Raw genomic sequence first — 71,566 nt, forward strand, 5'->3', positions numbered from 1 at the left:
CAACCTTGTGCACCCTTCTAGAATGGAAGTGGGTGTGCAGCAGCTCTTGTTCATGAGCTGAGACTTTCCCCTTAGCAGTTCAGACACTGCGCAGTGTGCTGGGAAACCGATGCAATAGACATAGTCGCCACACATGGAGAGCTTTGCGGGGAGGTGACATTTGATTATGATAAGAAATAAAACAAACCCACAATCTCAGCCTAATACTATTGAGGATTTGAAGGGAGCAGCATCACGCCCAATTTAGGCAGCACAGGCAACTTCGCTTTTTCAGGCAGGCTTCCTTATTGCCCAGGCCTGTCACTACCCCCCACTCAGCCTTTTCCCTCCCCTACTCTCAGGTGCGTTGTCCTAGGGAGAGTGAGGACCCATCGTCATGTGGTTGCACCTTTTGCATCTTCTTCCAACTAACCAGGATCCTGATTGCAATGGCCGGGGCCAAGCCGTTCCCATTGTGCAGGGCTGCCTGGGGAGTTTCTGTTGTTCACAGTTCCTAGGTAGGCCTTGGGCTTGTGTGAATTCCCTCACTAAACCGTCACCGTTCCTTGGCCTTCCCATTGCTGCACCAGACAGGCGGCGGGCGGGGGGCTCTCAGCCTCCCCACGTTTCAGCAGCACAGACAGAGCTAGACTCCAGACCTGCCCAGGCAGTGCCGGCTCAGGCCCCTGCACAGGCTGTTCACGTTCCGCAGATGGAGCCTTTCAGAAGGGCCCCTCCCACGGCCCCCGTGCACAGACCACACTGGGATTCGGTGCCATGGTGCATACGGGGGTGCCCAGGTGGGATAGTCCCCAACTTCACACACACCCTGGTTGGGTTCCTTCTGTTCTGCGGCTGGGACGGGAGCTGCTGCTTTGTTAGCTTTCAGTTTTCTTTGGTTCCTCCCTGCTGCCGTCCTGTAGCTGGCAGGATCCCCCCAATGAGTAGGGGCTGGGAGCTGTTTGCAGGGAATCAGGCCTCGGGGGCAGTGCAAGGACCCAGCTTGGAAGCCAGGAGGGCAAGAGCTGAGAAGGGCAGGAGGCTGAGCCCCTGTGTTAGCTGGCGAGGTGGATTCTGGACAGAGACCAGGGAACAGGAAGAGCTGCAGCTGCACTGATCACAACCCACCAATAGCCTCCCTGTATATAACACACCCCAGAGGAGCAAGGCCAGAGCAATGGCACGAGGTGGTCAACACTCCACACTGGGGTCTCCCTTTACCCTGCTTCCCTCCTGCTACAAGTGGGGTGGGGGCTGCTCTCCAGCCCTCAGAGTGGGAGGCCCCAGCAGAGAGATGGGGCAAGCACAAAACTCTGAGAGGGATCCACTGGTGACCTGAGCCATCCCTCGACCATCTGGGGAGCTCTCTCAGCTACAAGACTGATTGGGGGAAGAGGTGAGCTGGGGGCAAACGCTGGACCCTTCTCCTCCATCCATGTATCTGACAGCCTAGAGAGTTTAACAATCTGTGGGGCTCCTTCTGCAGCAGTTCAGTGTTCCCTCTAGGAGTTCCATCCACGAGCGCAGTGAGTTTTGTCTTGCGCACCAACACTGAAGTCATGGGCGCTTGTTTGGATGTGTGCCACTGTGTTTGGTTGTGTGTCACTGTGGCACCCAAGTTAACTGATATCTTGAGGAAAGAATACCAAATCAAGGGACTGTGAACAAGGTGTGTGACTTTAAATGCTTTTGGTATGAAGTCAAATAAAAAGAATATATTGCAAAATTCTCAGTAGACAACTTCCCCTGTTTATAGCCCTCTTCCGGACCCTGCCTGAGCTGGACTAGATGATCTCTCGGGGTGACTTATGGTGGATCCTGCCTGGACTCTGTGCTGAGGTGACACCGCTGAAGTGAGAATAAGACAAAGGAGAGCTTCTTTCTCTATATAACTCCATGGCACAATCCCTAGGATTGCAAACTTCCAAATCCCACGGTTTAACCTCAAGAGACACTAGTCCAGATTTGCAATTACAACTTCACGCCTTGGTCCCGACCTACAGTAGACAAAATATCAAGGAGTGCACGATACGAGCAGTAGAACACTGAACCATGACATGTCTGCCCAGAATACCGTACACTTATTTCAGAACTAACCCCACACGTCATTACGACATTGACTGACTCAGAAACTAGACAAACCCTTACTAGTGACGTTCACCACAGCCCCACCACCTTTTAAGAGGGAGGGCAGTTCTAAAATCTCAGAAATCCAACCCCCAGACAGTGTTGGGCCATTGCACTTTTATAGAAGGTATATCAGGACTCATACGAGCGTGGCTGCCTCCAGAGCTGGAACCCCACCCACAGTGGGGTTGCCCCAGCCAGAACAGCATCACCACACCCTAGCTCACCAGGGGCAGACGCCTGCCATGCAACTGGGCCACATAGCTACTGCTGGAGGGGGAATCAGGGCAGTGGTAAAGATACCTCAGCAGGGACAGTCTCACTGCACCCCAGCTCCAGCTGGGACACAACGGGGTCTATTGCCGCCACAAGGCCCTGCCAGAACCCAGCACCACCTCTCACCTTCCAGCAGGTCCAGCAGGAAAGTGCGTGGTCAGTGCTACTGCTCGGCTCTGCATACCACGTGGGAGGGCCTAAACTTTCTTGTGCGTGGCCATGCAGGTGCACAATTTAAAGGGAATTATGCTCCTGTCCCCAAGAGCTCCTGACCGGAGCGCTGACGGCCTGTGGGCATGTTCCCTGTTCCTGATCCTGTTCCTCTCTTCCAAGAACTTCCAATGGATCCCCCATGATTTTTCTGGGGACTGAAGTGAAGCCGACCACTCTGTAGTTCCCTGGATTTTTGTGCTCACCTTTTTCAAAGATGGTTGCCTGTTTCCAATTTTCCACAAACTCCCCCAGATCACCGCATGTTTTCAAAGATAATGGCCAATGGCTCTGCACTTCCTCCGTTCCCTTGGATGCGTTAGATCCAGTCCCATGGATTTCTAAATATGTCCATTTCTAAATACTTCTCTGGGACAGGCATAAGGATCTTGGGGAAGAAGGGGGTTTTGAGCAAAACGGCCATGGCCTCTTGCGGAAAAAACTCATAGTGTAGACAAAGCCAGACAGAATAAATCCAGTAGAAACACAAATCTGGGCTGTATTCTCCTACAGGACTCTCCTTGTTCCACCACAATTTTGGGGAGATTGTGAGGCCTCTGTTTCCAGAACAGGCCCCCAGCTCCATCCCATCCACAGAAACACCCTGTTTGTGTGATCTCCCCCCAGTGCCTCCCCAGTGACTGTGATGTGTGGGCTGAAGTGGAGACCCGGAGTTCACATCTCCCAGGAGCAGGGAGCCCGCAAACTCCAGCAAGATCTGGAAACCTCACATTACCCTGGAGAGGATGGCGACAGCTCAGCCTCCCCCTCCTTTCAGCTTTTCCTCTGCCTCCCACTCAATGAATGAAATGGAAGGATTGTGAGTACTGCAGGGGAGTCAGGACTCGCGGTTGTCTCTCTGGGACCCTTGCACTCAATCTGTCTGACCTCGGACAATTCATGTCTCCCTGCTTAGCTGTATTATGGGTTTCTGTTCACAGTCACTTTCCTTTGCAAGATCTTTTCAGTGTCCTTCAATGAAGACAAATGCAAAGTGCTCCACTTAGGAAGGAACAATCAGTTTCACACACACAGAACGGGAAGCGACTGTCTAGGAAGGAGTCCTGCAGAAAGGGATCTAGGGGTTATTGAGCAAGGTGTGTGGTGAGCAAGACACGAGAAGTCATTCTTCAGCTCTACTCTGCGCTGGTTAGGCCTCAGTTGGAGTATTGTGTCCAGTTCTGAGAACCGTATTTCAAGAAAGATGTGGAGAACTTGGAGAGGGTCCAGAGAAGAGCAACGAGAATGATTAAAGGTCTAGAGAACATGTCCTATGAAGGAAGGCTGAAAGAATTGGGTTTGTTTAGTTTAGAAAAGAGAAGACTGAGGGGGGACATGAGAGCAGTTTTCAGGTATCTAAAAGGGTCTCATAAGGAAGAGGGAGAAAACTTGTTCACCTCTGAGGATAGAACAAGCAGCACTGGGCTTAAACTGCAGCAAGGGAGGTTTAGGTTGGACATTAGGAAAAAGTTCCTAACTGTCAGGGTGGTCAAACACTGTAATAAATTGCCCAGGGAGGTTGTAGAATCTCCATCTGTGGAGATATTTAAGAGCAGGTTAGATGAATGTCTATCAGGGATGGTCTAGACAGTATTTGGTCCTGCCATGAGGGCAGGGGACTGGACTCGATGACTCTCGAGGTCCCTTCCAGTCCTAATGTTCTAGGATTCTATGAAAGGTGCTGCACAATGTGAGGAGAGTTACTGGTGAGAATCATGGGTCTCTGACCCCTTAGTGACAGCCCCATGTGCCTGCCGAAGTGTTAGTGTCCGTCCTTAGTCACCTTTCTCCAGATCGATCTCTTTACACCCTGGGCATTTACAGCATATCAGACCCTTTTGAGACACAGACAATATCCCTCCTTTTCTTCCTGTTCAATTATCATTGTTAAATAAACACAAATGCGTGGAACAATCAATTCCTCCCCGCCTCAGCCCAGAGCCCAGGAGTTCTCCTTGTCCTTTGGGAAGGGCCCTTAATTGTTGTTTACTCCTAATGCTGGATAATTAGCCCAGAAGCCCTCACAGGCTGGTCTCCAGCCTTTTTCCATGCCGGTGGTCATGTATCCTCTGCGGGCTGAGAGAACCCACTGGGACGGTCCAGAGCTGGGTTATAACCATGCACAGCCCTGTGCCGGCTCTCGGCGCGGGACGCTGCTGCAGATGCTGGGTGAGGGAGGCATGTGACCCGGCTGCCTGCTGGATGTTATCAGAACTCACAGGAACTATCGCTGGCTGAGGATTCAACCTGCTCGACGAACCCAGAGCAACACAGGATAGAGAGTAAGTCTGGGATCCTTGGCCAAAGCAGGACAAACCCAACTCAGTCATCCCAGCCAGGGCTTGGTCAAGACGTTAAACATGTCTAGGGATGGAGATTCCACTCCCATCCCAGTGCTTCCCCACCCTCCCAGGGAAATAGCTTTTCCTAATATCATAGAATCATAGAAAACTAGGCCTGGAAGGGACCTCGAGAAGTCATCGAGTCCAGTCCCCTGCCCCCATATCTCACCTAACAGTCCCCCATTGCCACTTGAGACAGTTGTTCCTCATTCTGCCCTCTGCCACCACTGACAACAGCCATCTTTTTTTTATTTTGAACGGTCTCTTATGTTGTTAATAATTTATGTGTAACAGAGACCTGTCTTGTATTTCCTTCCTTTCTGAGGGGGAAGAGATCTCTTCTGCTTGCTACCTAATGGACTGCTTGTGGCTCTGAATGAGAGGTGTGGTTCATAATTCTGGTGTTCATAACTGTAACATTCTACTGTCAATGCTGCTTAACACCTTCTTCAGCTAATGGATTGGGCAACGTTTCATCATGCGAGGACAACGAGAAGTTCTGGGGCACCTTATAAACGAACAGATTTATTGGAGCATAAGCTTTCATGGGCAAAGACCCGCTTCGCCAGATACATCTGATGAAGCAAGTCTTTGCCCACGAAAGCTTATGCACCAATAAATCTGTTAGTCTATAAGGTGCCACAGGACTTCTTGTTGTTCTTGCAGATTCCGACTAACACGGCTACCCCTCTGATACTCATCATGTGAGGGAATCTGAGTACATGGTAAGTGCTTCTTTCCAAATGCAGAACAAAACAAAAAAATTCTTGAACATACTGACTTTTTCTCCACTGTTATCAAGTTGATTTTCACACTTTGGAAACTGCCCCGAAATTTTTTCCAAGGTATCCCTTTTTCCAGATACACTTAATAGCCCCCTTCTTTGATCCTTTACTATGCAAAAGGTTCTCCCTGATATCTGTCACGTCCTTTAGCACTTTTCAACATTTCCTATTTGTATTTCTTTGTATCTATTTTTCTTTTCTCCAGTGTGTTATATGGTGCATTTGCTCCCTTACATGTTGTCTTTACTTAGCCTCTGAACGGGGGTTTTAGCCAAATTGTCCCTTTTCTGGACTATGTAATTGTATATTTTCAGAAATACCATTTTTCATTACAATTTCTCTGCCTAACGTTTCCTCCTTTGGAGCAAATAGTCACTATAGATATTGCTGATTAGGAACTCGTCTCGGTTTCTCCGTTTTAATAATGTAATGAGTTCCAATTTTTTATTTTCTTCTCTTTTATCTGCCCCAGACTTCTCAGTCTGGCTGCATATGAGAGCTCCCCCGTTCTCAAAGCCTGCCTCAGAATTGCCATTCTATCTGCTATTTACTTTACAGAGTCTAGGTGAGCAAATTTCAACTCATATCCAGAGTAGCTACTTGTCCATCCCTTTCCTTAGGCATCCGAACACGGTCTTTGTATTGGCTGGTACTCTGAATATTGTTTCCATCGAGTAACCATTAGTTGTGGCCAGGTCTTTTCCCTGGGGTGTATTTCCCCCTGTTGATTATTAATGTTTCACACACAATAATATGTGGAAATTATTTATGCACATAAAACATAAGAATGTCCATACTGGGTCAGACCAAAGGTCCATCCAGCCCAGTATCCTGTCTGCCAACAGCGGCTAATGCCAGGTGCCCCAGAGGGAGTGAACCAAACAGGTAATGATCAAGCGATCTCTCTCCTGCCGTCCATCTCCACCCTCTGACAAACAGACTAGGGACACCATTCCTTACCCATCCTGGCTAATAGCCATTAATGGACTTAACCTCCATGAATTTATCTGTCCCTTTCGTAATGATTCCTAACATCCTTTTTGCTTTTTTGACTGTCGCTTCACACTGCATGGACGTCTTCAGTCATGGTACTAACAGGGTGTGTTGTTCATAATTCATGCCTCTGGATAGTGAAAGTCTCATTTTTCAGATTGTGAGGACAGTGTATGTGGTGTCTCATATTCACATCGTGTCTCCATCCAGGCAATTTCACTTTGACCATCGCCCTCGACCCTGGGATTATAGAGAAACTTCACGGAGCATCTGGTTCAAATAAGAGACAACGTTCTGACTCAGAGTTGAATCGCATCCCCCCTGCCACTCCATGTCAGAGACCAACACCACTTCCTTCATGAACCCCTCCACCTTCATCTTACTGGGCATTCCTGGCCTGGAGACGGCCCACGTCTGGATCTCCATCCCCTTCTGTGCCATGTACGCCATAGTCATCTTGGGAAATTTAGCCATCCTATTTATTGTGAAGAAGGAAGCCAGTCTCCATGAGCCCATGTACTATTTCCTCTGCATGCTGGCCGTCACAGACCTGGTGTTGTCTACATCCATCCTGCCCAAAATGCTGAGCATCTTCTGGTTCAATTCAAGGGAGATCGATTTTAATGCCTGCCTCATCCAGATGTACATTGTTCACTGCTTCTCAGCAATTGAGTCCGGGATCTTCGTGGCCATGGCATTGGATCGCTACGTGGCCATTTGCCATCCCTTGAGACATTGCACCATCCTGACAAACTCTCTGGTGGTGAAGATTGGCCTGGTCATTGTGTTGCGTGGCAGCATTCTCGCACTGCCCTATCCCATCCTGACAAGGCAGTGGCCATATTGCAAAACCAACATCATCGCTGAGATATTCTGCGCTCACGTAGCTGTAGTGAACCTGGCCTGTGCCGACACCCGCATCAGTAGTTACTATGGCCTCTTTGTGTTATCCTGTCGAATTGGCTTGGATGTGTTTTTCATAACCCTGTCCTACATCCAGATCCTTAGGGCAATCTTCAACCTTCCCTCAAAGGATGCCCGGATCAAGACTTTTGGGACGTGCGGCTCCCACCTTGGTGCCATATTAGCCTTTTACATCCCAACTCTATTTGCCTCCCTGACATCCCGTTTTGGTCACAATTTGCCCCGTTATTTCCAAGTTTTCATTTCTAATGTGTACCTCCTGGTTCCCCCCATGCTGAACCCCATCATCTATGGTGTGAGGACCAAACAGATCTGGAATAAGCTACTCCAGCTCTTGACTCATAAAGGGACTAAAATTTTCTCCTAAGACTCTGGCTTTACTGATGTGGAGTGCTGGCTGGTGACACGGTGCTCTTCCCTGAGTCACTGACTGGTCAATTAAAGAACATTTAAATTGTTTGCTGACTTTACTGTGTTTTCTCGGCGTGACATACTGGGGAATCCATCTGTGTACAACTCATAGGGTGTCACCTTTTTAATTCTAACTTGGATACCCAACGCCCTGTCCTTGTCCCACCTATTTCCTCAGATCCCTGCTCCATGTCTCCTCTTGAGCCTCCAACCACTTTTATCTCTTGTCCTTCACGTCCCCACCCTTGTAGCTTGCTCCTCTTCTGCGCCCCATCACCTCTTGGATCATCTCTGTCATGGGTCCCCTTGGGTGCCACCTAGAAATGAGGAACAGCTGGGCCCCATGTCTCACAAAACTAGGCTGCCACTTGCACAGGGATGTGGGAAGCTGCAAAGCCCTGTGTGCTTGCATCACACCAACATTCCTAGCTGGGCAGCTCACCCAGCTCTGTTCCTGAATGCTCTGGGCAGCCAGTCTTCAAACCACAGGAGAGAGGCTACAGCCGAACCACTCCCTCTCCCCAGTCAAAGTCTTCACAGCTGCACTGCCCCGCCCTGGTGAAATCTGCCCGATCAGAATGTGCTACCCTGGGCACCCTTCTACAAGGCAAGTGGCTACACAGCAGCTCTTGTTCATGAGCTGAGATTTTCCCCTTTGCACCTCAGACAAAGTGCCGTGTGCTGGGTAACATAGATGCATTAGCGGCATAAGGAGAACTGTGCAGGGAGGATGGTTGAGAGCTAAGGGGCGACATTGGAATATGATAAGAAATAAAACAAACCCACAATGTTACGCTAACACCCATGAGGATTTGAACGGAGCAGCGTCTCGCCCTGGTCGTTAGTACAGGTAGATTCACTTTTTCAGGCAGGCTTCCTATTTGCACAAGGCTGGCACATTCCCCTACCCCCACATTCAGGACTTTCCCTCCCTTACGCGCAAGTGCATTGTCCTAGGGAGAGTGAGGACCCAACGTCCTGTCATTGCCCCTTTTTCTATCTTCTTCCAACTGGGCGAGAGCCTGTTGGCCGTGGCCGGGACCGAGCCGTTCCCATTGTGCAGGGCTGTCTGGGGAGCTTTCTATTGCCCGCAGTTGTGTGAATTTCCTCAAGAAACCATCACCGTTCCTTGGCCTTGCCATTGCTGCACCTGGCAGGCGGCGGGCGGGGGGCTCTCAGCTTCCCCACGTTTCAGCAGAACAGACAGAGCCAGACTCCAGACCTGCCCAGGCGGTGCCGGCTCAGGCCCCTTCACAGGCTGTTCACGTTCTGCAGACGGAGCCTTTCAGAAGGGCCCCTCCCATGGTCCCCGTGCACAGACCACACTGGGATTCGGTGCCATTCTGAATATTCCCAGCATTATTCCCTATTTTCAGTATAGGAAACATCACATTACTAGTCATCTCTAAAATTCAACCAAACTTTTAAAGCACCCTTCCCCTGTGAACTGGGTTTGATTGCCCTGTACATAAATATCCTAATTTGAACTACCTATTCCGTGCCGCATGTAGCCATGGGCACGAAGTTTGGACTAAGGGGGATTTAAAAATGGTGGTGCCCAGGAACATGGAAATGAAGCCTGGGATATTTAAATCCTGGGCTTCATTTGCAACTCCACTTGCCCTCATTACGCTACTTACCTCGAACTAACGAGCTAGTATAGATGTAACCGGTGAGACTAAGGGGGGATATGATAGAGGTCTATAAAATCATTACTGATGTGGAAAAAGTGATTAAGGAAAAGTTATTTACTTGTTCCCATAACCTAAGAACTAGGGGTCACCAAATGAAATTGATCGGTAGCGGAGTAAAAACAAACAAAATTAAGTTTTTCTTCACTCAACGCACAGTCAACCTCTTGAACTCCTTGTCAGAGGATACGGTGAAGACTAGGACTTTAACAGGGTTCAAAAAAGAACTAGATAGATTCATGGAGGTTAGGTCCATCTATGGCCAAGATGGGTGGGAACGGTGTCCCTAGCTCTGTCTCTCTGGAGGTGAGTTTCATGGTGGGTTTCACGTGATTATTACCTGTTGTGATCCCTCCCTCTGGGCCTTCTGGTATTGGTCATAGTTGGCAGACAGCTAGATGGACCTTTGGTTTGACTCAGTCTGACCGGTCTTATGTTCTTCTATAATCCAGCTACATAATTAACATATATGGAGTCATGTATCTTAAATGGGACTTTCCTCTTTAGTGTAGACCAGGCCAGTGGAAGCAGAAGTGGAGACTCAGAGTTCACACCTCCCAGAAGTGGCAAGTTCCAAAACTCCAGCTGGTTCTGAAAAGATCAGATTCAACTTTAGAAGATGGTAAAGGATCAGCTTCCCTCTTCCAGCCTTCCCTCTGTCTCCTGCTACATGTCCCTGCCAGGGAAGGATTGTGGTTACTGCAAGGAAGTCAGGATTCCTGGTTGTCATTCTGTCATCCTTCCACTCCCTCTGTCTTGCCATGGCCAATTCATGTCTCCCAGCTTAGCTGCATTATGGGTTTCTTCTCACAGTCCCTTTCCTTTGCAAGATCTTGTCCATGTCCTACATGATGAGATGATAGCTATGGATGAGTATTATTATCTCTGATCCCTTAGGGTGCATCTACACGACACCGTAGATTAACACAAGATCCGCAAGTTGAGCTACGCAAATTGTGTATCTTATTTCAAAATAGCTTATTTTGAAATTTGGTGCTGTCTACACAACACTTATTTCAAAATAAATCTCTGTACCTGAAATGTGGAATGAGGTTTACAGGGACACTGGAGTATCAAGCCCATTATATTTCAAAATAATGGGCACACTCAAAAGACACGGAATAGCTATAGTGCTGCACTGTAGACGTAGCCTTAGGGACAGCCCCATGTACCTGCAGAAAGTGTTAGGGTCTGATACACTGTAATCGCCTAGGATGTAAACAAGTTGATCTGGAGCAAGGTGACTAAGAACAGACACTAAAGAGATATAGACTTTATCCCTCCTTTTCTTCCTAATCAACTATACATTGTAAATTTACACATGTGCACAGAGCAGCCAATTCCTCCCTGACTCAGCCCAGAGCCCAGGAGTTCTCCTCTCCCATTGGGAAGGGCCCTTAATTGGTGTTTACTCATGAAGCTGGAAAAATAGCCCAGAGGCCCAGACAGGCAGGTCTCCAAACTTTTTTGATCCAGATGCTCACGTATCCACTATAGGCTGAGTGAACCCCACCGGGACCTCACAGAGCTATATTATTAACTGCACAGCCCTGTGTTGTTTCTCGACGTGGGAAGTTCCTGCAGTTGCTGGGCTGAGTAAGGCATCTGAGGGGGCTCGCAGGAAGACACGTCCCTTTCAGAACACTCAGGAGCGCAACTCTGGCTCAACAAACCCAGGGCATCACAGGACAGAGAGTAAGTCTGGGACCCCTTCTGCTCTGCACAGCCAGTAAATATCCCCTTGCCACAGGGATGCAGCTAGCTCTGTGAGGAAGAAACATGGGGTAATGGTGTTTGGAGACTCTTCTGAGTGGGAGGGACACTCTTTTCTGCAGGGGACTCTTTTCTGAGGGGAACAGACACACCCATCCATCACCCTGACGTGACATCTTGGGAGGTATGCTGCCTGCCAGAGGCCATATCCGAGATGCTACAGGGGGATTCTCAAGGTTTATCCAGATCTCTGACTACTACCCCATGCTACTCATCCATGCGGGCACTAATGATACTGCAAGGTGTGACCTTGAGCAGATCAAGAGTAGGAGTATGGGTGAAGGAGTTTGGAGCGCAGGTGGGGTTCTCTTCAGTCCTTCCTGTCAAAGGTCAGGGCCCAAGCAGAGACGGGTGCATTCTGGAGGTGAATGCCTGGCTGCAAAGACGGTGTCGCCAAGAGGACTTTATCTTATTTGATCATAAGATGTTGTTCCTGAAAGAAGGGCTGCTAACAGGGATGAGGTTCACCTTTCGAGGAAGGGGAAGAGAGTACTTGGATACAGACTGGCTAACCTAGTGAGAATGCTTGAAACTAAGTTTGCCAGGGGTGTGTGACCATAGCCCACAGGTAAGTGACAGGCATGGAGACCTGGGAGATGGCTCAGAAATGGAAGGGAGCGTGGGCTATAATAGCAGAGATAAAGGAGGGACGAGGCAGAAGAGGGGGGCAAAATCAAGTCAGTATCTTAGATTTTTAAATGCCTGTCTAGAAATGCAAGACGTATTTGGAATAAGCAGGAAGAATTTGAATCGCTAATAAATAAAAAGAACTATGATGTTGTTGGTATCACAGAGACTTGGTGGGATAATGCACACGATTGGAATATTGGTATAAAAGGCACAAATTGCTCAGGAAGGATAGGCAGGGAACAGGGGAAAATTTTGAATGATCTTCTAGTTGTTTGCAGATGAATTCCTTTATTACTGGCTCCATTATCTTCCCTGGCCCAGAAGTTAATCTGACTGTTCTGTTATTCCCTAGGTTGTTTCCCTTTTTATAGATGGAGACTATAGCTCCCTCTCTGCAGTCATCTGGAATCTCTCCTGTCTTCCATGGTTTTTCTAAGATGATAGCTAAAGGTTCAGATACGTCCTCTCTCAGGTCTTTCAGTATTTATGGATGAATTACATCAGGGCCCCGCTGACTTGAAGACATCTAACCTTTCTAAGTAATTTTTAACCTGCTCTTTTCTTATTTTAACTTCTGGCCCTATCCCATTTCCACTAGCATTCTCTATGTTAGGCATGGGTGTCACCATCTAACTTCTTGGCAAAAATCAAACCAAAGAAGTCATTAAGCAACTCTGTCAATTCCAAGTTTTCTGTTATTCTTTCTCCCTCTTCACTGAGCAACGGGCCTACTCTGTCCTTGGTCTTCCTCTTACATAAGTACATAAGAACATAAGAACGGCCAGACTCGGTCAGACCAAAGATCCATCTAGCCCAGTAGCCTGTCTGCTGGCAATGGCCAATACCATATGCCCCATAGAGAGGGAATACAACACGTGATTCCTCCCCAGTCATCCATTTCCAGACAAACAAAGGCTCGGGACACTGTTCCTGCCCATCCTGGCTAATCGCCATTGATGGACCCAACCTCCAGCTGTGTCTACACTGGGCCACTTATTCCGGAAAATCAGCCGCTTTTCCGGAATAAGCTGCGAGCTGTCTACACTGGCCCTTGAATTTCCGGAAAAGCAACGACGCTCTACTGTACAAAATCAGCCGCTATTCTGGAAAAATTATTCTGCTCCTGCTCGGGCATAAGTCCTTATTCCGGAACACTGTTCCGGAAAAGGGCCAGTGTAGACAGCCCAGTAGTCTTTTCCGGAAAAAAGCCCCGATCGCGAAAATGGCGATCAGGGCTCTTTTCCGGAAAAGCGCGTCTACATTGGCCACAGACGCTTTTCCGGAAAAAGGGCTTTTCCGGAAAAGCAGCCTGCCAATGTAGATGCTCCTTTTCTGGAAAAACTGAAAACGGAATAGTATTCCGTTTTAAGCAGTTCTGGAAATTCATGCCAGTGTAGACACAGGCTCCGTGAACTTATTTAGCGCTTTTTTAACCCTGCTTCTGATTGATTTGTAGAATGTCTTCTTGTTGCCCTTTATGTCTCTAGCTAGATTGAGCTCATTTTGTGTCTTTGCCTTTCTAATCACTGCAATGACGTCTATGGGAAGGAGTTCTATAGGCTAAAGATGGATTATGTAAGCATTTTAATTTTTCTATGTTATACATAAGAATGGCCGTATTGAAACACACCAAAGATCCATCTAGCTCAGTATTCTGTCTTTCAACAACAATCAATGGCAGGTAAGGGAATCATTAAGTAATCCCTCCCGTGTCACCCATATCCAGCCTCTGTCAAACAGAGGCAAGGGACAGCAAAGAAGTATTGATGGACCTAGTCTCTATGATTTTATCTAGTTCTTTTTTGATCCCTGTTAAGGTCCTGGTCTTCACAACATCCTCTGGCAAGGAGTTCCACACATTGGATGGGTGTTGCGTGAAGAAATACCTCCTTTTTGTGTGTTTGAAACCTGCTATCTATTAGTTTCATTTTGTAAACCCCTAGTTCTTGCGTTATGGAAACAAGTTTATAACTTTTCCTTTTTCACTTCATTCTAGTCATGATTTGCAGACGTCCATTGTATGCCCCCTCAGTCTCCTTGTGAGTTCCCTTGCTCGTGTTTTATAATTATGTACCTGATCTACTTCCTTTATCAATAGATTCATAGGCTATGTCTACATTGGACATTGTTGCACAAGAAGATATGCAAATGAAGTTGCAGCGATGAATATCACCATACCTCATTTGCTTACCGAATGAGCTGCCATTTTTCCACAAGGGGGTTTTGAACAAAAAGGAGCAGTCTACACTGCTCCTTTCTGTGCAGAAAACCCCTCTTGTGCAAGAGTCGTTCTGCCACCTACTTTCAAGAAGAAAGGTTCCTGTGCAAGAGGGATTTTTGTGCAAAAAGGAACAGTGTAGAGTGCTCACATTTGCGCAAAACCCCCATGCGCAAAATGGCGGCTCATTAGGTATGCAAATGAGGTGCAGCAATATTCATTGCCACACCTCATTTGCATATCTTCTTGCACAAGAATGCGCGATGTAGATGTAGCCATAGCGTTTAAGGTCAGAGCGACATTAAGAAGATCCTCCAATGTGATGGCCTATGTAACTCAGGTGACTAAATTTCACCCAGTTTCCTCTCTATTTTCAATTCAATTTTTCTGCCTAAGTTTTCCTCTCAAACCGTTTTGCTGATGGTTTGAAACAGCTGGAAGGAATTAGCCCTTTGGAGCAATGAGTCACTAGAGATAGTACGAAGTGGCAACTCTTCTTACTTTCTCCATTTGAATGTAATGTAACGAGTTCTACTTTCTATTTTCCTCTCCTCTATCTGCCCCAGACATATGACAACACCCCTGATCTCAAAGCCAGACTCAGAATTCCCTTTTACCTGCTATTTCCTTTATACAGACTGGGTAAGCAAAACTGAGCACATATCTAGAGCTGATATTTTCCATCCTTTGTTTTGGCCAGTGCCATGAACGAGCTGTTGTTTCCATGGAATTGCTATTAGTTATGACCAGGTCTTTTCCCTGGGGTGAATCTCCTCCCAATGCCTATTAAGGTTTCACACACCATAATGTACAGACAGTAATGATGCATGGAGCAATATCAAACATGAAATTAATAGGCTCTGTTATTCATAATTCATATCTCTGTATAGTAAAAGTGCCATTTTCCAGAGTGGGAAGAAAGTACAATTTCCTTCCCCCATGAAAACAGCGTCCTGTACTGTATGTGGTGTTTCATATTCACGTTGTATCTCCATTCAGGCAATTTCACTGTAACCATCGCCCTTGAACCTGTGCTTGTACAGAAAGTCTGCAGAGCATCTGCTTCAAGTAGGAGGCAACGTTCTGCCTCAGAGTTGAATTGCCTCTCCTCCACTGCATGATGGATACCAATACAACTGCCTTCACCAGCCACTCCACCTTCATTTTACTGGGCATTCCTGGCCTGGAGGCGGCCTATGTCTGGATCGCCATCCCCTTCTGCATCATGTACATCATAGCCATCTTGGGGAACTTTGCCATCTTATTTATTGTGAAGAAGGAACCGAGTCTCCATGAGCCTGTATACTATTTCCTCTGCATGCTGGCCGTCACCGACCTGGTCCTGTCCACAACCACCCTGCCCAAAATGCTGAGCATCTTCTGGTTCAATTCTAGGGAGATCAGTTTCAATGCCTGCCTCACCCAGATGTTTTTCGTTCACTGCTTCTCAGACATGGAGTCTGGGATCTTCGTGGCCATGGCATTGGATCGCTACGTGGCCATCTGCCATCCCCTGAGACACTCCACCATCCTCACAAATTCTGTGGTGATGAAGATTGGTCTGGTCATTCTGTTGCGTGGCAGCATTCTCATCCTGCCCTGTCCCTTGCTGGCAAGGCAGTGGCCATATTGTAAAAGCAATATCATCGCCCACACTCAGTGTGAGAACATAGGTGTGGTGAGGTTGGCCTGCGCTGACACCCGTGTCAGTAGTTACTACGGCCTCTTTGTACTATCTTGTAGGCTTGGTTTGGATGTGTCTTTTATCACCCTGTCCTATATCCAGATCCTCAGGGCCATCTTCGGCCTCCCCACAAAGCACGCCCGTATCAAAACCTTTGGGACCTGTACCTCACACATCTGTGTCATATCAGCCTTCTACATCCCAACTCTATTTTCCTCATTGTCATCCCGTTTTGGCCAAAATTTGCCCCGTTATATGTACGTTTTCATTGCTGACATATACCTGCTTTTTCCTCCTATGCTGAACCCTGTCATCTACGGTGTGAGGACCAAACAGATTCGGGACAGGATACTCTGGCTTTTTACTGATAAAGGGACTAAAGCATTTTCCTCAGGTGGTGGCCCTCAGTCCGAGCTCCGTGGAGGGCTGGCTGGTGACATGGTACTCATCCCTGAATCACTGACTGGCCAATCAGAGAAAGATTAAATTCTTTGCTGACTTTACTGTGTTTTCTCAGCGTGACTTACTGGGGAATCTATCTACGTACAATGTATAGGTTTGCCAACTTGCTATTGTATTTGTAATTGTAACTGGAAACCGAAGGCCCGTGCCCCACCTTTTTCCTCAGAGTCCTGCTCCACGTCCCCTGTTGATCCTCCAGCCTCCTCTATGTCTTGTCCTTATGTGCCCCACAATGGTTACTTGCTCCTCTTATGTTCCCCATGACTGCTTGGATCATGTCTATGATGGGTCCCCCAGGGTGCCACCTGGAACTGAGGTACAGCTGGGCCCCATGTCTCGCCCAAATGGGCTGCCCCTTGCACAAGGACGTGGCAAGCTGCAACACCGTCCAAGCTGGTCTCACACAAACATTCCTAGCTAAGGAGCTCACCCAGCTATTCTCCGGAACGCTGTGGGAAGCCACTTAGAAAAGCACAGTAGAGAGTCTACAGCCAGAATACTCCCTGCTCCCCAGCAGAGGTCTCCACCGACTCACTGTCCTCTCCTGGTGAAACTGTGCGAATCTGTGCACCAGCTCTTGTTCCTGTGCTGAGACTTTCCCTCTGCACCTGGTTTTCTCAGCATGACTCACTGAGGGAAGGCCTTTGAGCAGCCATGCACAGCTGCTATCCACCAGGACCATCAGTTGAGGATGAGCATCTAGGAGGCTTCTCTCAAGGACCCCAGTAACTCTCCCCAGGGTCTCCCAATGGGCCTGTGCCTTGCTCCACTATCCCTTTCCCACCACGGCCCCTCCCTTCACCCCTTTCCTGTAGTCAGTAAACACACCTGGTTTGATTTCAACAAAAAGTACCCTGTATTTTTCTTTCAATAAAAAAATAACTGGGGAGGAAGGGGGTTGAGAACCTGGAGGGGGATGGATGAGGGATACTCAGGGCTGGGAATCGCATAGGGCAGCTCAAAGTGCCACCTCAGGTGTGGGGACCTTCGTGAACTTGGGGTTGGGTGGGTCCTGGGACCACAGGAGTGTGAGCTGCAGTGGGGTCAGGGCGGGCACTGGGAGAGGGCATAGGCATGACTTGGGAGCAGGGGGATGGGGAACGGGCATCCCTTGGGGAAGGTCATAGACATCACTTGGAGGGCAGTGAGAGGGGGAATGTGCACAGCAGGGGGGCAGGAGTGTGGGAAGCAGGAACAGGGACAGCAGCCGGGTGTGCTGTGATTGTGTGCATCACGGCACACAGGTTATCGCAGTGCTGCACGAGCTGGGACCATGTGCAGGTCTGCCGCGCTGCATCCTTCCGGACCTTCTGTGCCAGAGTCTGCTGCATGTCGTACAGGTCGCCCACGTGCTGCCTCATCAGGTTTCCCTGCACCCTGAGGTGCTTTCAGCAGCGGCTGGTGGTGGGAGGGCGTCCTGCCCCCCCCCCAGGGTCAGACATGTGTGTTAGCATGTGAGCAGGATCCCAGGAGTGCTCAGGGGCTGCCTGCTGAGGCTGCGTGGTGCACCATGATGCTGCACATGGTTCCATGTGCACGGTCTGCAGCATGATGTCAACCAAAGCAGACTGAGCAACAATCGCACCCCTCCCCCTCTGCGCCTGCCTCCCCCACCCTGTGTGTGAAAAACTGAGAGACCTCACCTGATTTTCCCCCCTCACAGCGTCACATAATGCCTGAGAGATGTCCAGGGACAGCATGACTGTGGGCGCTGTGTTGTCCTCCTCTTTCTCCTGCCCCAGCTGTCGCTCGTCCGCCTCCTCCACGACCTCCGGCCGGGCGACAACAAACATGTCAAGGTCGGAGTCAACCATCACGGGTGGGGAAAGGGCTTCCCCACTGCCCAGGATCTCGTGCTCTTCATAGTACGGGCAGAAGTGGTGTCCTGCCCTGAAGCTCAAGCTGTGCTCTCTGGCCCTGGCATAGCCCTGGCAGAGCCCCTTAACTTTACTCTGAACCTCTTCTAAGGACCAGGGTGGGTGTCCTTGCTCTGCCAGGGCCTTGGACATGGGCCCATATATGTTGGCATTGCGGTGTCTGGAGCAGAGGTCCTGTAGGGTCTCCTCCTCCCCCCACAGCTCGAGGATGGACAGGATCTCCGCTCCAGACTACGAGGGTGCCTGCCACTTGGTACCCATTGGTGGGTCCTGGGAGCCCTGGTCATGCTCCCTGTGAGGGCCAGAGGTATCTCAGGGGGGTGGTAGCTCGCCCATTGCTCACAGTGTGGGTAGAAGAAAGAGTCACGTGGTCAGGTGCTGCTCCAGGGCCAGCTACCTTCCACCAGGCTTGTCCAGGGTGCCTGCAACTTTAAGAGGTGTCAGGAGACAGGAACTATAGAGCTATAATTACTTTGGACAGAGTGGCCACAATAACACAGCCCACTTGTGTTATCTCCTGGAGACCCAGAGGTATCCCAGAAAAACTCTGCCACATCCAGGGAACGTGTCTGCTCTTCCGACATTTTTTGCAGCAGAGCAGGCATGCTCTTTCAGAAGCCGTATCTTCCTCGTGCCACGAGGAAGAAGGACTCTTCTGAAAGAGGTTTTTCCAAAATTTGGACCACTGTAGACGGGCCAAATTTCAGAAAAGCCTCGTCCGACAAAACTATCAGGAAAAGCTACACAAATTGTGGAGCGCAATGTGTGTACCTTTTTCCGATAAAAAGCAGCAGTCTAGACATAGCCTTAGTGACAGCCCCGTGTGCCTGCAGGAAGTGTTAGTGTCTGTCCTTAGTTGCCTTTCTCCAGATCTATCCTTTTTCATCCTGGGCATTTACAGCATATCAGACCCTAAGGAGATATAGAATGTATCCCTCCTTTTCTGCCTAGTCAACTATGATTTTTAACTACACACAAATGCACGCAGCAGCTAATTCCTCCCTGACTCAGCCCAGAGCCCAGGAGTTCTCCTCTCCCTTTGGGAAGGGCCTTAATTGCTGTTTACTCTTAAAACTGGATAAATAGCGCACAGGCCCAGACAGGCTGGTCTCCAAACTTTTTTGATCCAGATGCTCACTTATCCCCTACTGGCTGAGAGAACCCCTCTGGGATTGACCAGAGCTATATTACTAACAGTGCACAGCCCTGTGCTGGCTCTCGGCGCAGGACACTGTTACAGACGCCGGGATGAGAGAGGTGCAGGACGCGGCTGCCTAAGGGGGGTTCCCAGGGAAGACACGTCCCTCTCAGAACCACAGGTACCATCTCCAGCTAAGGAGCTCCCCTGCTCGACAAACCCAGGGCATCAAAGGACAGAGAGTAAGTCTGGGACACTTTCCGCTCTGCACAGCCTGTAAATATCCCCTTGCCACAGGGAGGAGTTTGCTCCCATATCAGTAGGCAAAAGGTGACACTTCCTGGGCATCCCTTCCCATTACCTACAGCCGCAAGCCATTTCAATGGCACAGGGCAACATTCAGGTCGAATAGAATCATAGAATCCTAGGACTGGCAGAGACCTCAGGAGTCATTGAGTCCAGCCTCAATTCAATCATCCCAGCCAGGGCTTTGTCAAGCTTGTACTCAAACACCTCAAGGGATGGAGATTCCACCCCCTCCCTAGGTATCCCATCCCAGTGCTTCACACCCTCCCAGAGAAATAGTTTTTCCTAATATCCAACCTGGACCTTCCCACTGCAAATTGAGACCATTGGATCCCCTCTTCAGGTAGTTGCAGGTTGGTATCAAATTCTCCCTCGTTCTTCTCTTCTGCAGACTAAGCAAGCCCAAATACTTTAGATGCTCCTCGTAAGTCATGTGTTCCAGCCCACTAATAATTAGCCAGTCAGTCCCCAGCCTGCAACAATGCTTGGGATTCTTCTGTCCTTTGTGCAGGACTCTGCACTTGCCCTTCTTCAAACTTCATCAGATTTCTTTTGGCCAATCCTCCCATTTGTCTAGGTCACTCGGCCTCCTATCCCTGCCCTCCAGCACATCTACCTCTCCCCCTAGCTTAGTGTCAACTGACAACTCTGTGAGGGTGCAATCCATCCCTCATCCAGGTAATTAATAAAAAGGTGGAACAAAACTGGCCTTCAGACACTCTTCTTAATAACAATAGCCAACCAGACATCGAGCCGTTGATCACTGCCCATTAAGCCTGAATGATCTTACCGGCTTTCTCTCCATGGCTCTTAGTTTCCCCACTATGGAAAATTTCCTGTGGATGATATTGACTAAAGACCTGAAAAGCCAGTCATGTGTTAATACACATATGCTGACATCCCCTCCTCTTGAATCTCAGGGCTCTGGCTCTTAACAGGTGGGCTCATCACTCGCCTCGTATCTCCTGGAAAGCGTGGATGTAGAAGGGCTTCTCCTGGGAACAGCATAGTGATACATAACTTCTCCAACTTGGAAAACTTGCAAGGAATTGGACTAGAGCTGTTCTCCTTGAAGGAGTTGGACATTGTTTAACTAAAGGTGGTGTCATCAGCACACTTACAATTACAGATTCCTTTGTGAATCCCATTCACTAAGCTCTTCACTCCAATCATGTCTGTGTTATAGAGTTCCACAGTCCAGATATGGATTACCGGTGTTAATATGTTCAATGGAATTGCATGTTCCCTTGCTCATGTGTTATGAGACACAGTAAATATAAATGCCTTATATACATTTGTTATTCGCAGTTTCACTGAGCGAAAGGTGAGAAGCAGCCATAAAATCCTCCAGTGTGATCTGTTGGATAACACAGGCCATTAAATTTCACCCCATTACCGCTATATTGAGGCTCACGATTTGCATGACACTCAGGCCTGATTCACACCAGGGTTTTACACTGTAGAATCAAGAAGACACAAAAAGAGAAGGATTTATTTGATACGACCAGTTTTACAGAAACCATATTGTTGATGGGCATTAATGATATTTCTAAACTTTTGAAAAAAAAGTTGCATGCAACGTTTCCATCGTTTCCTAAACTTGTCAAATAATTTTATTTTTCAATAATTACATTTAACAGGAACATGTCCCGAATGTGCCTCCTCTTTGACGGTGAGAGATCTGTGCTGCTTGCTGTCTGATAGGCTATTTCTGGTTCTACTGTATATGCTTTTGAGTACATTCTAAGTGCTTCAAGTTTCCTTTCAACTTCTGGTAATTGGCCACAATATTTTTCCAAGATATACCTAATACCCTCTTTTTGGATCCTTAGCCCTACCCTATCAAGGTTTTCCCTGATATCTGTCGCACCACTTTTCAAAATTTCTAATTTCTATTGCTTTGTATCAATTGTTCTTTTCACCAGTGTGTTATATGATGCATTTTTCCCTTAATTGCTGCCTTCACTCACCACTGAACAGAATTTTTAGCCAAATTGCCAACTTTATTGACCATGGAATCATACTTTTTAGGAAATCCCAATTTTTCTGCCTAACTTTTCCTACCAAGGAGTTTTTGCTGACGCTTTGACACAGCTTTGGGGAATAAGTCCTTTGGACCAATTAGTCAAGAGAGATGGTATTGATTGGCAACTCTTCCCGGTTTCTCCACTTGCATGTAATGTACCGAGTTCCATGTTGTACTATAGTTTCCTGTATCTGACCCAGATGTCTCAGTCTGGCTGCAAATGACAGCTCTCCGGTTCTGAAAGCTAGTGTCAGAATTCCTGTTCTACCTGCTTTTTGCTTTACAAAGACTGAGTAAGAAAAAATTGAACATATATCCAAAGCAGCTATTTTTCCAACCCTTTCCTAAGGCATCTGAACATGGTGTTTGTTTTGGCCAGTGCTGTGAATTAGCTGGTTGCTATCAGTTATGGCCGGGTCTTTTCCCTGGGGTATATTTCCTTAATCTGTCTATTAAGGTTTGCACACCATAATGTATAGAAATTTTGGATGCATGGAGAACCTTCAAAAATGGAATTATGATGGTTTCTAGTTCCTAATTCATGGCTCTGGATAAGGAAAGTGCCATTTCTCAGAGTGTGAAGAAAGTACAAACTCCTTCACCCATGAGAACAGACTCCTTTAATGTACATGGTGTCTCATATTCACATTGTGTCTCCATCCAGGTATTTGCACTGTGGCCATCACCCTAGACCCTGGGCACATCCAGAAACTCCACGGAGCATCGGGTTCAAGTCAGAGACAACGTTCTGCCTCAGAGCTGAATCGCTTCTTCCCCGCTCCATGTCAGACTCCAACACAACTGCCTTCACCAACCCCTCCACCTTCATCTTACTGGGCATTCCTGGCCTGGAGGCGGCCCATGTCTGGATCTCCATCCCCTTCTTCAGCATGTATGTCATAGCTATCTTGGGGAACTTTGCCATCCTATTTATTGTGAAGAGGGAGTCCAGTCTCCATGAGCCCATGTACTATTTCCTCTGCATGCTGGCCACCACCGACCTGGTGCTATCCACAACCACCCTGCCCAAAATTCTGGCAATCTTCTGGTTCAATTCCAGGGAGATTTATTTCAGTGCCTGCCTCACTCAGATGTTTTTCGTTCACTGCTTCACAGAAATAGAGTCTGGGATCTTTGCGGCCATGGCGTTGGATCGCTACGTGGCCATCTGCCATCCCCTGAGACATTCCACCATCCTGACTAACTCTCTGGTGATGAAGATTGGCCTGCTCATTGTGTTGCGCAGCAGCATTCTCGCACTGCCCTATCCCGTCCTAGCGAGGCAGTGGCCATATTGCAGAACCAACATTATCGCCCACACTCAATGTGAGAACTTGGGTGTGGTGAGGCTGGCCTGTGGCGATACCCGCATGAGCAGTTACTATGGCCTCTTTGTGCTATCCTGTAGATTTGGCCTTGATATGTCTTTTATCACCTTGTCCTATATCCAGATCCTTAGGGCCATCTTCGGCCTCCCCACAAAGGACGCCCGGGTAAAGACCTTTGGGACCTGCAGCTCACATATCTGTGTCATATTAACCTTTTACATCCCAATTCTGTTTGCCTCACTCTCTGTCCGTTTGGGCAACAATTTGCCCCGTTATTTCAACGTTTTCATTGCTGACATTTACCTCTTAGTTCCACCCATGCTGAACCCCATCATCTATGGGGTGAGGACAAAACAGATCCGGGAAAAGCTGCTCCGATTTTTTTTTCTAGGGCAACTAAAGTTTTCTCCTCAGCTTGTGGCTCTCAAGCATTGCTCTGTGGGAGTTCTGGCTGGTGACATGGAACAATTGACTGGCCAATCAAAGAAAGTTTAAATTCTTTGTTGACTTTACTATGTTTTCTCACCATGAGATACTGGGAAATCCATCTATGTACAACTCATAGGGCTGTCACCTTTCTAATTGTATTTCTAATTGTAACTGGACATGCAAGGCTCTGGTCTCGCCCCACCTTTTTCCTTAGAGTCCTGCTCCACATGTTCCCTCGAACATCCAACCACTTCTTTGTCTTGTCCTTCAGTGCCTGCCCCACACTGGCGGCTTGCTCTTCTTCTCCTCCCCACACCACTTGGATCATCTCTGTGATGTGTCTTAGGATTTAGATTGATGGTCACAGTGTAATTGCCTGGACTGAGACACAATGGCTACGTCTAGACTGGCATGATTTTCCGCAAATGCTTTTAACGGAAAAGTTTTCTGTTAAAAGCATTTGCGAAAAAGAGCGTCTAGATTGGCATGGGCGCTTTTCCACAAAATCACTTTTTGCGGAAAAGCGTCTGTGCCAATCTAGACGTGCTTTTGCACAAAAAAGCCCCGATCGCCATTTTCGCGATCGGGGCTTTTTTGCGCAAAACAAACCTCAGCTGTCTACACTGGCCCTTTTGCACAAAAGCTTTGCGCAAAAGGGACTTTTGCCCAAACGGGAGCAGCATAGTATTTCTGCAAGAAGCACTGATTTCAGACAGTAGGAAGTCAGTGTTCTTGCTGAAATTCAAGCGGCCAGTATAGACAGATGGCAAGTTTTTCCGCAAAGGCAGCTGCTTTTGCAGAAAAACTTGCCAGTCTAGACACAGCCATAATGTGAATATAAGATACCACATACACTACTGGATGCTGTTCTTATGGAAGAAGGAGAAGGTACAGTTTTATTATTCAGAGCCATGAATTATGAACAACTGATCCCACAAATTCCATGTTTGATGGTGCTTCATGCATCAATACATTGCATACATTATGGTGGATGAAACTTTAGCAGACGTATTAATGAAATATATCTTGGAGAAAAGTCCTGGTCATAACTGATAGTGAATCCTTGGAAACAACAGCTCATTCATGGCACTGGACAAAACAATGATCATTTTTGGATGCCTAAGGAAAGGGTTGGAAAAATAGCTGCTCTGGATATGTGCTCCCTTTTACTCACTCTGGGTATATCTACACTACCACCCTAGTTTGAACTAGGGTGGTAGTGTAAACATACCCTCTGTCTCTGTTGTGGAAATAGCAGGTAAAAAGGGAATTCTGAAGCAGGTTTTTACAACAGGTGAGCTGCCATATGCAGTCAGACTAAGAATTCTGAGGCAGATAGAGGAGAGGAGAGTTAAAAATAAAAGTTTTACATTGTATTCAAATAGAATCCCCGAGAAGCGTTCCCACTCGGTAAAAATATTCACAATATTGTTTTGGCCTGCATTGGAGAAGAAGGACTTACAATGTGGTGAACCATGCCCCAGTCTATTAGCTGTCAGAGAAAGGTGTTAAACAGCATCTACAGTAGAACCTCAGAGTTATGAACACCAACGTTATCCACTGACCAATCAACCACACATCTCATTCAGAACCACAAGTAGACAAATAGACAGAAGCAGCAGAAGCAGCCTCTCCCTTCAGGCTATGTCTAGACTACAGAGTTTTGTCGGAAAAATGACCATTTTTCCCCCAAAAACTTGAGTGATGTCCAGACTGCAAGCATGTTCTTTCAACAGTAAATCAAAAGAAGAGAGGGCTTTCTGCACAATTGGTAATCCTCATTCTATGAGGAAGAAGCGTTTTTGAGAAAGAACTTTTTCGCAAAAAGGTGTGTATAGACAGGGAAGAGGGAGTTTTTTCGGAAGAAGAGGGAAAAGGTAAAAGCACAGGTGCCCTGTTGGCCATTCTGTCCATAGCAATTACTGCCTACATGCGAGATACCATCCAGGCAGTCTGGACGCTATCTTTCAAAAAAGCGTATCACTTTTTCGATGCGCTTTTGCAGTGTGAACGCTCTCTTGCATAAGAAGTTTTTTCGGCAGATCTCTTCCAAAAAAAGCTTGTTGCGCAAGAAGCTTGTAGTCCAGACATAGCTTCAGAAAGGAGGAAAATATAAAACAGGTCTCCATTAAACCTAAATTATTCAAAAATAATGGAAAGCTCAAATTAAAAATGTCTGACAAGTTTAGGAAACAATGGATAAGCTGGTATGGGATTTTTTTTTAAATCTAGGAGTATCATCAATGTTAGTCAACACTATGCTTTCTGGAAAATTATTCACATTGGCTTCTGATTTTCTGGCTCTATGATTCTACATTGTAAAATCCTGGTGTGAACCAGGCCTGAGTGACATGCAAGTGACATGGGGCTTGATATAGGAGTAACTGGATGACATTTAACGGCCTGGACGATGTTACAGTCTCTTCTGAGCTGAAAGTCTCTCAATCTAGTGATAAAGGAAGTAGATAAGACATTCATTTTTACTGTGTCTCATCACACATGAGCAAGGGAACACACAATTCCATGGGACATTTGAACGACTAACACTGATAAAAGAAAATTGATTCCATAAATCATATTTCACTTGTCAAACTTCTTTTCGCAATCTATGGATTGAATACATGGACTGTCAGGTGGATACAAAGCTGGCTAGATCTTCAGGTGCAATAGGTAATGTTCAACAGCTCAATATCTTGCTGGCAGTTGGTATCAAGTGGAGGGCCCCAAAATTCAGTTCTGGGGCCAGTTTTGTTCAACATCTATATTAGTGACCTGGATGAAGAGCTAGTCTACAGATGACACAACCCTAGTGGGAGAGCTAGATATGCTGGAGAGTAGGAATAGGATCCACACTGACCTAGACAAACTGGAGGATTCAGCCAAAAGAAAGCTGATGAGTTTCAACAGGGCCAAGTGCAGAGTCCTGTACTTAGGATGGAAGAATCACGAGAACTGGAAGGGAACTCGAGAGTCATTAAGTCCAGTCTCCTGCCCTCAGAGCAGAACCATCCACCATCTAGATCATCCCTGACACGTCTGTCCAACCTGCTCTTAATTATCTCCATGAATGGAGATTTCACAATCTCCCGAGGCAGTTTATTCCAGTGTTTAATGACTCTGCCAGTTAGGAAGCTTTTCCTGATGTCCAGATTAAATGTTCCTTTCTGCAATTTAAGCTATAACGTAAGGCCATTCCTTCTTGTCCTATCATCCGTGGATACAGAGAACAATTTTTCCCCTCCTCCTTGTAACAAACTTTTTGATATTTGAGAGACGCTATCATGTCCCTTCCAGTCTTATCTGTTCCAAACAAAGCAAGCCCAATTCCTTGAGTCTTCCCTCATAGCTCATGTTTTCTAGGCCATTAATCATTTTTGTGGAGTACTTTGTGTTTGTCCTTCCTAAACTTCATCCTATTGACCTCAGATCATTTCTCTAGATCATTTTGATCCTAGCTTCCAAAGCACTTGCAACCCCATTCAGTTTGGTATCATCTGCAAACTTAGTAAGCATCCTCTTTATGATAGTATCTAAATAGTTGATGAAGATATCAAAGAGAACTGGTCCAAAAACAAACCCCTGTGCAACCCCTCTTCTTATGCCCTTCCAGAGTGACTGTGAACCATTAATAACTACTCTCTGAGAATGGCTTCTCAGCCAGTTATGTACCTACATTATAGTAGCCCCATAGAAGTTGTTGTATTTCCCTAGCTTATTAATAAGAAGGTCATGCAAAACCACATCTAAATCTTTACTAAAGTCTAGGGCTGTGTCTAGACTGGCAAGATTTTGTGGAAATACTTTTAACGGAAAAGTTTTTCCGTGAAAAATATTTCCACAAAAGAGTGTCTACATTGGCAAGTGCCTTTGAGCAAAAAATTTGCTTTTGCACAAAAGCATCTGTGCCCACTATAGATGAGGTTTTGCGCAAGAAAGCTCCGGCAGCCATTTTCGCCATCGGGGCTTTCTTACGCAAAAAATTCCTGTCCCTGTCTACACTGGCCCTCTTGCACAAGAACACTTGCACAAGAGGGCTTTTTCCCGAGCGGGAGCATCAGAATTCTTGCACAAGAACACTGACAATCTTACATTAGATCGTCAGTGTTCTTGCGCAAATTTTCACGGCCAGTTTAGACTGCTGGCAAGATTTTGCGTAAAAGCAGACCCTTTTGTGCAAAATCTTGCCAGTCTAGACGCACCCTAGTTGTATCACATCCACCACTTCCCCGTTATCCATAAAGGTTGATATTCTATCAAAGAAAGCTATCCGATTGGCTTGACATGATTTGTTCTTTACAAATCCATGCTGACTGTTACTTATCACCTTATTATCTTCCAGATGTTTGCTGATGAATCCCTTAATTATTTGCTCCATTATCTTCCCTGATAGAGAATTTAAGCTGACTAGTCTGTTGTTCTTATATCCCTTTTTATAGATGGGTGCTATCTTTGCCCTTTTCCACTCTTTTGAATTCTTTGCCAACTTCCATAACTTTTCGAAGATTATACCTAAAGGCCCAGTTTCCCCATCTGTCAATTCCTTGGTATTCTAGGATGTCTGTAATTAGGCCCTGGTGACTGGAAGACATCTTAGTTTTTTAAGTTTTTCATTGTTTTTAAATGTTTCTAGTTTCAGAGTAACTCAGCTACCCCTGTGAAGCAGTGTGATGGTAGTTACTGGTGAGAATTATTAGTCTCTGACTCCTTAGTGATAGCCCCGTGTGCCTGCAGGAAGTGTTAGTGTCTGTCCTTAGTCACCTTTCTCCTGGTCGATCTCTTTACATCCTGGGTATTTACTGTGTATCAGACTCTAAGGAGACACGGACATTCTCCCTCCTTTTTTCCTATTCAACTATAATTTTTAAATACACACAAATGCACAGAGGAGCCAATTCTTCCCTGACTCAGCCCAGAGCCCAGGGGTTCTCATCCCCCAATGGGAAGGGCCCTTAATTGCTGTTTACTCTTGAAGCTGGATAAATTGCACAGAGGCCCAGACATGTTGTATGCAGTCCTGTTTTTTTTGTTTGTTTGTTTTGTTTTTGCATGCAGATGCTCATTATCCCCTAGGGGCTGAGTGAACCCACTGGGATTGCCCAGAGCTATATTACTAACAGTGCACACCCCTGTACCACCTCTCGGCATCGGACACTGCTGCAGATGCTGGAGTGAAGGAGGCATGAGACACGGCTACTTGAGGGGGGCTTCCAGGGAAGATACTCACCTGCTCGATTAACCCAAGGCATTCCAGGATAGAGAGTAAGTCTGGGATTCTTTCTGCTCTGCACAGACCATAAATATCCCCTTGCCACAGGGATGAGATTGCTCCGTATCAGTAGGCAAAATGTGCCTCTTTCCTGGGTCTTCCCATTCCATATGATTATTGAGAGCTGCAATGTGTCTGCATTTTAGTAGCACAGGGCATCATTCAGGTGGTTTAGAATCCTAGAATCCCTGGGCTGGACGAGACCTCAGGAGTCATCGAGTCCAGCCCCTTGCCCAAAGCAGAACCAATCCCAACTCAATCATCCCAGCCAGGCCTTTGTCAAGCTGGGACTTCAACACATCTAGGGATGGAGATTCCACCCCCTCCCTAGGGAACCCAGCCCAGCGCTTCTCCACCCTCCTCGGGAAATAGTTTTTCCTAATATCCAACCTAGACCTCCCCCACTGCCACTTGAGCCCATTGCTCCTCACTCTGCCATCTGCCACCACTGAGAACAGCCTCTCTCCACCCTCCTAGTTAAATAGTTTTTCCTAATGTCCAACCTAGACCTCCCCCACTGCAACTTGAGCCCATTGCTCCTCACTCTGCCATCTGCCACCCCTGAGAACAGCCTCTCTCCAGCTTCTTCGGAACCCCCTTTCAGGGAGTTTAAGGCTGCTCTCAAATCCCCCCTCACTCTTCTCCACTGTACACCGAATAAGCCCAAATTCCTCAGCTTCTCCTCATGGTCCATGTGCTTCGGCCCCCTAATCCTTTTGATTGCCCTCCGCTAGGTGTTCTCCAATGCATCTACAGCTTTCTGTTATGGAGGAGGGACAAATTTGAATGCAATGCTCCACTTGTGGCCTCACCAGTGCCAACTAAAGGGAATAATCACGTCCCTAGATCTGCTGGCAATGCTCCTCCTAATGCAGCCTAATATGCCATTAGCCTTCTTGGCTACAAGGGTGCCCTGTTGACTCATATCCAGCTTCCTGAAATCCCCAGGTCCTTTTCTGCTGAACTGCTACTTAGCCAGTCAGTCCCCAGGCTGTAACAATGCTTGGGATTCTTCTGTCCCAGGTGCAGGATTCTGCATTTGTCCTTGTTGAACCTCATCAGATTTCTTTTGGCCCAATCCTCTAATCTGAACTGGTCTCTCTGGACCCTATCCCTGCCCTCCAGTATATCTACCTTTTCCTGTATCTTAGTGTCATCTGCAAACTTGCTGCAGGTGCAATCCATCCCTTCATCCAGGTCTTTAATAAAGACTTTGAACAAAACGGCCCTGAGACATTCCACTTGACAGCGATTGCCAACCAGACATCTAGCTGTTAATCACTGCCCATTAAGACTGATGATTTCACCAGCTTTCTATCCATGGCCGTTAGGACCCACTACAGAAAATGTCCCCTGGATGATACTGAACAAAGTCCTGAAAAGCCAGCCGTGTGATAATACACATAGACTGACACCTCCTCCTCTTGTATCTCAACATTCTGGCTCTTAACTGGGTGTACAGGGACTGGAACTGTTAACTGACTTTTATCTCCTGGGAAGAATGGATGTGGAAGAGCTTCTCATGAGATTACCATGGTGAATACATAATTGTTCATAGCTTCATTCACCCTACACTGTTATGCCTGAAACAGAAAAACAAACCACACACACACACACACACACACACAAACCCTATTCAGTTGAAAGCAGAGATAGTGTGTGGGAAATTTGGAATGATTGCAAACAACTGAAGTAGAGCTGAAAAAGAGTGAGACAACTTTTAACTAAATGTGGTGTCACCAGCACACGTACAATTGTGGATCCCTTTGTGAACCTCATTCAGCTAAGCTCTTCAGTCCAAAAAAGTTTGGAGCAAAGATTTTGAGAAGCCAAATATGGATTGCGTAAGCAATTTTGAAATCCGTGTTATATGATCAAACAGTCAATGGATTTGTATGTTCCCTTGTATACTGTGTGGTATGATACACAGTAATTATAAATGACTGAAGGGATCATAAGATCATCCAGTGTGATCTACTGGGTAACACGGGACATTCAATTTCACACAGTTACCTCTATATTGAGTTGCATGATTTTCATGTCACTCATACCGTAGAATCATAGAAACACAACACAAGAAGGGTTTGTTGGACATGTCCAGTTTTACAGAAACCATATTGTTAACGGGCATTAATGATATTCATAGACTTTTAAAAAAATCCATGCCACGTTTTCCATTGTTTCTGTTATTTTGTACTAATTTATATTTCACAGAGACCTGCCCTCTATTTGCCTCCTTTCTGAGGGAGGAGAGGTCTCTGCCACTTGCTGCCTGATAGCTTCATTCTGGTTCTGAATGAGATGTGTGGTTGATTTGTCAGTGCATAACTCTGGTGCGTGTAACTCTAAGGTTCTACTGTACATGGTGTTTAACACCTTGCTGTGACAGCTAATACACTGGGGCGTGCTTCACCCCTTGAGGTGATCTGAGTACATCGTGTTTCTTTCCCAATGCAGAATCCTTAACAGATTTACTTTTTCGACAGTGTTAACAAGTTACCTTTCCCCCTCTGGACTCTCTCCAAAATATTTTCTAAGGTATCATTTTTCCATATACCCTTAACAGAGTCCTTTTTTTAGATCCTTAACCCTACCAAGCGTTGTCCTTGATTTCTACCATGTCTCCCGCCACTTTTCAAATTTTCCAATCTGTATGGCTTTGTATCTGTGATGGTGTGATGGCGGGTTGGGGGTCCCCCGTCTCCTGCACCCCGAAATGGCACAAACAGACTGCACCAGCCGGTGGAAGAGAGGAAGTTTATTGCCTCTCCAGGATACAGCACGGCACAGATGTAATCTGGTCACAGAGCTGGGCTAGGATGCCTCAGACCCCCTTGAGATGGGGGAGACTGGGCCCCTAAACTCCAGTCCCTTTCCCTAGGCTGTCTCCTCCATGCTCTCAGACAGCAACTGACTAACCTTCTTCCAGCCCTGCCCCCCAGCCAGGGCAGCATCCACCTTCCTTTGTTCTTCTCCATGGGGAGTGTCTGGTCATACTGGTTTGCATAGTGACTCATCCTGTTTCGCTGGGTCGTGGTACCCACGGCAGCCAGGGGGGGTTACCCCAGAGCCAGCAGCATAGAAACCAGCCAGGTACCCCCACTACGTCACAGATGGATAGGAAAAATGCTGGGCTTTTCAGAACATCCCAGCATTTGGAGCCTAGAGGTTACACTTGGCTAGCTAGGGGTGTTGGCAGGAAGCCAGGAGAGCCATTGCGAGAAGGCGTTTTAAATGAAAGGAATACCTGCCTGCTCTTCTTCTTTGTATGAGTTGTAAGCCGGGGTTGGGGGAACAAGCTGAATTGAATCAGGCAGAAATGTCATGCCTACAAAGACTCCTGGGCATGTAAATGGACTGGACCTTGAACCATGGATCCTGAATAGATAGGAAAATGTCTATGTAGACATGATCAGGTTATTTTCTTTGTTTTGTTCTTTGGTTAAATTTCTTTCCCCTCCCCACTTGGCAATGGAGGCACCTGGCACCTTTGGAACGGAGGACAGATAAGAGGGGGCCCTGGAGATAGGGAGTTTGGGGGGTTCATCCAGTGGTGCAGAAGATAAGGTACCTGCCTCTGGAGCCAGAGGTCAAGGCCCAAGTCTGTGGGGTAGGTAGACTGTAGTGGGTTATTCACCTAGGCTATGTCTGGACTGCATCCCTTTTACGTAAAAGGGATGCAAATTAGACACATCGCAATTGCAAATGAAGCAGAGATTTAAATCCCCCTGCTTCATTTGCATAAACATGACTGCCGCTTTTTTCCGGCTCGGAGCTTTGCTGGAAAAAAGCGCCAGTCTAGATGCGGATCTTTCGGAAAATAAAGCCTTTTCCGAAAGATCCCTTATCCCTCTTAAAGGGATGCAGTCTAGACACAGCCCCCTGCGTTTAAGAAGAAAGGGGTTATTCACTTTATGGGTGGCAGCCTATCACGCAAGGTCAGGGAATCTGTGACTTTGGGGAGGTTTTCTAAGCACACAGCATGGTATTTAAGGTCTCTTGCAGTCCCCGACTTTGTACACCTGGAGTGCCAGAGTGGGGAACAACTTTGCCCTTTTTCAGAGTGTAAAGAAAGTACAACCACCTGCACCCATGAGAACAGCCTCCATTCCTGTATGTGGTGTCTCACATTCACATTGTGTCTCCATCCAGGCAGTTACACTGTGCCGATCGCCCTAGACTTTGGACGCATCCAGAAACTCCACGGACCATCTGGTTCAAGTCAGAGACAACGTTCTGCCTTAGAGTTGAATTGCTTCTCCACCACTCCATGTCAGACTCCAACACAACTGCCTTCACCAACCCCTCCACCTTCATTTTACTGGGCATTCCTGGTCTGGAGGTGGCCCATGTCTGGATCTCCATCCCCTTCTGCACCATGTATGTTATAGCCATCCTGGGAAACTTTGCCATCCTGTTCATTGTGAAGAAGGAATCGAGTCTCCATGAGCCCATGTACTATTTCCTCTGCATGCTGGCAGTCACCGACCTGGTGCTGGTCACATCCACCCTGCCCAAAATTCTGGCAATCTTCTGGTTCAATTCCAGGGAGATCGATTTCAGTGCCTGCCTCGCCCAGATGTTTTTCATTCATGGCTTCACACAGATTGCATCGGGGATCTTCATGGCCATGGCGTTTGATCGCTACGTGGCCATCTGCCACCCCCTGAGACATTCCACCATCCTGACAAACTCTCTGGTGATGAAGATTGGTCTGGTCATTGTGTTGCGTGGCAGCATTCTCGCACTGCCCTATCCCATCCTGGCGAGGCAGTGGCCATATTGCAAAACCAACATCATCGCCCACACTCAATGTGAGAACTTGGGTGTGGTGAAGCTGGCCTGTGCCGATACCCGCGTCAGTAATTACTACGGCATCTTCGTGCTATCCTGTAGGTATGGTGTGGATGTGTCTTTTATCACCCTGTCCTATATCCAGATCCTCAGGGCCATCTTCGGCCTCCCCACAAAGGAAGCCCGGCTCAAGACTTTTGGGACTTGTGGCTCACACATCTGTGTCATATTAGCCTTCTACATCCCAACTCTGTTTTCCTCACTGTCAGCCCGTTTGGGTGACAATTTGCCCCGTCATTTCTATGTTTTGTTTGCTGATCTGTATGTCCTGGTTCCCCCCATGATGAACCCCATTATCTACGGCCTGAGAACCAAACAGATCCGGGATAGGTTCCTCCAGCTCTTTAATCCTAAGGGGACTAAAGTTTTCTCCTCGGGTTGTGGGTCTGAGACAGAGCACCGTGGAGTGCTGTCTGGTGACATGGCACTATTTCCTGAATCACTGACTGGCCAATCAAAGAAAGGTTGAATAAGTTTCTTACTTTAGTGTGTGTTTTTTAGCATAACATATGTGGAATCCATCTATGTACAACTCGTAAGGTTCCCACCTTTCTAAATGTATTTCTAATTGTACCTGGACATGCCAGGTCCTGCCCTTGTCCCACTTTCTTCCTCAGAGCCCAGATCCACATCTCCCCTTGAAACCCCAGACACTTCTATGTCTTGTCCTTCAAGGCCCCATACTGCTGTCTTGCTCCTCTTCTGCCCCCTTTCACTGCTGGAATCATCTGTGTGATGGGTCCCCCCGGGTGCCACGTGGAACTGAGGTACAGGTGGCCCCATGCCAGCCAAATGCACTACCCGTTGCACAGGGATGTGGAAAGCTGCAAAGCCCTGCAAGCTGCCCTTACGCCAACATTTATCAGTAGCGAGCTCACCCAGCTGTGTTCCTGAATGCTCTGGGAGTCCATCAGGGGACCACTGTAGAGAGGCTACAGCCCAAATTCTCCGTGCTCCCCAGCCAAAGTCTCCACAGGTGAACTGTCCTTCCCTGGTGAAACCCTGACCAGTAAGAATGTGCTATCTTGTGCATCCCTTCTACAATAGATTGTGAGAGTGCACCAGCTCTTGGTCATAACCTGAGACTTTCCCCTTTGCAGTTCAGACATTGTACAGTCCGCTGGGTAACACAGACAACAGATCTATTAGCGACACAAGGAGAGCTTTGCAGGGAAGGTGGGTGACAGCAAAGGGATGAAATTTGATTATAATAAGAAATAAAACAACCCCCCAATCTCAGACTCCAGAAAATCATGCAGGGGATCCTCAAGGAATCCATTTCGAAGCTCTTGGAGGAAAGGAAATTGATCAGTCACAGTCAACGTGCTCACCGGCCATCATGGCTCCATTGCAGGTAGAAGCTCTGGGAACAGGCGCTCTCTGCTGCAGGAGAAGCAGACCCCACACATCCCTTTGCAGTTGTCTGGGGTCTTCCCCAATCACCATCAGTTGTCAAAGATAAAGGCCAATGTCTCTGCAGTGACATGAGCCAACTCCCTCAGCACCGTCCAAGGCATTAAATCTGGCCCCGTGGATTTGTGTATGTCCAGCTTAACCCGTTCTTTCTCCACTGAGAGCTGCCCAGTGCAACAATCTGGGAGCTGAACTTGCCTTGGTAGATTGATGTAAAAAAGTATTAAGTACTTGAGCTTTTCCCACATCATCTATCACCAGGTTACCTCCCTCATCCAGTCAGGGCCCCACATCCTCTCTTATCACCCTCTTATTGCTAACATGCCTGGAGAAACCTTCCTTGCTCCCCTGCACATCCCTTGCTAGCTGCAATTCCAGTGGTACGTTGGCCTTTGATTACATCCCTACATGCTCAAGCAATATATTTCTACTCCTCCATAGTTCATCTCTCCAAGTTTCCACTTCTTGTCAACTTCCTCTTGTGTTGTTTTTCTTACTGCTCATTGGAATGGTTTGTTCCTGAAACTTCAATAAGGCTCCTTTAAAATTCTGACAGATTCATGGACTTCTTCCCCCCGTCATTTTAGCCTCTCAGGGGATCCTATACATCAGTTCCCTTAGGGAGACAAAGTTTACTTTTCTGTAGTCCAGCGTCTGAATTTTTCTGCTCTCTTTTCTCAACCATCTCATGATCCCTCCTCCCCCACTTGCCACCAAAATCTACTTCCCCTACCAGTTTCTCCCTGTTTGTGAACAGCAGGTTGAGCAAACACATGCTCTGCTCTTACCGGCCCAGCACGTACTTCCAACAGCCATGGGAGGGCTGTGCGTTGGAGCTGCCTTACCCCCACCCAGCAGCCTCTCCAACCATCCATTTCTGAGTTTCTTCACAGAGTAATGGTGTCTTCTTTTCACTTCTTTGTAAGATCCTTGGTGTAGGGGCTGTTTCTCCCTCTATGTTTGGGAATGGCACGGCCCAAGAGGTCCTCAACTGGAGCAGGATCTCTGGAGGTTTCCACCAGACAATGACCAGAAATAATCAACCCAACAATCCAGCTAAATCCAGGCCTAGCACCACCCTCTTAGATTTATCTAGAGATGAAGATCAAACCATGCTCATCAGCTACTGAGTGTTAGAAACTTTGGTGCTGATGGACACGGCTCCCCTGTTTAAATGAGACACAAAAAATTGATTCAGTCTCATTCCAGGGCTTAAATACCGAGGTGCTTCTGCACCAGATAAATATCCTATTTAGCCAGAGGGGCAGGCAAGAGAATCGAGATTTGGGGATCCAAGCAACCTCCAGCTGGGGCAGGGCTGCAAAGTCTGATTCAGCCTGGAACATCTGATTCCAGTTCCCCCTTGGAGGCACTGGGAGGAAATGAACAACTGTCTAATGCAAACACTATTCTGGTCTCTAGTCTTCCTATAGGGCCCTCCTTGTTGCAGGACAATTTGGGGGAAGAGGAAGGTCTCTGTCCCCAGGATAGCCCCCCCCCCCAGCTTCACCCCATCTATAGGAACACACTCTTTGTGTGGCTTTTACTAAGTCAGTTGCCCCAGAGACACCCCAGGGATTGCGATGGTTTGGAAGGTCTCTCAGTGTGTGTGTCTACACAACGGAGAAGCTGACACCGATACAGTCGCTCTTCCAGGGTTTGAATTAGCGGGTCAGATGAAGACCTGCTAATTCAAACTTAGAGGATGCTCCCATCGACACCGGTAACACCCCCAAGGAGTGAGGAAGTCTACAGGACAGTCAGCCCCATCGACCTCCCATTGTGTGGATGGTGCTGAAACCTTATTAAGAGGTTTGACTCTAGCTCCATAATTAACGTAAATGGAGTTAAGTATCTGCAATACTCTCTCCCATTTACTGTGGACTAGGCCGGAGGGAGCAGAACTGGCATCCTGGAGTTCACCCCTCCAGGCAACAGGGAGCGCACACACGCCAGCGAGTTCTGAGACCCTAGACTCAGCTTGAGAGGATGGAGAAGGCTCAGCCTCTCTCTTCCAGCCTTTCCACTCAATGAATAGCCCCTGCTATGGAGGAATTGTGGTTACTGCAGGACTCCTGGGTGTCTCTCTCTTGCTGCCCCTCAATCTGTCTGACCTCGGCCTATTCATGTCTCCCTGCTTCGCTGCATTATGGGTTTCTGCTCACAGTGACTTTCCTTTGCAAGGTCTTGTCAATGCCCTTCAGAGGAAGGTGCTGCACAATGTAGCGATAATTACTGGTGATTAGTATTGATCTCTCACCCCTTAGTGACAGCCCCGTGTGCCTGCAGAAAGTGTTAAGTGTCTGTCCTTAGTCACCTTTCTCTAGATCGATCTCTTTGCATCTTGGGCACTTATAGCATATTAGAACCGGAGGAGACATAGACATTATCCCTCCTTTCCTTCCTATTCAACTATAATTTTTAAATATACACAAACACACAAAGCAGCCAATTCCTCCCTGACTCAGCCCAGAGCCCAGGATTTCTCATCTCCCTTTGGGAAGGACCCTTAATTGCTGTTTACTCCTACTGCTGAATAAATAGCCCAGAGGCCCAGAAAGGCTAGTCTCTAATCTTCTTGGATCCAGATGTTCACTCATTCTCTATGGGATGAGTGAATCCCACTGGGATTGCTCAGAGCCATATTATTAATGGTGCACAGCCCTGGGCCAGCTCTTGGCATAGGATGCTGGGATGAGAGTGGTGCAGGAAACGGCTACTTGCAGGAGGCTACCAGGAAGACACATCCCTCTCTGAATTCACAGGTACCCATCTCGGACTGAGGAACCCACCTACTCAACAAACCCAGAGCACCACATGATAGAGTAAGTCTGGGATCCTTTCTGCTCTGCACAGCTAGTTAATATCCCCTTGCCATAGGGATAAGTTTGCTCCAGTATCAGTAGGCAAAAGGTGACTCTTCTTCCACATCCCTTCTCAATACCTTACAGCCCCAAGTCATTTCAATGGCACAGGGCAACATTCAGGTCGTATAGAATCATAGAATCCTAGGTCTGGAAGAGACCTCAGGAGTCATCAAGTTCAGCCCCTTGCCCCAAGCAGGACCAACCCCAATTATATCATACCAGCCAGGACTTGAAAACCTCTACAGATGGAAATTCCACAGCCTCCCCATGGAACCCATCCCAGTGCTTCACACCCTCCTAGGGAAATAGTTTTTCCTAATATCGAACTGTGACAGGGCACTTGCCCTGCACTGGCCCTTTAAGGGCAAACCCCAGCCCGGAGCAGGGCCTGGGAGTTTCGCCCCAGCTGAGGCTGCGTTAGATGATTAGGGCCGAGCTAGAAGCTATATAAGAGGATGGGCTACTGCTCCCAGGCAAGAGCAGTGAGAGCCTGGGTGCTGGGAGAGTAGGAGGCTCCCTGGAGCTAGGGCAGGGCTGGGGAGGCAAGGCAGGGCTAGGGGAGCTCTGGCCAAGCAAACCCACAGACTGCAGGGCCAGAAGCACGGCCCCCTGAAGAAACAACAACCCCTGGAAGGGGGGCTCAGAGACTGACATGGGCACTGCCGCAGGGCAGTGTCCTGAAGAGGACACTGTGGCCTGGAGGAAAGAGGGGAGACACCACCCGAGGGAAGGCACCCAGCCTGCCAGACGGAGCTAATTCCTAGGACTGATGTCAGGGGGTGCTGTGGTGGTGAATGAACCCCCTCACACCAACCTAGACCTCCCCCACTACAACTTGTGACCATTGTTCGTCGTTCTGCCACCTGGAACCACTGAGAACAATCTCTATCCTTCTTGGATCCCCTCTTCAGATAGTTGCTAGTTGGTATCAAACAACTCTCTCTCTTGTCTTCTGCAAACTAACCTAGTCCAAATACCTCAGACTCCCCTCATATGTCATGGGTTCCAGCCCACCGATAATTTTTATTGCCCTTAACAGGACTTTCTCCAATGTGTCTACATTCTTTCTATAGTGGAGGGTCCAGAATTGGACACAAAACTCCAGATGTGGCCTCACCAGAGCTGAATAAAGGGGAATAATCACTTCTCTAGATCTGCTGGCAATGCTCAGTAGCAGGGCTCAACACATGGCAAGTAGATTACAAACCGGCACAACTGGTGCGGCGCATATGTAGCACGCAATACCACGTGACTGCCAAGCGGGGCTCGCTGCTGCTTGGGGAGCCCTGCTCATTAGTAAATGCACCCCAATATCCCATCAGCCTCTTGGCTACCAGGGCACCTCATTGACTCCTATCAAGCTTCTCATCCACTGTAATCTCCAGGTCCTTTTCTGTGGAACTCCTACTTAGCCAGTCGGTCTCCAGCCTTTAACAATACTTGGGATTCTTCTGTCCTTTGTGCAGGACTCTGCACTTGTCCTTCTTCAAACCTCATCAGATTTCTTTTGGCCAATCCTCCCATTTGTCTAGGTCACTCTGCCCCCTAACCCTGCCCTCCAGCATAACTACCTCTCCCCCTAGTTCAGTGTTATCCGCCAAATCGGTGAGGGTGCAATCCATGCCCCCATCCAGGTCATTATCATTAATAAAGAGGTTGAACAAAACTGGCCTTCAGACACTCTTGTTAAGAGATATCGCCAACCAGACATTGAGCCGTTGATCACTGCCCATTAAGCCTGATGATCTTACCGGCTTTCTTTCCATGGCTCTTAATTTCTTCACCATGGAAAATTTCCAGTGGATGATATATAAGACCTGAAAAGCCATTCATGTGTTAATACACATAGACTGACATCCCTTCCTCTTGAATCTCAAGGGTGTGGCTCTTATCATGTGGTAGGAGGACAATGACCATCACCCGCCTTGTATCTCCCAGACAGCATGGAGGTGGAAGGGCTTCTCATGGGAACAGCATGATGATACATAATTTCTCATAGCTTCATTCAAGTAGTCAGCTAAACTGTTATGCCTGAAACCTTCACAAAAATCAGTTGAAAGCAGACACCCACTGGAGGACATTTTACTCCCTATGATTTGCATGTCACTCATGCCTGGTTCACACCAGGATTTTACACTTTGGAATCATGGAGCCAACGAAGGAGAAGAGTTTATCTGATATGACCATTTTTACAGAAACCATATTGTTGACCGGCATTCATGATATCCCTGGACTCTTAAAAAGAAGTTGCATACAATGTTTCCATCATTTCCTAAACATGTCAAACTGTTTTATTTTTCAATGATTATGTTTAACAGGAACCTGTCCTGCATTTGCCTCCTTTTTGAGTGTGTGAGATCTCTGTCACTTACTGTCTGACTGGCTATTACTGGTTCTACTTTACACGCTTTTTGAGGATATTGTAAGTACTTCATTCCAAATGCAGAACAAAACAATTTCTTCAGAATATTATAATTCTCTCCAATGTTTAAAAGTTTCCTTCCAACTTCTGGAAATTGGCCAACATATTTTCTAAGGTATTATTTCTCCAAGATACACCTAATAACCTCTTTTTGGATCCTTAACACTACCAAGGATATTTCCTGATATGGATCTCACGACTTTTCAAAATTTCCAATTTTCATTGCTTTGTATCTATTGTTCTTCTCTCCAGCATGTTATATAGTGCATTATTTCCCTTAATTGCTGCTCCCTTCACTTACCACTGAACAGAGTTTTTAGCCAAATTGCCAACTTTATTTACCATGAAATCGTACTTTTTAGGAAATCCCAGTTTTCTATCCCATTTTTCTGCCTAACTTTTCCTGCCAAATACTTTTGCTGATGCTTTGACACAGCTTTGGAGAATTCACACTTTGGAGCAATTAATTACTAGAGATAGTACTGATTGGCAACTCTTTTCGGTTACTCCATTTGAATGTAATGTGAGAAGTACCATGTCATACTGTAATCTCCTCTATCTGACCATGACATCTCAATCTGGCTGCAAACGACAGCTCCCCAGTTCTGAAAGCCAGTGTAAGATTTCCCGTTTTTGCTTTACAAAGGCTGAGTAAGCAAAACTGAACGTTTATCCAGAGCAGCTATTTTTCCAACCCTTTCCTTAGGCATCTGAACATGGCCTTTGTCGTGGCTAGTGCTTTGAATAAGCTGTTGTTTCATGGAATTGCTATGAGTTATGGCCAAATCTTTTCCCTGGCGTGTATTTCCTGCTGGTGCCTATTAAGTTTTCAACACCAAAAATGAGGAAATTATTGATACATGAAGAACATAACATAAGAACATAAGAACGGCCATACTGGGTCAGACCAAAGGTCCATCTAGCCCAGTAGCCTGTCTGCCGACAGTGGCCAGCACCAGGTGCCCCAGAGAGGGTTGACCGAAGACAATGATCAAGCGATTTGTCTCCTACCATCCCTCTCCAGCCTCTGACAAACAGAGGCCAAGGACACCATTTTATCCCCTGGCTAATAGCCTTTTATGGACCTAACCTCCATGAATTTATCCAGCTTTTCTTTAAACTCCATTATAGTCCTAGCTTTCACAGCCTCCTCTGGCAAGGAGTTCCACAGTTTGACTACATGCTGTGTGAAGAAGAACTTCCTTTTATTAGTTTTAAACCTGCTACCCATTAATTTCATTTGGTGTCCTCTAGTTCTTCTATTATGGGAACTAATAAATAACTTTTCTTTATCAGCCCTCTCCACACCACTCATGATTTTATAGACTTCTATCATATCCCCCCTCAGTCTCCTCTTTTCTAAACTGAAAAGTCCCAGTCTCTTTAACCTCTCCTCATATGGGACCCGTTCCAAACCCCTAATCATTTTAGTTGCCCTTTTCTGAACCCTTTCCAAGGCCAAAATATCTTTTTTGAGGTGAGGAGACCACATCTGTACACAGTATTCAAGATGTGGGCGTACCATAGTTTTATACAGGGGCAGTAAGATATTCTGGGTCTTATTTTCTATCCCTTTCCTAATAATTCCTAGCATCCTATTTGCCTTTTTGACCGCCCCTGCACTCTGTGTGGAAGTTTTCAGAGAACTGTCCATGATAACTCCAAGATCTCTTTCCTGATTTGTCGTAGCCAAATTAGCCCCCATCATACTGTACGTATAGTTGGGGTTATTTTTCCCGATGTGCATTACTTTACACTTACCCACATTACATTTCATTTGCCATTTTGTTGCCCAATCACTCAGTTTGGTGAGATCTTCTTGGAGTCCCTCACAGTCTGCTTCTGTCTTGACTATCCTAAACAGTTTGGTATCATCTGCAAACTTTACTACCTCACTGCTTACCCCTTTCTCCAGATCATTTATGAATAAGTTGAAAAGGATTGGTCCCAGGACTGACCCTTGGGGGACACCACTAGTTACCCCTCTCCAATCTGAACATTTACCATTTATTCCTACCCTTTGTTTCCTGTCTTTTAGCCAGTTCTCAATCCAAGAAAGGACCTTCCCTCTTATCCCATGGCCATGTAATTTACACAAGAGCCTGTGGTGAGGGACCTTGTCAAAGGCTTTCTGAAAATCCAAGTATACTATATCTACTGGATCCCCCTTGTCCGCATGTTTGTTAACCCCTTCAAAGAACTCTAATAGATTAGTAAGACAGGATTTCCCTTTACAGAAACCATGTTGACTTTTGTCCAACAAATTATGTTCTTCTACATGATTCACAATTTTATTCTTTACTATTGTTTCGACTAATTTGCCCGGTACTGAAGTTAGACTTACCAGTCTGTAATTGCCAGGATCGCCTCTACAGCCCTTTTTAAATATAGGTGTCACGTTGGCTACCTTCCAGTCATTAGGAACGGAAGCCGATTTAAAGGATAGGTTACAAACCACAGATAATAGCTCAGCAATTTCCCATTTAATTTCTTTTAGAACCCTTGGATGAATGCCATCCGGTCCCGGAGATTTGTTAACATTAAGTTTTTCTATTTGTTCCAAAACCTCCTCTAATGACACTTCAATCCGGGACAGTATCATCAAACATGGAATTATGAGGGTCTGTTTGTAATTCATGACTCTGGATAAGGAAAGTGCCATTTCTCAGAGTGTGAAGGATGTACAAACTCCTTCACCCACGCAAACAGCCTCCACTAGTGTACGTGGTGTCTTACATTCACATTGTGTCTCCGTCCAGGTATTTGTACTGTGGCTATCAACCTAGACCCTGGGCACATCCAGAGACACCACGGAGCATCTGGTTCAAGTAAGAGACAACATTCTGCCTCAGAGCTGAATCGCTTCTCCTCCGCTCCATGATGGATACCAACACAACTGCCTTCTCCAACCCCTCCACCTTCATCCTGCTAGGCATTCCTGGCCTGGAGGCAGCCCATGTCTGGATCTCCATCCCCTTCTGCACCATGTATGTTATAGCCCTCTTGGGAAACTTTGCCATCCTATTTATTGTGAAGAAGGAGCCCAGTCTCCATGAGCCCATGTACTATTTCCTCTGCATGCTCGCCGTCACTGACCTGGTGCTGTCCACAACCACCCTGCCCAAAATTCTGGCAAACTTCTGGTTCAATTCCAGAGAGATCTATTTCAGGTCCTGCCTCACTCAGATGTTTTTCATTCACTGCTTCACAGAAATAGAGTCTGGGATCTTTGCAGCCATGGCTTTGGATCGTTACGTGGCCATCTGCCACCCCCTGAGACATTCAACCATCCTGACTAACTCTCTGGTGATGAAGATTGGCCTGGTCATCGTGTTGCGCGGCAGCATTCTTATACTGCCCTGTCCCATCCTGGCAAGCCAGTGGCCATATTGCAGAAGTAACATCATCCCCCACACTCAATGTGAGAACTTGAATATAGTGAAGCTGGCGTGTGCCGACACCCGCATCAGTAGTTACTATGCCCTCTTTGTGATATCCTGTAGGCTTGGACTGGATGTATCTTTTATCATTGTGTCCTATATACAGATCCTCAGGGCAATCTTCAGCCTTCCCACAAAGGAGGCTCGGGTCAAGACTTTTGGGACCTGCAGCTCGCATATCTGTGTCATATTAGCCTTTTACATCCCAATTCTATTTGCCTCCATCTCTGGTCGTGTGGGCAACAATTTGCCCCGTTATTTCAACATTTTCATTGCTGACATGTACCTCTTAGTTCCACCCACACTGAACCCCGTCATCTACGGGGTGAGGACAAAACAGATCCGGGAAAAGCTGCTCCAATTTTTTCTCCTAAGGGAATTAAAGTTTTCTCCTCAGGTTGTGGCGCTCAGGCAGAGCTCTATGGGTGTGCTGGCTCGTGACATGGAATGTTTTACTGGCCAATCAAAGAAAGTTTAAATTCTTTGCTGTCTTTATTATGTTTTGTCAGCATGAAATACTGGGAAATCCATCTATGTGCGACTCACAGGGCTGTCACCTTTTTAACTGGACACTTAAGGCTCTGGCTTTGCCTCAACTTTTTACTTAGGGTTTGTCTATATTACATGCCTCTGGTGGCAGAGGCATGTATATTAGGCTACCCGGCATAGGGAAATGAAGGCACGATTTAAATAATCCTGGAACCCATCACAGAAGATCCAAGTGGTGATGGGGAGGAGAGGAAAAGCAAGCCACTAATGCGGGGCAGGTGTTGAAGGAGAAGACATAGAAGTGATTGGGGAGATGTGTGGCAGGACTCTGAGAGTATGTCTAGCCTACATGCATCTGGCGACAGAGGCATGTAGATTAGGCTACCTGGCATAGAGAAATGATTTAAATAATTGCAGCTTCATTTAAATTTAAATGGCTGCCAAGCTCTGCCGACCAGCTGATGATCAGCTGCTTGTCGGCAGGTCGGGGCAGTCTAAATGCGCCACAGTCAACAAGGAAGCATTTGTCAACCGGCACAGATATGCCTCATGAAATCACTTCTATGTTTTGTCCTTCAACGCCTGCCCCGCACTAGGGGCTTGCTCTTCTTCTCCTCCCCATCACCACTTGGATCATCTCTGTGATGGGTTCCAGGGTTCCGGGCGATGGTCACAGTGTAATTGTGTGAACTGACACACAATGGGAATATGAGACACCCCATATACTACTGGAGGCTGTTCTTACGGGGGATGGAGAATGTCGAGTTTCATTACCCAGAGCCATTAATTATGAGCAAGTGACCCAACTAATTCCATGGTGCTCCATGCATCATTAGTATCTATATATTATGGCGTGTGAAACCTTCACAGGATTATTAACGAAATACACCCCAGGGTAAAAACCTGGTCATAACTGAGAGCAAGTCCTTGGAAACTACAGCTCATTCACAGACCGTGTTCGGGTGCCTGAGCAAAGGGTTGGAAAAATAGCTTCTCTGGAGATGGGCTCAGTTTTGCTCACCCTGTCTCTGTTGAGGAAATAGCAGGTAGAAAGGGAATTCTGAAGCAGGCTTTGAGAACAGAGGAGCTGCCATATGCAGCCAGACTAAGATGTCTGAGGCAGATAGAGGAGAGGAATATAAAAAAAAATGTTACTTCAAATGGAGACACTGAAAATGTTCTCACTCAGTAACAATATTCAAGAAATTGTTTTGTTCTGCTTTGGGAAAGAAGGATTTATGATGTAGTGAGATCAGCTCAAGTGGTGAAACACATTCCAGACCATTAACTGTCAGAAGAAGGTGCTAAACAGCATCTACAGTGGAACCTCAGAATTACAAACCCCAACGTAGACAGTTAGGGTATGCCTAGACTTTAACCTTCTGTCGGCAGAGGGATGCAGATTAGACAGATTGACATTGCAAATGAGGCAGGGATTTAAATATCCTGTTTCCAATTTGCATAAAATGGCCGCCACGTTTTGCAGACTCGGCACTTTGTTAGCAAAAAGCGGCAGTCTAGAGGGGGATCTCTCGAGAAAAAAAGCCTTTTTTTATAGATCCCTTATGCCTTCTGCAAGAAGGTTTACAGGATCTGTCAAAAAAGGTTTTCTTTCTCGAAAGATCCCCCTCTAGACTGTCGCTTTTTGCCAACAAAGTGCTGAGTTGGCAATACGTGGCAGCCATTTTTATATAAATTAGATATAAATCAAAAGAAGAGAGGGCATTTTGTGAAATTATTAATTCTCATTCTATGAGGAAGAAGCCTTTTTGTGAAACAGCTCTTTTACAGAAAGGTGTGTGTGGACAGGGAAGAGGGAGTTTTTTTCAGAAAAAGAGAAAAAAGGAAAAAGCACAGGTGCCCTGGTGTCCATTCTGTCTATGGAAATCATTGCTTACATGCATTCTGGACGCTATTGGTCAAAAAAGTGCATCATTTTTTCGATGCGCTTTTGCAGTGTGAACGCTCTCTTCCGCAAGAAGTTTTTTTGGAAGATCTCTTCTGAAAAAAGCTTCTTGTGAAAGAAGCTTGTAGACTAGACATAGTTTCGGAAAGGCAGCAAATATAAGAGAGGTCTCCTTGAAACCTAAATTATTCAAAAATAGTGGAAAGCTCAGATTAAAAATTCTGACAAGGTTAAGAAGCAATGGATAAGCTGGTATGGGATTTTTTTTTAAAGTCTAGGAATATCATCAGTGCCAGTCAAGAATATGATTTCTGTGAAACTCGTCATATTGACTTCTTATTTTCTGGCTCTATAATTCTACATTGTAAAACCCTGGTGTGAACCACGTCTGAGTGTCATGCAAGCCATGGGACTCGATATAGGGGTAACTAGATTAAATGTAATGGCCTGAATGATGTTGCAGTCCCTTTTGACATAAAACACTATCAACATAGTGATAAAGGACGTAGATAAGACATTCATATTTACTGTGTCTCATCACACTTGGGCAGAGGAACACATGATACATGGACCATTTGAACCACTAGCACCAATAAAAGAAAATTGATTCCATGAATCATATTTCACTTGTCGAACTTCTTTTCACAAACTATGGATTGAATAAATGGACTGGAAGGTGAATACAATGCTTTCTAGATCTTCAGGCTCAATGGGTAATGATCAACAGCTCGATATCTGGCTGGCTGTTGGTATCAAGCGGAGTGCCCCAAAATTCAGTTCTTGGGCCAGTTTTGTTGAACATCTGTATTAATGACCTGGATGAAGAGCTAGATTACACCTTCCGACTAGTTCGGACTCCGTGCCCACGGCTACACGCGGCATGGACTAGGTAGTTATGATTAGGCTTCCTATTCCGAACTACCGTTACTCCTCGTGGAACGAGGTGTACAGGTAGTTCGGAATAGGAAGCATAATCTGAACTACCTAGTCCGTGCCACGTGTAGCTGTGGGCACAGAGTCCGAACTAGCTGGCATTTAAAAATGGCGGCGCTCGGCAACATGTAAATGAAACCCGGGAAATTCAAATCCCGGGCTTCATTTGCAACTCCGGTTGCCTACATTCACCACCCTAGTTCGAACCAGGGTGGTAGTGTAGACATACCCCAATTTCTCCACATCTTTCTGGAAATGTGATGTCCAGAACTGAACACAACACTCCTAATCAGTGTAAAGTAGAGCACAAGAACTACTTCTCATATCTTGCTGTCAACCCTCCTGTATATGCAGCCCAGAATCATGTTTCTCTTTTTTAAATAGTGTCACACTGTTGACTCATATTTAACTTGAGGTCCACTATGACCACTAGGTCCGTTTCTGCATTACTCCTTCCTAGAGAGTCATTTCCCATTCTGTATGTATGAAACGGATTGTTCCTTCCTAAGTGGAGTACTTTTTATTTGTCCTTCCTAAACTTCATCCTATTGACCCCAGACCATTTCTCTAGTTCGTCCAGATCATTTTGACCTTAGCCTCCAAAGCACTTGCAACCCCGTTCACTTTGCTATCATCTACAATCTTAAGAAGCATCCTCTCTATGATAATACCTAAATAGTTGATGAAGATATCAAACAGAACCAGTCCAAAAACAAACCCCTGTGCAACCCCACTTCTTATGCCCTTCCAGAGTGACTGTGAAACATTAATAACTACTCTGTGAGAATGGCTTCTCAGCCAGTTATGTACCCACATTATATTAACCCCATAGAAGTTGTTGTATTTCCCAAGTTTATTAATAAGAAGGTCATGCAAAATCATATCAAAGTCTAGTTATATCACATCCACCATTTTCCCCGTTAACCATAAGGGTTGGTATCCATGCTGGCTGTTACCTATGCCTTATTATCTTCCACATGTTTGCTGATGAATCCCTTAATTATTTGCTCCATTATCTTCCCTGGCACAGAAGTAAAATTGACTGGTCTGTTGTTCTCATTTCCCTTTTTATAGATGGGTGCTATATTTGATCTTTTCCACTCTTTTGAAATCTTTACCAATTTCCATAACTTTTCAAAGATGATAGGTAAAGGCCCAGATTCCTCCTTTATCAGCTCCTTGAGTATTCTAGTCTATATGTAATTAGGACCTGGTGACTTGAAGATATCTAAGTTTTCTAAGAAATTTTAACTTTTCTTTATTTTATCTTTTACACCTATTCCCCTCCCACTAGCATTCACTATGTCAGGCATTCGTTCATCATCTAACTTCTTGGTGAAGACCAAAACAAAGAAGTCATTAAGCACATCTGCCATTTCCAAATTTCCTGTTATTGTTTCTCCCTCCTCGCTGAGCAGTGGGCCTACCATGTTCTTGGTCTTCCTCTTGCTTCTAATATATTTATAGAATGTCCTCTTGTTACCCTTTATGTCTCTAGTTAGTTTGAGCTCGTTTTGTGCCTTTCCCTTTCTAATCTTGCTCCCGCATATCTGTTTTGCTTATATTCATCTTTTTTAATTTGTCCTAGTTTTCACTTTTTATGAAACTCCTTTTTGATTCTGAGATCATACAAGATCTCCTGGTTAAGCCAAGGCAGTCTTTTGCCATAATTTCTATCTTTCCTAACCAGAGGAATAGCTTGCTTTTGGGCCCTTAATAATGACCCTTTGAAAAACTGTCAACTCTCTTCAGCTGTTTTTCCTCTTAGACTTGCTTCCCATGGGACATATCTACCAGCTCTCTGAGTTTACCAAAATCTGCTTCCTGAAATCCATTGGCTCTGTTTTCCTGTTCTCCCTTCTACCATTCCTTAAAATCACGAACTCTATGATTTCATGATCACTTTTACCCATGCAGCCCCTTGCTCAAAATGGAAACTCATTAGGTATGCAAATGAGCCGTGGCGATATTTATCACTGAACCTCTTTTGCATATGTTCTTGCTCAAGACTGGCCAGTGTAGACGTAGCCTTAGAGAGTTGAACAAAGTGTGGAGTCTGCTTCTTCTGCAGCAGCAGAGAGCTCCTGTCACCAGAGCTTCTACCTGTAACAGAGCCATGATGGCCTGTGAGCATGTTGACTGTTACTGATCAATTTCGTCTCCTCCTAGAGCTTCAGAATGGATTCCTTGTGGATCCCCTGCATGATTTTCTGGGGTCTGAGGTGTGACCACTGCAACAAATATGGAACAATACACTCTACTGTTGGCAGAAATATTACACTGAAAACACTGTACATAACATAGTCTCTAGTACAGACAGGTGGTCATCTGGGTCTGACAGACCATCTCTCAGCCCCCAGTTCCAGTGCAATGTTTTTGTTGTGTTGGTGCTATGGTGAAGTCATACAATGTTGACTGGGCGTTGGCATCATTTCATCTGCCGTATTCCCAAAGTCACAAGTTACAATCTGACTCTTCAGAGAAGCAATATACTGCATTAGAGTCTCCCCTGGTTTCGGGCCATACTGGCAAAATCACTACTACATTCACTTTGGGCACAAAAAAGTTCTTTAATGCAGTGAGTGCAGTCTCATATTTATCACTCACAAAGGGAAAAGTGTAAAATACATGGTGCCCTTCCGCTCCAAGGCAGTGATTAGCAGAGCGCACTTTCTCATTTCAGAAATCTCTGTAGCACTGATTGCAAGTGGATGAGTCTCAGGGAAGGGCAGACAAATAAGCAGTGGCAAATTTCTAAAGTGCTTGTACACAAATGCTAGGAGTCTGATTAATAAGATGGGTGAACTAGAGTACCTCGTATTAAATGAGGAGATTGACATAATAGGCATCACTGAAACCTGGTGGAATGAGGAAAATCTGTGGGACACAATCATGCCGGGATATAAAATATATAGAAAGGATAGAGCAGGCCGGGTGGGTGGCGGAGTGGCACTGTATGTGAAAGATAATGTAGAATCAAATGAAATAAAAATATTAAGTGAATCAACATGTCCCATAGAATCGCTATGGATAGTAATTCCATGCTCCAATAATAAGAAATTAGCAGTAGGGATATATTACCGACCACCTGGCCAGGACATCGATACTGACATTGAAATGCTGAGGGAGATTAGAGAGGCTACCAAAATAGAGAACTCTATAATAATGGGGGATTTTAATTATCCCCATATTGACTGGATACATGTCACCTCAGGAAGAGAAGCGGAGATAAAATTTCTCAATGGCTTAAATGACTGCTTCTTGGAGCTGCTAGTGCAGGAAGCCACAAGGGGAGAGGCAATTCTCATTTTAGTCCTGAGTGGAGTGCAGGATCAGGTCCAGGATATAACTGTTACAGGACCGCTTGGGAATAGTGACCATAATATAATAACATTCAACATTCCTGTGGTGGGAAGAACACCTCAGCAGTGCAGCACCCTGGCATTTAATTTCAAAAAGGGGAATTACACAAAAATGAGGAGGTTAGTTAAACATAAATTAAAAGGCACAGTGACTAGAGCCAAATCCCTGAAAGCTGCATGGAAACTTTTTAAAGACACCATAATAGAGGCCCAACTCAAATGTATACCCCAAATTAAAAAACATAGCAAGAGACCTAAAAAAGAGTCACCGTGGCTTAACCACCATGTAAAAGAAGCAGTGAGGGACAAAAAGGTATCTTTTAAGAAGTGAAAGTCCAATCCTAGTGAGATAAATAGAAAGGAACATAGACACTGTCAAATCAAGTGTAAAAATGCAATAAAAAAACAAAAAAAATATTTTGAGGAACAGCTAGCCAAAAACTCAAAAAGAAATAACAAAATGTTTTTTAAGTACATTAGAAGCAGGAAGCCTGCTAAAAAACCTGTGGGTCCCCTAGATGATCGAGCTATAAAAGGAGCAATCAAGGACGATAAAGCCATTGCGGAGAAACTAAATAATTTCTTTGCTTCAGTCTTCACGGCTGAGGATGTTGGGGAGATTCTTGAATCTACACCGTCCTTTGTGGGTGATGAATCTGGGGAACTGTCCCGGATTGAAGTGTCATTAGAGGAGGTTTTGGAACAAATAGAAAAACTTACTGTTAACAAATCTCCGGGACCGGATGGCATTCATCCAAGGGTTCTAAAAGAACTTAAATGGGAAATTGCTGAGCTATTATCTGTGGTTTGTAACCTATCCTTTAAATCGGCTTCCGTACCTAATGACTGGAAGGTAGCCAACGTGACACCAATATTTAAAAAGGGCTCTAGAGGCGATCCTGGCAATTATAGACCAGTAAGTCTAACTTCAGTACCGGGCAAATTAGTCGAAACAATAGTAAAGAATAAAATTGTGAAGCATGTAGAAGAACATAATTTGTTGGACAAAAGTCAACATGGTTTCTGTAAAGGGAAATCCCATCTTACTAATCTGTTAGAATTCTTTGAAGGGGTTAACAAACATGCGGACAAGGGGGATCCAGTAGATATAGTGTACTTGGATTTTCAGAAAGCCTTTGACAAGGTCCCTCACCAAAGGCTCTTGTGTAAATTACATAGCCATGGGATAAGAGGGAAGGTCCTTTCTTGGATTGAGAACTGGTTAAAAGACAGGAAACAAAGGCTAGGAATAAATGGTAAATTTTCAGATTGGAGAGGGGTAACTAGTGGTGTCCCCCAAGGGTCAGTCCTGGGACCAATCCTTTTCAACTTATTCATAAATGATCTGGAGAAAGGGGTAAGCAGTGAGGTAGTAAAGTTTGCAGATGATACCAAACTGTTTAGGATAGTCAAGACAGAAGCAGACTGTGAGGGACTCCAAGAAGATCTCACTAAACTGAGTGATTGGGCAACAAAATGGCAAATGAAATTTAATGTGGATAAGTGTAAAGTAATGCACATCGGGAAAAATAACCCCAACTATACGTACAGTATGATGGGGGCTAATTTGGCTACGACAAATCAGGAAAGAGATCTTGGAGTTATCATGGACAGTTCTCTGAAAACTTCCACGCAGTGTGCAGCGGCGGTCAAAAAGGCAAATAGGATGCTGGGAATTATTAAGAAAGGGATAGAAAATAAGACCCAGAATATCTTACTGCCCCTGTATAGAACTATGGTACGCCCACATCTTGAATACTGTGTACAGATGTGGTCTCCTCACCTCAAAAAAGATATTTTGGCCTTGGAAAGGGTTCAGAAAAGGGCAACTAAAATGATTAGGGGTTTGGAACGGGTCCCATATGAGGAGAGGTTAAAGCGACTGGGACTTTTCAGTTTAGAAAAGAGGAGACTGAGGGGGATATGATAGAGGTATATAAAATCATGAGTGGTGTGGAGAGGGCTGATAAAGAAAAGTTATTTATTAGTTCCCTAAATAGAAGAACTAGAGAACACCAAATGAAATTAATGGGCATCAGGTTTAAAACTAATAAAAGGAAGTTCTTCTTCACACAGCGTGTAGTCAACCTGTGGAACTCCTTGCCAGAGGAGGCTGTGAAGGCTAGGACTATAATAGAGTTTAAAGAGAAGCTAGATAATTTCATGGAGGTTAGGTCCATACAAGGCTATTAGCCAGGGGATAAAATGGTATCCTTGGCCTCTGTTTGTCAGAGGTTGGGGAGGGATGGCAGGAGACAAATTGCTTGATCATTGTCTTCGGTCCACCCTCTCTGGGGCACCTGGTGCTGGCCACTGTCTGTAGACAGGCTACTGGGCTAGATGGACCTTTGGTCTGATCCAGTACAGCCGTTCTTATGTTCTTATGTTCTTATGTAAACATCTGGATCCAGGCAGTAAAAGCAATTGGAGTCTGACCTGTGCTTTGCAGAAAGGGTGCATGTGGGTTCAGAGGCAGAATATTCATCCTCAGCACCAAAATGTTGTATCATGGAGGCAAGGCACTAACAAACTTCAACAGGACTTTATTTACCAAAAGTGAAACCTCTTTACAAAGCTGCTGCTGCACCCTCTGTAGCTCACAGTCAGCCCTGGCTCATCTCCTCCCCCCTCCTTCCTGTTTCCTGTGCTGCCAGACTCCCAAAAGCCAGTGCTCCAAATTCTAATCATTACAAGTAGCATCTCAAACACCACACAGTCATTCCCTGGATTCTCCTGCATCCCTTTTAAAAGATGGACAAAGCATTTGCCTTTTCGCAGTTGTCTGGGGTCTTCCCCAATCGCCATCAGTTATCAAAGATAAAGGCCAATGTCTCTGCAGTGACATCAGCCAACTCCTTCAACACCATCCAATGCATTAAATCTGGCCCCGTGGATTTGTGTATGTCCAGCTTAACCTGTCCTTTCTCCACTGAAGGCCCAATGCCTCCCAGTCCTGCGCCACCTAGTGCAGCAGTCTAGGAGCTGAACTTGCCTTGGTAGATTGAAGTAAAAAAGTGTTAAGTAACTGAGTTTTTCCCACATCATCTGTCACCAGGTTAGCTCCCTCATCCAGTCAGGGCCCCATATCCTCTCTTATCACCCTCTTATTGCTAACATGCCTGGGTCCCTGCATTCTCAAGCAATATATTTCTACTCCTCCCCAGTCACCTCTGCAAGTTTTCACTTCTTGTCAACTTCCTTTTGTGTTGCTTTTCTTAATGCGCATTGGGATTATTTGTTTCTCAAACTTCAATAAGGCTTCTTTATGTAAGCAGGGTCAGGATAAGCTCTACTCTGACATCTGGTGGTGAACTGTGGCGAGTGGTGCAAAGAGACTTCAGGGGCTGATCTTATTTGCATAGATACACCCAATTTCCATAGACACACCCACCCCACCTAGTATGTTCTCACAGTAGCCCAAATGGTCACTTTGGCCACTGTGGGATCCCTAGTCTCTTCGTTATTGAGTGTTGTTACCCTGATTATGTGAATCAAGGACAATGGAATGGTGGAACTGTTTATGACAGAGGGATTCGCTATAATCTAAGTAGCACTCGCTAGACAAGGGGTGTGGGTTCCAAACCCAGTCATGTTGAGAGAGGCTGGGGATAGGTCTTTGTACCTGGTGGGGGCCTTGTGTGATGGTCTGAACAACACTGATTGCATCCCTTCCTTTCTCCACTCTGGACTATCAGAGCTAATTTGGATTCTGTTAGCAGTCTAGTTGAAAGCTGCTGAGTTGGATTCAGTGTGAGCAAGTGGAGCACTAGCACTGAGGTATCTCTATTATGAGCTGAACGTGCTGAAGAGCTGAAATCGCTATTGCTGTGAGGGAGCCTGGCTCTATGCTGCTGAGCTAATAGCAGAGCAGCTTGTGGGGACAACAAGCAAGTGCAGGCGGCCAGCAGAGCAGTTTGCGGGGGGCGACCGGTGAGTGCAGGTGGCCAGCGGAGCGGCTGGCAGAGACGACTTGCCACCAAAATCTACTTCCCCTCCAATTTTTCCATGTTTGTGAACAGCAGGTTGAGCAAACACAAGCTCTGCTCTGAATGGCCCAGCACGTACTTCTAACAGCCAGGGCAGAGCTCTGCGTTGGAGCTGCCCCACCCCCACCCAGCAGCCTCTCGAACCATCCATTTCTGGCATGTATCACACAGTACTAGTGTCTTCTCTTAACTTGTTTGTCAGATCCTTGGGGAAGGGGCTGTTTCTCCTTCTATGTTTGGGAATGGCCCGACCCAAGAGGTCCTCAACTGGAGCAGGATCTCTGGAGGGTTCCACCAGACAATGACCATAAATAATCAACCCAACAATCCAGCTAAATCCAGGACTAACACCACCCTCTTAGATTTATCTAGAGATGAAGATCAAACCATGCTCATCAGCTAGCAAGTGTTAGGAACTTTGGTGCTGATGGACACGGCTCCCCTGTTTAAAAGAGACACAAAAAATTGATTCAGTCTCATTCCAGGGCTTAAATACTGAGGTGCTTCGGCACCAGATAAATATCCCATTTAGCCAAAGGGACAGGCAAGAGAATCCAGCTTTGGCGATCCAAGCAACCTCCAGCTGGGGCAGGTCTGAGAAGTCTGATTCAGCCTGGAACATCCGATTCCAGTTCCCCGTTGGAGGCACTGGGAGGAAATGAACAACTGTCCAATGCAAACACTATTCTGGTCTCTATTCCTCTTATAGGGGCTTCCTTGTTGCAGGGCAATCTGGGGGAGGGGAGAAGGTCTCTATCCCCAGGATAGGCCCCCCCCAGCTTCATCCCATCCACAGGAACACACTGTTTGTGTGGCTTTTATTTAGTCAGTTCCCCCAGAGACACCCCAGGGACTGCGATGGTTTGGAAGGTCTCTCAGTGTGTGTGTGTCTACACAACGGAGAAGCTGACACTGATACAGTCGCTCTTTCGCTAATGAAGACCTGCTAATTCCAATTTAGAGGATGCTCCCATCGACGCTGGTAATACTGCTTCTCTCAAGGAGTGAGGAAGTCTACAGGAGGGTCTGCCCCATCGACCTCCCATTGTGTGGATTGTGCTGAAACCGTATTAAGATACTTGGACTCTAGCTCCATAATTCACGTAACTGGAGTTATGTATCTGCAATCATCTCCTCCCTTTTGTGTAGACCAGGCCGGAGGGAGCAGAAGTGGCGTCCTCGATTTCACCCCTCCCAGCAACTGGAAGCGCACACACGCCAGCAAGTTCTGAGGCCCTCAGACTCAGCTTGAGAGGATGGAGAAGGCTCAGCCTCTCTCTTCCAGTCTTTCCTCTCTAGCCCAGACAATGAAGAGCCCCGCCATTGAGGGGTTGTGGTTACTGCAGGACTCCTGGGTGTATCTCTCTCTTGCTGCCCCTCAATCTGTCTGACCTCGGCCAATTCAGGTCTCCCTGCTTAGCTGCATTATGGGTTTCTGCTCACAGTGACTTTCCTTTGCAAGGTCTTGTCAATGCCCCTCAGAGGAAGGTGCTGCACAATGTAGTGATAATTACTGGTGATAAGTATTGATCTCTCACCCCTTAGTGACAGCCCCGTGTTCCTGCAGAAAGTGTTAAGTTTCTGTCCTTAGTCACCTTTCTCCAGATTGATCTCTTTGCATCTTGGGCACTTATAGAATATTAGACCCGGAGGAGACATAGACATTATCCCTCCTTTCCTTCCTATTCAACTATAATTTTTAAATACACACAAACACACAAAGCAGCCAATTCCTCCCTGACTCAGCCCAGAGCCCAGGATTTCTCATCTCCCTTGGGAAAGGGCCCTTAATTGCTGTTTACTCCTACTGCTGAATAAATAGCCCAGAGGCCCAGACAGGCTGGTCTCCAATCCTCTTGGATCCAGATGTTCACTCATTCTCTACGGGATGAGTGAATCCCACTGGGATTGCCCAGAGCCATATTATTAATGGTGAACAGCCCTGGGCCGGCTCTTGGCATAGGATGCTGGGATGAGAGTGGTGCAGGGAACGGCTACTTGCAGGAGGCTACCAGGAAGACACGTCTCTCTCAGAATTCACAGGTACCCATCTCGGACTGAGGAACTCACCTACTCGACAAACCCAGGGCACCACATGTTAGAGTAAGTCTGGGATCCTTTCTGCTCTGCACAGCTAGTTAATATCCTCTTGCCCTAGGGATACGTTTTCTCCAGTATCAGTAGGCAAAAGGTGACTCTTCCTCCACATCCCTTCCCAATACCTTACAGCCCCAAGGCATTTCAATGGCACAGGGCAACAGTCAGGTCATATAGAATCATAGAATCCTAGGTCTGGCGGAGACCTCAGGAGTCTTTGAATCCAGACCCCTGCTCAAAGCAGGACCAACCCCAAGTAAATCATACCAGACAGGACTGGAACCCTCTACAGATGGAGATTCCACTGCCTCCTCAGGGAACCCATCCCAGTGCTTCACACCCTCCTAGGGAAATAGTTTTCCTAATATCCAACTGTGGCAGGGCGCTTGCCCTGCACTGGCCCTTTAAGGGCAAACCCCATCCCGGAGCAGGGCCTGGGAGTTTAGCCACAGCTGATGCTGTGTTAGATGATTAGGGCCGAGGTAGAAGCTATATAAGAGAATGGGCTACTGCTCCCGGGCAAGAGCAGTGAAAGCCTGGCTGCTGGGGGAGTAAGAGGCTCCCTGGAGCTAGGGCAGGGCTGGGGAGGCAAGGCAGGGCTAGGGGAGCTCTGGCCAAGCAAACCCACAGACTGCAGGGCCTGAAGCACGGCCCGCTGAAGAAACAACAGCGCCTGGAAGGGGGGCTCGGAGAATATTGTGGCACTGCCGCAGGGCAGTGTCCTGAAGAGGACACTGGCCCGGAGGAAAGAGGGGAGACACCACCCAAGGGAAGGCACCCAGCTGGCCAGACGGAGCTAATTCCTAGGACCAGGGGCAGATGACAGCATAATTCCGTGGGGCCCCTCCTTTGCCACGGCGCATGCGCAGTGAAGCCATGCGCATGCATGGTGGCGCAACAGAGCATGTGTGGGTCTTTCTGAAGCATGGAGCCCGGGGCGGCCGCCCCGTTCGCCCTGCCCTATATCTGCCCCTGCCTAGGACTGACATCAGGGGTTGCTGTGGTGGTGAATGAACCCCCTCACATCAATCTAGACCTCCTCCACTACAACTTCTGACCATTGTTCGTCGTTCTGCCACCTACAACCACTAAGAACAATCTCTATCCTCCTTGGATCCCCTCTTCAGATAGTTGCTGGTTGGTATCAAACAACCCTCACTCTTCTCTTTTGCAGACTAAACTAGTCTAAATACCTCAGACTCCCTTCATATGTCATGGGTTCCAGCCCACCTCAGTAGAACTTCCTCCAATGTGTCTACATTCTTTCTATAGTGGGGGGTCCAGAATTGGACACAAAACTCTAGATGTGGCCTCACCAGAGCCGAATGAAGGGGAATAATCACTTCTCTAGATCTGCTGGCAATGCTCAGTAGCAGGGCTCAACACATTATGTAATCCACTCGCCCGTGGCAAGTAGATTACAAACCGGCACAACTGGTGCGGCGCGGTCTGCGCATATGCAGCACGCAAAACCGCGCGGCTGCCAAGCGGGGCTCGCCGCCTCTTGGCAACACTGCACATTAGTATTATGCATTAGTAAATTCCATCAGCTTGCTTGGCTACCAGGGCATCCCTTTGACTCCTATCAAGCTTCTCATCCACTTTAATCCCCAGGTCCTTTTCTGTGGAACTCCTACTTAGCCAGTCGGTCTCCAGCCTGTAACAATACTTGGGATTCTTCTGTCCTTTGTGCAGGACTCTGCACTTGTCCTTCTTCAAATCTCCTCATATTTCTTTTGGCCAATCCTCCCATTTGTCTAGGTCACTCTGCCCCCTATCCCTGCCCTCCAGCATAACTACCTCTCCCCCTAGTTCAGTGTTATCCGCCAAATTGGTGAGGGTGCAATCCATGCCCCCATCCAGGTCATTAATAAAAAGGTTGAACAAAACTGGCCTTCAGAAACTCTTCTTAATAACGATAGCCAACCAGACATTGAGCTGTTGATCACTGCCCATTAAGCCTGATGATCTTACCGGCTTTCTTTCCATGGCTCTTAATTTCTCCACCATGGAAAATTTCCTGTGGATGATATATAAGACCTGAAAAGCCAGTCATGTGTTAATATACATAGGCTGACATCCCCTCCTCTTGAATCCCAAGTATGTGGCTCTTATCATGTGGTGGGAGGACTAGGACCATCACCCGCCTTTTATCTCCCGGACAGCATGGGGCTGGAAGGGATTCTCATGGGAACAGTATGATGATACATAATTTATCATAGCTTCATTCAAGTAGTCAGCTAAACTGTTATGCCTGAAACCTTCACAAAAATCAGTTGAAAGCAGACACCCACTGGAGGACATTTTACTCCCAACTTGGAAAACTTGCAAGCAGTTGAGCTAGAGCTGCTCTCCTTGAAAGGGTTGGGCACTGTTTAACATGCTTTTTGAGGATATTGTAAGTACTTCATTCCAAATGAAGAACAAAACAATTTCTTCAAAATATTATATTTCTCTCCAATGTTTAAAAGTTTCCTCCAACGTCTGGAAATTGGCCAACATATTTTCTATGGTATTCTTTCTCCAAGATACACGTAATACCCTCTTTTTGGATCCTTAACACTACCAAGGATATTCCCTGATATTGATCTCACCACTTTTCAAAATTTCCAATTTTCATTGCTTTGTATCTATTGTTCTTCTCTCCAGCATGTTGTATGGTGCATTTATTCTCTTAATTGCTGCTGCCTTCACTTACCACTGAACAGAGTTTATAGCCAAACTGCCAACTTTACTAACCATGGAATCGTACTTTTTAGGAAATCCTAATTTTCATTCCTATTTTTCTGCCTAACTTTTCCTACCAAATACTTTTGCTGATGCTTTGACACAGCTTTGGGGAATTCATACTTTGGAGCAATTAGTTACTAGAGATAGTACTGATTGGCAACTCTTCTTGGTTTCTCCATTTGAATGTAATGTGGGAAGTACCATGTCAGACTGTAATCTCCTCTATCTGACCATGACGTCTCAATCAGGCTGCAAATGACAGCTCCCCAGTTCTGAAATCCAGCGTCAGATTTCCCGTTTTTGCTTTACAAAGGCTGAGTAAGCAAAACTGAACGTTTATCCAGAGCAGCTATTTTTCCATCCCTTTTCTTAGGCATCTGAACATGGCCTTTGTCATGGCCAGTGCTGTGAATGAGCTTGTTTCATGGAGTTGCTATGAGTTATGGCCAAGTCTTTTCCCTGAGGTGTATTTCCTGCTGGAGCCTATTAAGTTTTCAACACCAAAAATGAGGAAATTATTGATGCATGAAGCATCATCAAACATGGAATTATGAGGGTCTGTTTGTAATTCAGGACTCTGGATAAGGAAAGTGCCATTTCTCAGAGTGTGAAGAAAGTACAAACTCCTTCACCCATGAGAACAGACTCCTTTAATGTACATGGTGTCTCATATTCACATTGTGTCTCCATCCAGGTATTTGTACTGTGGCCATCACCCTAGACCCTGGGCACATCCAGAATCTCCACGGAACATCTGGTTCAAGTCAGAGACAACATTCTGCCTCAGAGCTGAATCGCTTCTCCTCCGCTCCATGTTGGATACCAACACAACTGCCTTCTCCCACCCCTCCACCTTCATCTTACTGGGCATTCCTGGCCTAGAGGAGGCCCATGTCTGGATCTCCATCCCCTTCTGCACCATGTATGTCATAACTATCTTGGGAAACTTTGCCATCCTATTTATTGTGAAGAGGGAACCGAGTCTCCATGAGCCCATGTACTATTTCCTCTGCATGCTGGCTGTCACCGACCTGGTCCTGTCCACAACCACCCTGCCCAAAATTCTGGCAAACTTCTGGTTCAATTCCAGAGAGATCTATTTCAATGCCTGCCTCACTCAGATGTTTTTCATTCACTGCTTCACAGAAATAGAGTCTGGGATCTTTGCAGCCATGGCTTTGGATCGTTACGTGGCCATCTGCCACCCCCTGAGACATTCCACCATCCTGACAAACTCCCTGGTGATGAAGATTGGCCTGGTCATCGTGTTGCGCGGCAGCATTCTCATACTCCCCTCTCCCATCCTGGCAAGCCAGTGGCCATATTGCAGAAGTAACATCATCCCCCACACTCAGTGTGAGAACTTGGATATAGTGAAGCTGGCGTGTGCTGACACCCGCATCAGTAGTTACTATGCCCTCTTTGTGATATCCTGTAGGCTTGGACTGGATGTGTCTTTTATCATTGTGTCCTATATCCAGATCCTCAGGGCCATCTTCAGACTGCCCACAAAGGAGGCTCGGGTAAAGACTTTTGGGACCTGCAGTTCACATATCTGTGTCATATCAGCCTTTTACGTCCCAATTCTATTTGCCTCCATCTCTGGCCGTTTGGGCAGCAATTTGCCTGAGTATTTCAGCACTTTGATTGCTGACGTGTACCTCCTAGTTCCACCCATGCTGAACCCCGTCATCTACGGGGTGAGGACCAAACAGATCCGGGAAAAGCTGCTTCAATTTTTTCTCCTAAGGGAATTAAAGTTTTCTCCGCAGGTTGTGGCGCTCAGGCAGAGTTCTGTGGGAGTTCTGGGTGGTGACATGGAACAACTGACTGGCCAATCAAAGAAAGTTTAAATTCTTTGTTGACTTTACTATGTTTTCTCAGCATGAGATACTGGGAAATCCATCCATGTACAACTCATAGGGCTGTCACCTTTCTAATTGTATTTCTCATTGTAACTGGACACTCAAGGCTCTGGTTTTCCCTCAACTTTTTACTTAGGGTTTGTCAATATTACATGCCTCTGGTGACAGAGGCATGTATATTAGGCTACCCGGCATAGGGAAATGAAGGCACGATTTAAATAATCCTGGAACCCATCACAGATGATCCAAGTGGTGATGGGGAGGAGAAAAAGAGCAAGCCACTAGTGTGGGGCAGGTGTTGAAGGAGAAAACATAGAAGTGATTGGGGAGATGTATGGCAGGACTCTGAGGGTATGTCTGGACTCCACGCCTCTAGTGAAAGAGGCATGTAGATTAGGCTACCTGGCATAGAGAAATGATTTAAATAATCGCGGCTTCATTTAAATTTAAATGGCTGCCGAGCTCTGCCAACCAGCTGATGATCAGCTGCTTGTCGGCAGGTCGGGGCAGTCTAAATGCGCCGCAGTCAACAAGGAAGAATTTATCAACCGGCACAGATATGCCTCATGATGCTGTGTCCAGTTCTGGGCGCCACATTTCAAGAAAGATGTGGAGAAATTCGAAAGGGTACAGAGAAGAGCGACAAGAATGATTAAAGGTTTAGAGAACATGACCTATGAAGCCAGGCTTCATGAACTGGGCTTGTTTAGTTTGGAAAAAAGAAGATTAAGGGGGGACATGATAGCTGTTTTCAAATATCTAAAAGGGTGTCACAAGGAGGAAGGAGAAAATTTGTTCCTCTTGGTTTCTGAGGACAGGACAAGGAGTAATGGGCTTAAAGTGCAGCAGGGGAGGTTTAGATTGGACATTAGGAAAAAATTCCTAACTGTCAGGGTGGTCAAATATTGGAATAAATTGCCAAGGGAGGTGGTGGAATCTCCCTCTCTGGAGATATTTAAGAACAGGTTGGATAGACATCTGTCAGGGATGGTTTAGACGGAGCTTGGTCCTGCCTTGAGGGCGGGGGGCTGGACTCGATGACCTCTTGAGGTCCCTTCCAGTCCTATTATTCTATGATTCTATGATTCTATGAAATCACTTCTATGTCTTGTCCTTCAACGCCTGCCCCGCACTAGGGGCTTGCTCTTCTTCTCCTCCCCATCACCATTTGGATCATCTCTGCGATGGGTTCCAGGGTTCCAGGTGATGGTCACAGTGTAATTGTGTGAACTGAGACACAATGGGAATACGAGACACCCCATATACTACTGGAGGCTGTTCTTATGGGGGATGGAGAATGTAGAGTTTCATTACCCAGAGCCATTAATTATGAGCAAGTGACCCAACTAATTCCATGGTGCTCCATGCATCATTAGTATCTATACATTATGGCGTGTGAAATCTTCACAGGATTATTAATGAAATACACCCCAGGGAAAAGACCTGGTCATAACTGAGAGCAAGTCCATGGAAACAACACTCATTCACAGAGCATGTTCTGATGCCTAAGGAAAGGGTTGGAAAAATAGCTGCTCTGGAGATGGGCTCAGTTTTGCTCACCCTTTCTCTGTTGAGGAAATAGGAGGGATGCAGTCTAGACATACACTTAGACAGCACGCAGCAGAGACCTCTTTCCCTTCAAGCTTTATCTAGATTACACAATTTTGTAAGAAAATAGCCATTTTTCTGATAAAACTTGAGTTACGTCCACAGTGCAAGTGCCTTCCTTTGACAGTAAATCTAAAGAGAGAGATTTTTGTGCAATTAGTAATCCTCATTCTATGAGGAAGAAGCCTTTTTTGTGAAACAGCTCTTTCACAGAAAGGGGTGTGTGGACAGGGAAGAGGGAGATTTTTCAGAAGAAGAGGGAAAAGGAAAAAGCACAGGTGCCCTGGTGGCCATTCTGTCTATAGCACTCACTGCTTACATTCAGTCTGGACACTGTTGTTTGAAACAGTGCATCACTTTTTCGATGCGCTTTTGCAGTGTGAACGCTCTCTTGCGCAAGAAGTTTTTTCGGCAGATCTCTTCTGAAAAAAGCTTCTTTTGAAAGAAGCCTGTAGTCTAGACATAGTTTCAGAAAGGAGGCAAATATAGGATAGTTCTCCATTAAACCTAAATTATTCAAAAATGGTGAAAAACTCCGATTAACAATGTCTGACCAGGTTAGTAAACAATGGGTAAACTGATATGGGATTTTTTTTAAAATCTAGGAATATCATCAGTGCCAGTCAAGAATATGCTTTCTGTAAAACTCGTCATATTGGCTTCTGATTTTCTGGCTCTATGATTCTACAGTGTAAAACCCTGGAGTGAACCAGGCCTGAGTGTCATGCAAGCCATGGGGCTCGATATAGGGGTAACTGGATTAAATGTAATGGCCTGAATAATGTTGACATAAAACACTATCAACATAGTGATAAAGGAAGTAGATAAGATATTCATATTTACTGTGTCTCATCACACATGGGCAAAGAAACACACAATCCATGGGACTTTTGAACAACTAGCACCAATAAAATAAAATTAATTCCATAAATCATATTTCATTTGTCGAACTTCTTTTCACAAACTATGGATTGAATACATGGACTGTCAGGTGGATACAACGCTGGCTAGAACTTCAGGCTCAATGGGTAATGATCAACAGCTCGATATCTGGCTGGCAGTCGGTATCAAGAGGAATGCCCCAAAATTCAGTTCTGGGGCCAGTTTTGTTCAACATCTGTATTAAGGACCTGGATGAAGAGCTAGATTACACCCTCAGCAAGTTTGCAGATGACACAACCCTAATGGGAGAGGTAGATATGCTGGAGGGTAGGAATAGGATCCACACTGACCTACACAAACTGGAGGATTCGGCCACAAGAAAGATGATGAATTTCAACAGGGTCAAGTGCAGAGTCCTGTACTTGGGATGGAAGAATCACTAGAACTGTAAGAAAAAACAGGACTATGCAGCACTTTAAAGAGTAACAGGGTGGTTTATTAGGTGAAGAGCTTTCGTGGGCCAGACCCACTTCCTCAGATCAAATTGTGGAAGAAAATTAGCATGACCATATATACCAAAGGGATACAATCAAAAAAAGTGAACACATATAAAAAGGACAAATCAAATTTTAGAACAGTGGGAGGATAAGGGGGAGAGGTTAATGTCTGTGAGCTAATGATATTAGAGGTGCTAATTTGGGAAGCTGTCTTTGTAATGGGTAAGATAATTAGCATCTTTGTTGAGGCCAAGTCATAAAGTGTCAAATTTAAGCATGAATGACAGTTCAGAGTTTTCTCTTTGAAGTCTTGTGTTAAAATGTCTTTGAAGCAGGATGCAGGTAGTCAAGTCATTGAGACAGTGTCCTTTCTGGTTGAAATGGTAAGAAACTGTTTTTTCTTTGTGAAACTGTCTAATATCTGTTTTGTGGGCATTGATTCTTTGGTGAAGTGTCTGAGATGTTTGTCCAATGTACATAGCAGACGGACACTGTCAGCGCATGATAGCATAAATTATATTTCTGGAGGCGCGGGAATATGTGTTCTTGATCTTATAACTGAATTGGTTAGGTCCAATGATGGTGTCAGCAGAGTAAATATGTTGGCAAAGCTGGCAACGGGGTTTGTTGCAAGGGAAGGTACCAGGATTGGTATTGGTGTGGTATGTCCTGTGGTGGTTGGTAAGAATCATCCTGAGGTTAGGTGGTTGCCTGTAGGAGACTATGGGTCTGTCTCCCAGAGCCTCTCGGAGTGTAGTATCCTGTTCCAATATAGGTTGTAGTTTATCGATAATGTGTTGGACGAGTTTAAGTTGGGGGTTATAGATGATGACAAGTGGTGTTCTATTGTTGGTTATCTTGGGTCTGTCTTGAAGTAAATGGTTTCTGGGTATTCGTCTGGCTCTTTCAATTTGTTTTTTTATTTCTCCAGGTGGGTAATTGAGGTTTATAAATGCTTAGTAGAAATCCTGAAGTTTCTAGTCTCTGTCAGTGGGATTAGAGCAGATGCGGTTGTATCGAAGGGATTGGCTATAGACGATGGATCATATGGTGTGCTCTGGATGGGAGCATCTTGAAGGCTCATCCTATAATCAATCATCTTTTGGTGGTGCCCTCTCCACTTCAAGGCTCGTCAATCTGCCACTCTGCCAATAATCCCCTCACTTGTTCTTACGGGGATGCATCCCTGACACCGGGTCGTTTGGTCTTCTGGCCTTTGCCCAGGCTCGCTCACCCCCCTTCTTTGGCCATCTGGTTCTGAGCAATATAACTTTTGCATGTTATCTTGACATATTCATACTCCTGACACACACATGAGAAATGTTACAAGGGCTCTTGAGGTTACATAGATATACACCGGGCAATGCAAAGAGATGTTATAAATCAAGCAATTAAGGCTTCGGCCTTCAACATTCTTCTAATCTCATTAAAACGGACACAATACCCAGAACTGTGTGTCCACTTCGGCCCATTTACTAAACTTACTTTTAGGGCAAAAGAATAAACATTTAACTAAAAGGACTTAATTCAAAACAATATATATTGCTATATTATTGCTACATTATTAGACTACATTACTATATTGCTAAACGTAAAATACAAATATAAAAAGAATAAAGCTTTCAATCCTAACAACGTTTTCTAGACCATTAATCATTTCTGTTGCTCTTCTCTGGACCTTCTCCAATTTCTCCACATCTTTCTTGAAATATGGTTTCCAGAAGTGGACACAATGCTCGTAATCAGCGTAGAGTAGAGCAGAAGAATTACTTCTCGGCTATGTCTATATTGGCAAGATTTTGCACAAATACTTTTAACGTAAGAGTTTTTGCATTAAAGTATTAGCACAAGAGAGTGTCTACACTGGCATGTACCTTTGTGCAAGAGATGTGCTTTTGTGCAAAAGCATCTGTGCCAGTGTAGACGCTCTCTTGCACAAGGAAGCTCCAATGGCCATTTTAGCCATCGGGCTTTCTTGCGCAAGAAATTAACGTTGCCTGTCTACACTGGCCTCTTGCGCAAGAACAGTAGTGCAAGAAGTCTTATCTCTGAGCGGGAGCATCAGAGTATTTGCGCAAGAAGCACTGATTTTATACATTACAACATAGAATCATAGAATCATAGAATCCTAGGACTGGAAGGGACCTCGAGAGGTCATCGAGTCCAGCCCCCTGCCCTCAAGGCAGGATCAAGCTCCGTCTACACCATCCCTGACAGATGTCTATCTAACCTGTTCTTAAATATCTCCAGAGAGGGAGATTCCACCACCTCCCTTGGCAATTTATTCCAATATTTGACCACCCTGACAGTTAGGAATTTTTTCCTAATGTCCAATCTAAACCTCCCCTGCTGCACTTTAAGCCCATTACTCCTTGTCCTGTCCTCAGAAACCAAGAGGAACAAATTTTCTCCTTCCTCCTTGTGACACCCTTTTAGATATTTGAAAGCCGCTATCATGTCCCCCCTTAATCTTCTTTTTTCCAAACTAAACAAGCCCAGTTCATGAAGCCTGGCTTCATAGGTCATGTTCTCTAAACCTTTAATCATTCTTGTCGCTCTTCTCTGTACCCTTTCCAATTTTTCCACATCTTTCTTGAAATGTGGCGCCCAGAACTGGACACAGTACTCCAGCTGAGGCCTAACTAGTGCAGAGTAGAGCGGCAGAATGACTTCACGAGTTTTGCTTACAACACACCTGTTAATACAACCTAGAATCATATTTGCTTTTTTTGCAACAGCATCACACTGTTGACTCATATTCAACTTGTGGTCCACTATGACCCCTAGATCCCTTTCCGCCATGCTCCTTCCTAGACAGTCGCTTCCCATCTTGTATGTATGGAACTGATTGTTCCTTCCTAAGTGGAGCACTTTGCATTTCTCTCTATTAAACCTCATCCTGTTTACCTCCGACCATTTCTCTAACTTGCTAAGGTCATTCTGAATTATGTCCCTATCCTCCAAAGAAGTCGCAACCCCACCCAGTTTGGTATCATCTGCAAACTTAATAAGCATACTCTCTATCCCAATATCTACATCATTGATGAAGATATTGAACAGTACGGGTCCCAAAACAGACCCTTGAGGAACTCCACTTGTTATCCCTTTCCAGCAGGATTTAGAACCGTTAACAACCACTCTCTGACTACGGTTATCTAGCCAATTATGCACCCACCTTATCGTGGCCCTATCTAAGTTATATTTGCCTAGTTTATCAATAAGAATATCATGCGAGACCGTATCAAATGCCTTACTAAAGTCTAGGTATATGACATCCACCGCTTCTCCCTTATCCACAAGGCTCGTTATCTTATCAAAGAAAGGTATCAGATTAGTTTGGCATGACTTGTTCTTCACAAACCCATGCTGGCTATTCCCTATCACTTTATTACCTTCCAAGTGTTTGCATATGATTTCCTTAATTACCTGCTCCATTATCTTCCCTGGGACAGACGTTAAACTGACCGGTCTATAGTTTCCTGGGTTGTTCTTATTCCCCTTTTTATAGATGGGCACAATATTTGCCCTTTTCCAGTCTTCTGGAATCTCCCCTGTCTGCCATGATTTTTCAAAGATCATAGCTAAAGGCTCAGATACCTCCTCTATCAGCTCCTTGAGTATCCTGGGATGCATTTCATCAGGACCTGGTGACTTGCTGACATCTAACTTTCCTAAGTGATTTTTAACTTGTTCTTTGTGTATCCTATCTTCTAAACTTACCCTCTCTCTGCTTGTATTCACTACGTTAGGCACACCTCCAGACTTCTCGGTGAAGACCGAAACAAAGAAGTCATTGAGCATCTCCGCCATTTCCAAGTTTCCTGTTACTGCTTCTCCCTCCTCACTAAGCAGTGGGCCTTAGTGTTCCTGCACAAGTACTTGTGGACAGTGTAGACAGGTGGCAAGATTTTGCACAAAAGCAGCCGTTTTTGCACAAAATCTTGCCAATGTAGACACAGCCCTCATGTCTTGCTCTCGACACTCCTGTATATGCAGCCCAGGATCGTGTTTCTTTTTTTGAAATAGTGTCACACTGTTGACTCATATTTAACTTGTGGTCCACTATGACCACTAGGTCTGTTTCTGCATTACTCCTTCCTAGAGAGTCATTCCCATTTTGTATGTATGAAACGGATTGTTCCTTCCTAAGTGGATTACTTTGTATTTTCCCTTCCTATACTTCATTCTATTGACCTCAGACCATTTCTCTAGTTTGTCCAGATCATTTTTACCATAGCCTCCAAAGCACTTGCAACCCTGCTCAGTTTGCTCTCATCTTCAAACTTAATAAGCATCCTCTCTATGATAAAATCTAAATAGTTGATGAAGATATTAAACAGAACCAGTCCAAAAACAACCCCCTGTGCAACCCCACTTATTACGCCCTTCCAGAGTGACTGTGAACCATTAATAACTACTCTCTGAGAATGGCTTCTCAGCCAGTTGTACATAACATTTTATTACCCCATATACGTTGTTGTCATTCCCTAGTTTATGAATGAGAAGGTCATGCAAAACCATATCAAAGTCTAGTTATATCATATCCATAAAGGTTGATATCCTATCAAAGAAAGCTATCAAAGGGTATGTCTACACTACCCTCCTAGTTCGAACTAGGAGGGTAATGTAGGCATACTGCACTTGCAAATGAAGCCCGGGATTTGAATTTCCCGGGCTTCATTTGCATAAGCGGGGAGCCGCCATTTTTAAAACCCCGCTGGTTCGAACCCCGTGCAGCACGGCTACATGGGGCACGAACTAGGTAGTTCAAACTAGGCTTCCTAGTTCGAACTACCGTTACTCCTCGTTACTCCTGGAAGATATGCTCCATTATCTTCCCTGGCACAGAAGTAAAACTGACTGGTCTTATTTCCCTTTTTATGAATGGGTGCTATATTTGATCTTTTCCGCTCTTTTGAAATCTTTGTCAATTTCCATAGCTTTTCAAAGATGATAGCTAAAGGCCCAGATTCCTCCTTTATCATCTCCTTGATTATTCCAAGATATATGTAATTAGACCATGGTGGCTTGAAGACATCTAACAAATTTTAGCTTGTTCTTTTTTTTATTTTATCTTTTACACTTATCCCCCTCCCAATAGCATTCACCATTAGGCATTCCTTCATCATCAGGCTTCTTGGTGAAGACCAGAACAAAGACGTCATTAAGCACCTCTGCCATTTCCAAGTTTCCTGTTAATGTTTCTCCCACCTCACTGAGCAATGGGCCAACCCTGTTCTTGGTCTTCCTCTTGCTTTTAATGTATGTATAGAATGTCTTCCTGTTACCTGTTTTATCTCTAGTTAGTTTGATCTCGTTTTGTGCCTTTGCCTTTCTAATCTTGACCCTGCATATCTGTTTTGTTTGCTTATATTCATCCATTGTAATTTGTCCTAGTTTTCACTTTTTATATGACTCCTTTCTGATTCTGAGATCATGCAAGATCTCCTGGTTAAACCAAGGCAGTCTTTTGCCATATTTTCTGTCTTTCCTACGCTGCAGAATAGCTTGCTTTTGGACCCATAATAATGTCCCTTTGAAAAACTGTCAAGTCAGTTGTGTTTCCTCTTAGACTTGCTTCCCATGGGACCGTACCTACCAGCTCTCTGAGTTTACCAAAATCTGCTTCGTGAAATCCATTGGCTCTCTTTTGCTGTTCTCCCTTCCACCATTCTTTAGAATCATGAACTCTACGATTTCATCATCACTTTCACCCAAGCTGCCTTCCACTTTCAAATTCTCAACCAATTGCTCCCTATGGCTGTGTCTACTCTGGCCCCTTCTCCGGAATAGGCATGCTAATTCAGAACTTTGGAATAGGGAAATCCACGGGGGATTTAAATATCCCCTGCGGGATTTAAATAAACATGGCCGCCGCTTTTTTTCCAGCTTGTGGAAAAGCCGGAAAAAAGCATCTAGACTGGCGCAATCCTCCGGAATAAAGCCCTATTCCGGAGGATCTCTTATTCCTACATGCAAGGGCTTTATTCTGGAGGATCGCGCCAGTCTAGACGCTTTTTTCCGGCTTTTCCCCAAGCCGGAAAAAAAGCGGCGGCCATGTTTATTTAAATCCCGCGGGGGATATTTAAATCCCCCACGGATTTCCCTATTCCAAAGTTCTGAATTAGCATGCCTATTCCGCTGGAGGGGCGAGTGTAGACACAGCCTATATGTTAAAATCAAATCTAGAACAGCTTCCCCCCAATAGCTGTTTTAAACTTTTTAAATAAAAAAATTGTCCTCAGTGCAGTCCAAGAACTTATTGGATTGTCTGTGCCTAGCTGTGTTAGTTTCCCAACAGATGTCTGGATAGTTGAAGTCCCCCATCACCATCATGACGTGACCCTTGTTTTTTCCCACTTTTAACCTAACCCAGAGACTCTCAACAAGTCTGTTTCCTATGTCCATCCCCACCTCAGTTCAAGTGTATGCATTTTTTAATATATAAGGAGCACCTCCCCTCTGTTTACCCACATATCTTTCCTGGACCCTTCTATCCCAGTATTCCATTCATGTGTATTATCCCACCAAGTCCCTGTGATACCAACCATGTCATAGTTGTGTTTATTTATTAGCACTTCAAGTTCTTCCAGCTTATTCCCCATATTTCTTGCATTTGTATACAGGCATCTAAGATAGGGTATGTCTACACTACCCCGCTAGTTCGAACTAGCGGGGTAATGTATGCATACCGAACTTGCTAATGAAGCCCGGGATTTGAATTTCCCGGGCTTCATTAGCATAAAGCCGGCGCCGCCATTTTTAAAAGCCGGCTAGTGCGAACCCCGTGCCGCGCGGCACGGGCTAGATAGTTCGAACTACATAGCCATTCCGAACTATCTGTATTCCTCGTGGAACGTGAACGTGTAACACATCTCCCCTGTGCCTCTTGGAGAAGAAAATAAATTCACTCTCATTCTGGTGCTTCTACACCAGAGAAATACCCCCAGATTGGCCAGAGGGGCAGGCAGAGTGTCCAGCTCTGGGGAACCAAGCACCATCCAGCCAGGGAAGAGCTGGAAAAACCTGACACAGCTTCACTCTTCTCCACTGTACACTGAATAAGCCCAAATCCCTCAGCTTCTCCTCATAATTCATGTGCTTTAGCCCTGTAATCCTTTTGGTTGCCCTCTGTTCTCCAGTGCATCTACAGCTTTCTGTAATGGGGGAGGGGCAGAGCTGTTGCCTCACCAGTGCCACATAAAGGGGAATAATCACTTCTCTGGATCTGCTGGCAAAGCTCCTCCTAATACACCCTTATATGCCATTAGCCATCTTGGCTACAAGGGCGCACTATTGACTCATATCCAGCTTCCTGCAGTCCCCAGCTCCTTTTCTGC

General features: G+C 45.9%; 6 protein-coding genes across 6 annotated transcripts; all 6 read left to right on the forward strand.

Moving 5' to 3' along the window:
• Positions 1-6,926: 6,926 nt before the first annotated feature.
• LOC102444446 (olfactory receptor 52R1-like) lies at positions 6,927-8,034 on the forward strand. The gene has a single exon (XM_075923373.2). The coding sequence runs from the start codon at positions 7,044-7,046 to the stop codon at positions 8,001-8,003; it is 960 nt and encodes a 319-aa protein (XP_075779488.1). The 5' UTR covers positions 6,927-7,043; the 3' UTR covers positions 8,004-8,034.
• Positions 8,035-15,476: 7,442 nt separating this feature from the next.
• On the forward strand, positions 15,477-16,529 carry LOC102444208 (olfactory receptor 51E2-like). Its single transcript, XM_025182855.3, has one exon. It carries the CDS (start codon positions 15,477-15,479, stop codon positions 16,527-16,529), a length of 1,053 nt encoding a protein of 350 aa, XP_025038640.3.
• Positions 16,530-22,634: 6,105 nt separating this feature from the next.
• On the forward strand, positions 22,635-23,675 carry LOC102443968 (olfactory receptor 52E8-like). The gene has a single exon (XM_006119582.3). It carries the CDS (start codon positions 22,635-22,637, stop codon positions 23,673-23,675), a length of 1,041 nt encoding a protein of 346 aa, XP_006119644.3.
• Positions 23,676-33,040: 9,365 nt separating this feature from the next.
• LOC102443732 (olfactory receptor 52R1-like) lies at positions 33,041-34,198 on the forward strand. Its single transcript, XM_089774388.1, has one exon. It carries the CDS (start codon positions 33,146-33,148, stop codon positions 34,196-34,198), a length of 1,053 nt encoding a protein of 350 aa, XP_089630514.1. The 5' UTR covers positions 33,041-33,145.
• A 9,218-nt stretch (positions 34,199-43,416) lies between these two features.
• On the forward strand, positions 43,417-44,349 carry LOC102443486 (olfactory receptor 51E2-like). The gene has a single exon (XM_006119580.4). The coding sequence runs from the start codon at positions 43,417-43,419 to the stop codon at positions 44,347-44,349; it is 933 nt and encodes a 310-aa protein (XP_006119642.4).
• A 15,837-nt stretch (positions 44,350-60,186) lies between these two features.
• Positions 60,187-61,227, forward strand: LOC102463982 (olfactory receptor 51E2-like). Its single transcript, XM_014571754.3, has one exon. It carries the CDS (start codon positions 60,187-60,189, stop codon positions 61,225-61,227), a length of 1,041 nt encoding a protein of 346 aa, XP_014427240.2.
• Positions 61,228-71,566: the final 10,339 nt, after the last annotated feature.

The sequence above is a fragment of the Pelodiscus sinensis genome, chromosome 1 (genome assembly GCF_052426305.1).
Source record: "Pelodiscus sinensis isolate ZL-2025 chromosome 1, ASM5242630v1, whole genome shotgun sequence".
NCBI lineage: Eukaryota > Metazoa > Chordata > Testudines > Trionychidae > Pelodiscus > Pelodiscus sinensis.

Excerpts from the sequence above, each read along its gene's own strand:
- LOC102444446 (XM_075923373.2), top strand. The coding sequence starts at position 7,044 with ATGTCAGAGACCAACACCACTTCCTTCATGAACCCCTCCACCTTCATC.
- LOC102444208 (XM_025182855.3), top strand. The coding sequence starts at position 15,477 with ATGATGGATACCAATACAACTGCCTTCACCAGCCACTCCACCTTCATT.
- LOC102443968 (XM_006119582.3), top strand. The coding sequence starts at position 22,635 with ATGTCAGACTCCAACACAACTGCCTTCACCAACCCCTCCACCTTCATC.
- LOC102443732 (XM_089774388.1), top strand. The coding sequence starts at position 33,146 with ATGTCAGACTCCAACACAACTGCCTTCACCAACCCCTCCACCTTCATT.
- LOC102443486 (XM_006119580.4), top strand. The coding sequence starts at position 43,417 with ATGTATGTTATAGCCCTCTTGGGAAACTTTGCCATCCTATTTATTGTG.
- LOC102463982 (XM_014571754.3), top strand. The coding sequence starts at position 60,187 with ATGTTGGATACCAACACAACTGCCTTCTCCCACCCCTCCACCTTCATC.